Source organism: Talpa occidentalis, unplaced genomic scaffold (assembly GCF_014898055.3).
Source record: "Talpa occidentalis isolate TD23 unplaced genomic scaffold, MPIMG_talOcc4v2.1 talOcc4.10, whole genome shotgun sequence".
In the NCBI taxonomy this organism is placed as follows: domain Eukaryota; kingdom Metazoa; phylum Chordata; class Mammalia; order Eulipotyphla; family Talpidae; genus Talpa; species Talpa occidentalis.
Genome location: NW_023600993.1, coordinates 24,918,035 through 24,990,123, shown reverse-complemented (window position 1 = coordinate 24,990,123; position 72,089 = coordinate 24,918,035). Strand labels below are relative to the sequence as shown.

The following is a 72,089-nucleotide window of genomic DNA, read 5'->3' as shown; positions in this document are numbered from 1 at the left end:
TCAAGATGATATAAAACTGTGGGTTAGAAAAACATATGCAAACGCCACACTATTGAAGAACCTGCCTCGTCCTTAAAGTGACTGCACTATTAGAGCAAAGTTGCTGTCTTGAGATTTAGAAACACAACCCCAGATGCTTGAGAAAGATGCCCAGACTTTAGGTAGAAGCGAAAGAAGCTGGATTTACTTAAGGTTTCCCATGTATCTTCCCCGGGGTTACAAACTCTCTTGAGTGTGAGGGACGGAAAGAACAGGGGCAGGCGCAACACTGTATGTGAAAAATCGCAACTATTATAATTAATCTTTTCCTAACACACTACAGGGTGGGGGGAAGGGAGTAAGATCGAAACACGGGTGGTGGGAATTTTACGGGGACTATAACCAAGATGAAAATGTATAGATTGTACAAAACTGAAAAATTATGTAAAAAATAAATAAAATTAAAAAACCAAAAATAAAATTACAAATAAAAATACTACCAATTGCAAAAAAAATTAAACCCCTTTATAGTATATAAACTGGAAAATTTATAAAAAAAATAAAAAGCATTAGGCGGGCCTCCCTGGTGGCACAAGGGGTTAAGAAGCAACCTATGAAGCTATCTGTAGCCACTGCAATACGAGTTCGATCCCTGGCCTGGGAGGTGACCCACGTGGTGCAGCAGACCTCTCCTGTCTCACCCGCTGCTCCCCTCAGCAGTGTATTTCAGTCAATCTGCCTGTTCTGTTCCCACTCTGTCTCTGGCGAATCCTTAACACATACACACACACCTCTGGCCTGTATCCCAGTTTTCATATGCATAAATAAATAAATCTTTAAAATAAAAAAATCACAGCTATGCTTCACCTTTGCTCCTGACCTGCACTCCTGAAAAAGCAGCACACCCCATGCATTGTAAAACTGGACCAGCATTCCAGTTTCAATATTCTTCTCTTTCTGTCACTCTTAAACAAAAATAAGAATTTATTAAAGGACACAAATTCCATTTTCAATGAAATCAGGAAACAAACTACAGGCTATAAAATTCATGTAAGAGCTCTTAAAAGCAGGCAAAAAAAGACAGAGGCTGCACAAGAAAGTAACAAGAAGAAACATGAGGGGTGGTGAAAAAGTCTAGCAGTGGCAGATTTCAGAAAGTGACAGTAAAAAATAATCTTCCTGAAGATGAAGCATTCATACGGAAGTAAACTCTTTCTTTTGTTTGTCACAGTGAGTACAGGAACTGGGATAAACAAGGCTGAAAAATCCCTTAACAATTGAATTTGATTTGGAAAGACAGAAAATGAGGCTACACTAAAAAAAGAAAAGAAAAGCAGAGATAACTCTATTTTAAAAAAGCAGTCTGCCTCTCAAAGACAAAGGAGACCCTTGGATTGTAAAGCTGAGAAGACCAGTTGGGGCATACTGTAGTGCCGTTCACCATCACTAGGCGACAACATGCAGAACTAATCCTGAAAAATAAAATGGGAATAATAAAAAGATGCAGGTAAAATACAAATTTATACAAGAAACACGGGAAAGCATAGCTGATAATTTTCTAGGGAAGTAGAACTCATCAAAACCAATCCCAGAAAAAAGGTGGAAAATTTAAACACACTGATTTTTATATAAGAAATAGAAAGTTACGAAAGAGTTACCCTTTAACAAAACTCTAGCCCCTCCTCATTTCACAGGGGAGATATACTAAACCGTTGAACCTAGAAATCCAGTGTTAAATGTTTCAGAACATGGAAAGCATATAAATTACTAATTATTGAATAAACAGAATCATACAAAGAGCTTTAAAGATTACACAAAAAGGAAAAGAATATGACAGTATAGGACAAAGTTGCCATCACACAACAGTGGGGGAAGGATAGACTACTCAATAAATACTACCGGCACACCAGTCCAATGAAGTAGCCTTTTTTAGGGGGAGGTGGAGGGCAGGGGGAATAAAGTTGAAGTCATTACCCACAGCATACCAACTGCATTCCAAAAGGGGCAGACATCCAAATTTTAAAAAGAAATTCCTTTATAACCTGAATGAAAGACTTTCTATATTCAAAACTCAAAATCCATAAAGCAAAAGTAGTAAATACATTTGACATATTTTATACCCTTTGAGTGGCAAAATGTATCATATGAATCAAAAAATAAATAAAATCCCGAGGGAAACATATGTACCTTTTTTTATGATATGAATTCTTAACATGACAAGAAGTTCTTAAAAACAAATGTGTAGGGCCTCCCTGGTGGCGCAGCGGTTGAGCGCCAGGTTGCAAAGCTGCCCGCGGCCTCTGCGGCGCCGGTTCGATCCCCGGCTGCTCCCCGGCCACTGGAGGAGGGTTCCACATGGCGCGCGGACCTCTCCTGCCGCCCGCTGCTCCCCTCAGCAGTGTACTTCGGTCCTTCTGCCTGCTCTGCTCCCCGCTCTGGCTCTGGTGAATTCTCTCACCCTCCCGCGCTTCTGACTGTACCCAGTGCATGTATAAACAAAACAAACAAACAAACAAACAAATAAATAAATAAACATGCCTCTATTAAAAAAAAAAATTAAAAAAAAAAAACATTAAAAAAAAAAGTGTAGAAGATCATGACCTAGTAAAAAAATGAGCAAACCATATGAATGGGCAGTTGATGCAAATGGAAACACATGAACTCACTGTATTAGCAAGAATCTAGAAGTTTAAATAACACAATCTATGAATGAGTTTATATTAAAACAGTCAGTTGTGTCTTACTACTGATAGGAATATGACTTCTTCGTTAATGCTATACATTTCAAATGTATATTCATAGACACTTTGATGCTACTATTCCCCTTGTCAAACATTATTTAACAGACATGCCTGCATAATGTTAGAACTGACATATGTGTAAGGTAAATAAAAGTTTGGACACAACAAATGTCCTTTGATAGTAATTTGTTAAGTAGATGATAGCTCATCCTAACAATGGAATGTCCTGTAGTAGTGAAAATTTTAAAAATGAGAAAGCTCTCTATACACTAATATGGAAAAATCATTTAGACATTGCTAAAGAGAAAAAAATGAGAAAATAAAGTGTGAGTATGTAAGTCTACATGGCAAAATAAAAGCAAGGTATGTGTGTATTTGCTGTGCACATGAATAAAGAAATTCTGGAAGAGAACATTAGAAACTATTAATGGTTTGGGAGGAAAGATGAGAAGCTGGGAAAATGGGAAGAGAAAATGGGAAAGAATTTTTGCTATCTATCTTCTTTATTATATTTAATAAAAATATTTTAAATAAAAATAAGTTTGGGTCATAAATAAATAAAAGGAGTTAATATACATTTGAAGCCCAAAACTCTATAACAAATCACTCCAAAAAAAGTTTCCCCAATGTGGTATAAATTTAGGCTTTCTTTACAGCATCACTTCATAAACCAATATTTGTTCTAAAGCAAAGAGCAATTTTCCCACAAACTCACTGAAGTAAATTTTAGTTGGGACTGTTAAGAGACTTTCACACATTTGCATCATTTTCTCAAAAGTAATTATTTTTTTCAAAAAATTTAGAAAGCTGAGATTTGGTACTTTAACCTTGATGCAGCTTCACTGAAAATTTTTCATTTCTTAGTGATCGTCACTAACAAACTTGCTTCTATTTTTAAACACCACTTTCAGCTATTTTCTAACAAAATATTCCTTGCAAAAGAAATCTAATATGGAGATGGGCAGAGCAACATGGCGGCGAGGAGACGCTGCGAGTAAGATCTCCCATTAAAAAAAGTTAATAGGGAGGAAAAGCGGCAGGTCCCAGTGAGAACTGGGACACGGAAGATAAACGGGTGACGCCAGCAAACTACCCGAAGAAGAAAGTGGCCATAAAAGAGGACTAGAAGGGAGGGAAGCGCAGAACCCTGCTCCCCTCCCCCGCCCACAGAGGCGGCACTCTCCGACCGGCAGAGAGGAGGGAAACAACAAACCAAAAACGACCCACAAGAACAAACGACGCAGCAAGCGGGACTGTGAGTGGAAAGGAACTATTGCAGCCACCACACCCCGTGAACGGGAGCTGAGGCGAACCCTGCAGGATCCGCCGCGGCGGTGAGCGAACGGCTCCGGGCGCCAATAGAGAAGAACAAAGACTCCGGGAGACACGCACACAGCCCGGGCTGCCAGTAAGCTTGCTCGGGAAAGCGGCGCGCTCCGGGAGCTTGAAAAGCAAGTGCAGACCGGAATCGCGGCTGCCCAGGTACCCGCGCCTGCGACCTAGGCTTGCGGGGAGACGACCTAGGCTTGCGGGGAGACGCGCGGAGGTCCTCACTGAGGTGAAGGTCCCTCCCTGAGTGAGCAGGAACCAGGCACCCGGGCACGGGAGCAGTGCAAAAGGCGCCATTCCCGCGCCACTGAACTGGGCTACAGCCCGCGTCCTGGAACTGAGGGCTTTGAACTGAGACCCGGGGCACGAAAATTCGGGGCGTGGGTTCTCCACGACGGTGGGGCACAAGGCAGACAGAGCACCCCAAAGCTGTTGAGGTGTACCCTACCATTCCCGCTCTGCTCCCTGTCCCACGGGGTTGGGGGGACGAAAAACAGCCCCCCAAGGACACTAGGAGAGATCTCTGGCGCCACCTAGTGACCAGGAAAAAAAGTCACTAACACCCCATAGAACAGGAAATTTCTTAAGACTGCTTGAAAAGGGCAGAAAGCTTCTGCAGTGGCCAGCCGGGAAGTTATTCCACGCCAGGCCCCTTCCGACCAGCAGTCTGAGCCCACAGAGGGAGCAGGCACTCACGTCCGGGGCAGACCGGGGGCGCAGAAGAGTGTGCCTGAAAACGGAGGCGCAGGGACTGCATCCCGCTTCGCCATTTGAGAACAGGGACATTTCTTCAGTAAAAACTGCCTAAAACCAGCAGAATGCTCCCCCAGAAGGCAGAGATGGCTCCTGGAAGAGCCAGAGGGGAGCGGAGAAGTTCACCCAAGATGCCAGTCAGTCCGAGCATCACAGTGTCCCAACGCATACGACAAATTAGAAAACAGACAGTAGGGAGTAGAAGAACCACACGCAACCTAACAACTCCTCAGGAAAGAAGCACACCACAAAAAGAAAACCACTCCCCAGATTGCAACGACAGCAACTTGGAAGAACTTCTGAGCCTTCCAGAAAGAGAATTTAAAATTGCCATGATTAAAAAAGTGATAGATCAGAAGAAGGAAATTGAGTCCCTAAAGAGGGAAAACAATGGTCAGAAGAATGAAATTGAGTCCCTAAAGAGGGAAGTAAAAGAAATGCAGGAGATCAAAGAATTAATGGAGGAACTAAAGAACTCCGGGAAAAGCAAGGAAAGCAGAATAGATGAAATGGAAGAACGAATAAGTTCTCTTGAAGACACAGAAATAAAAAGAACCAAAACAGAAAAGGAAAGAGAAGTACGAAGGAAAAAGAATGAAGAAAGACTTCGAGAACTATCTGACTCCATGAGGAAAGGAAATATAAGAGTTATAGGAATTCCAGAAGGAGAGGAGAGAGATGTAGGAACAGAGAAAATATTCCAGGAGATAATTGAAGAGAACTTCCCAAATGCGAAGAAGGAGCTGAAAATTGATATACAAGAAGCAAGAAGAACACCAAACTTCCACGACGAAAGGAAAAACACAGCAAGACACATAATAGTAAAGCTCCCAAGAATCCAGGACAAGGAAAAAATAATGAAGCTGTCAAGAGGAAAGAAACAGATAACATTCAAAGGAAAACCAATCAGGCTGACATCAGACTTCTCTGAAGAAACACTACGGGCAAGGAGAGAGTGGAGGGACATAGTCAACAGACTCCAAGAAAACAGATGCCAACCAAGAATACTCTATCCCGCAAAGCTCTCTTTCCTCCATGAAGAAAGAATATGGACCCTTGGTCTCACTCATAGCAGGAATCTAGAAAACTTAAATAAGGGACCAGGAAAATGAATATAAGAAAGTGAAAATCAAAATCAACAAAAAACTATGAACCAGAGACACTTTTTGGGGGGTGGGGGCGGGAGGGGAAGGATTGGGGTCAGAATGGGGCGTTTGCAATTGTATGGGGGAATATAAAAATAAAATTTAATATTTAAAAAAAAAAAAAAAAGAATATGGACCTTCCCAGACAAAGAGAAACTCCGGAATTTCATTACGAATAAACCCCCACTCCAAAAAATACTACAAGGAATCCTAAAGCCAGAACCTCAGAGGGACGAATAACAACGAAAGAAGACCAAAAAAAAAAAAAAAGTTATTAAAAGAATAAATAAAATCAAAGGAAAGACAAACATAATGGCAAATACAGATGCTAACATATCAATATTAACTCTAAATGTAAATGGACTAAACTCTTCAATAAAAAGACACAGAGTTGCAGCCTGGATTAAGAAACAAAACCCAACCTTTTGCTGTCTCCAGGAAACACATTTAGCTACAAAAGATAAAAATAGGCTCAAAGTCAAAGGATGGAAAACAATCCTACAAGCAAATGGGCCAAAAAAGAAAGCAGGAACAGCTATACTTATATCAGATGAAACAGACTTCAAACTCAAAAAAATAAAAAGAGACCCCAATGGTCACTACATTATGATTAAGGGGACAATACTTCAAGAAGAAATAACACTCATTAACATATACTCACCAAACGAAAGAGCACCAAAATATATCAGACAACTGTTGTCCTCTCTGAAAACAGACATCAGAGAAAACACATACGTAGTGGGAGACTTCAACACACCACTATCAACAATGGATAGATCAACAAGACAAAAAATAAGTAAAGAAACTAAAGCTCTAAATAAGGACCTAGAGCATTTGGGCTTAACAGACATCTATAGAACACTAAACCCAAAAAAAACGGAGTACACATTTTTCTCAAGCGCACACGGATCATTCTCCAGGATCGATCACATACTGGGGCACAAGACAAACATCAACAGATACACCAAGATTGAAATCATACCAACCATCTTTTCTGACCACGAAGGCATCAAACTAGAAATAAATCATAAAAAGAAGGCAAGGAACTATCCTACCTCATGGAGATTAAAAGCCACACTACTGGAAGACCACTGGACTAAGGAGGAGATCAAAGAAGAAATTAAAAAATTCTTTGAATTGAATGACAAGGAGGACACCAATATCCTAAATGTATGGGATGCAGCAAAAGCAGTAATAAGAGGAAAATATATAGCAATAGAAGCTCACATCAAAAAACAAGAAAGAACTCAAAGAAACAACCTAATCTCGAAGCTCAAAGATCTAGAAAAAGAACAACAAAAAAACCCCAAAACCAGTAGAAGAAAAGAAATATAAAAACCAAAGCAGAAATAAATGAAATTGAAACTAAAAAAACAATCCAAAAGATCAATGAAACCAAGAGCTGGTTCTTTGAAAAAATAAATAAAATAGACAAACCCCTAGCCAGGCTCACAAAGGAAAAAAGGGAGAAAGCACCAATACACAGGATCATAAATGAAAGAGGAGAAATCACAACGGACACAGCAGAAATCAAAAGAATAATCAGTAACTACTATGAACAGTTATATGGAAACAAGTTCAACAATCTAGAGGAGATGGACAAATTCCTACAACTCTACAATCACCCAAAGCTAGATAAAGAAGAAATAGAACACCTAAACAGACCAATTACAAGCAGCGAAATTGAAATGGTAATCAAAAACCTCCCCAAAAACAAAAGCCCAGGACCTGATGGATTTACAAATGAATTCTACCAAACATTCAGAGACGAATTAGTGCCTATCCTTCACAAACTCTTCCAAAAAATTGAGAAGGAAGGGACAATACCAAACACGTTCTATGAAGCCAATATTACACTAATACCAAAACCGAATAAGGACAACACAAAAAAGGAAAACTATAGGCCAATCTCCCTAATGAACACTGATGCAAAAATCCTCAATAAAATTTTAGCTATCAGAATCCAACAATGTATCCATAAGATAATTCACCACGACCAAGTTGGATTCATTCCAGGGGCACAAGGATGGTTTAACATCCGAAAATCAATCAACGTTATCCAACACATCAACAAAAAGAAATATAAAAACCATATGATAATATCAATAGATGCTGAGAAAGCTTTCGACAAAGTGCAACACCCATTCATGATAAAAGCCCTTGAAATTCTTGGGATACAAGGAACATACCTCAACATCATAAAGGCCATCTATGACAAGCCAACAGCCAGTATCATTCTCAATGGTGAAAAGCTGAAAGCAATTCCATTAAGATCTGGAACAAGACAAGGATGTCCACTCTCACCACTGCTTTTCAATATAATACTGGAAGTCCTAGCCAGAGCAATAAGACAAGAGAAAGACATCCAAGGAATCCAAATAGGAAAAGAAGAAGGTAAACTATCACTATTTGCAGATGATATGATAATATACATAGAGAACCCCAAAATCTCCACAGAAAAACTAATTCAACTCATCGGTCAGTTCAGTAAAGTGGCAGGATACAAAATCAACACGCAAAAGTCAGTAGCCTTCCTATACACAAACAATAAATCTGAAGAAGAAGAAATCAAAAAAACCACCCCTTTTATTATTGAAACAAAAAAAATCAAATATTTGGGAATAAATCTAACAAAAGAGGTAAAGGACCTATACAAAGAAAACTATAAAACACTGTTAAAAGAAATAGAAGAAGACACAAAGAAATGGAAAGACATCCCCTGCTCATGGATTGGAAGAATAAACATTATTAAAATGGCCATCCTACCAAAAGCAATATACAGATTCAATGCTATTCCAATCAAAATCTCAATGGCATTCTTCAAAGAAATAGAACAATTATTGATGAAATTCATATGGAATCACCAAAAACCCCGAACAGCCAAAGCTCTACTGAAAAAAAAAGAAGGAAATGGAGGCATCAAACTCCCAGACTTCAAACTATATTACAAAGCCATAATCATCAAAACTGCATGGCATTGGAACAAGAACAGACATACAGACCAATGGAATCGAATAGAAAATCCAGAAATAAACCCACAGATTTATGGTCAACTAATCTTTGACAAAGGAGCAAAGACTATGCATTGGAGCAAAGAAAATTTGTTCAATAAATGGTGCTGGGAAAACTGGGTCGCTACATGCAAAAGAATGAAGCTTGACCACTACCTCACACCATACACAAAAATCAACTCAAAATGGATTAAAGAACTAGACATAAGACCTGAAACCATAAAATACATAGAAGGAAAGATAGGCGAAACACTACGGGATTTGCACATCAAAGACATCTTTACAGACACATCACCCAAAGCAGTGATAGTGAAGACAAAGATAAACAGCTGGGACTACATCAAATTAAAGAGCTTCTGCACAGCAAAAGAGACAATAACAAAAACAAAGAGAAACCCCACCACCTGGGAGAACATTTTTGCACCCAACACTAATGATAAAGGACTGATCACAAAAATCTGCAAAGAGCTGATGAGACTCAGCAACAACAAAGAAAATAATCCAGTCAAAAAATGGGCAGAAGAGCTAAAAAGAAACTTCTCTGAAGAGGAAATGCAAATGGCCAACAGACATATGAAAAAATGTTCAACATCACTTGCAATCAGGGAAATGCAAATCAAAACTACCATGAGATACCATCTCACACCAGTGAGAATGGCACATATTAAAAAAACTAGCAACAACAAATGTTGGCGAGGATGTGGAGAAAAAGGAACTCTTCTGCACTGTTGGTGGGAGTGCAAACTGGTCCAACCACTATGGAGAGCTGTGTGGAGATTTCTGGACCTACTAAACATAGAGCTTCCATATGATCCAGCAATTCCACTCCTAGGTATTTACCCAAATGACACAGAAACATCAATTCCAAAGAGCACCTGCACCCCTATGTTTATAGCAGCACTGTTTACAATAGCTAAGCTTTGGAAACAACCCAAATGCCCAAAAGTAGATGACTGGATCAAGAAGATGTGGTACATATATACCATGGAATATTACTCAGCATTCAAAAAAGATAAACACATGCAATTTGCAGCAACATGGATGGCGCTGGAAGGGATCATGCTCAGCGAAATAAGCCAAAAAGAAAAAGAAAAATACCGGATGGTCTCACTCATAGCAGGAATCTAGAAAACTTAAATAAGGGACCAGGAAAATGAATATAAGAAAGTGAAAATCAAAATCAACAAAAAACTATGAACCAGAGACACTTTTTGGGGGGTGGGGGGCGGGAGGGGAAGGATTGGGGTCAGAATGGGGCGTTTGCAATTGTATGGGGGAATATAAAAATAAAATTTAAGATTAAAAAATAAATAAATAAATAAAAAATAAAAAAAAAAGAAATCTAATATGAAATTGTCTGGAATGCTTGCTAAGTTAAGATGGTGGAACTAAGGAAATCATTGGATTTGGGATCAGAATGGGTGTGCATTTCAATGACTAAATGTAAGTTCTTTAACTTCCCTTTCGGTGCCCATCTCAGTGAGCTCAGATATTGCAGTTTCCCTGGAGTCTTTATTGCTTCTTCCTCTAGCCAAACCTCACCCTCTTACACACACCATACACACACAAATGTGAGCCCAAACATTTCATTTATGGCGGGAAACCCCCTTATTCTAAGTAACTGAATAAACATGATCCATTTGTACCAGTTCAATCAAAGATAAAGGACTTGCAATTTCATGTACTATTATGCAATGGGGTTAGTAAATCAAGAAGGGGAGAGAAATCATCCTGATACACTGTTCTAGAGAATGGACCATTGACTTAAATAGTAATTTGTGGGTAGTGACTTCCATATTGAACAGTGCAGATCTGGGCTAATTAATTCATATAATATGGTAATGGAAGTAATTTCATTTATACCAATTTTCTCCAGCCTAACAATTCTCATTAATAATGATTACCCTAATATTAACCAATTCATAAAAATAGCAGATCTCAGTTTTCAGTACTCTGCTTCTGCTCTTACTACAATAAAGAGAAATAATACTGAAGTGGCCAATGATGGAGCTGTTATCAATAAACAAGTTTAGATTATTGACTAGCTAACTTTACCAGTAGATTTAAATATCTGGCTATTCTTTTCACTACATTATAAAAGATTCACATGCAAATAAATAAACATATATAAGATTCACATGCATTTTTTCCACAGCATTAACAAGAGCAGGTGTTTCCTAAGACTGTTTCTTATAGTGTTCCTCAACCTAGGCTCATGATATACCCCAGAGTCAAATCTTTGGTGGTCATTTATTAAACACAGGCTCACAGTCCTCTTGGGTCTGGAAAGCATATAAAAGGCATTTCAAAAGAAGGAATTAACTGTATATCCTTTATGTAACATATCTTTAACATTGCTTTCTCTCAGCTATCATTTTAATAACTGTTAGGCAGCTATAAATTCCAGAATGCACTCTGTAGAAGTATTTGAATATATCTATATTGCCATATAAGCACAGAGCTGTGGCCCTGAAAAGGATGTCAAACTGGAAATGAGAACAAGGACCTCTTAAGAAACTTGAAAGCCGTGCCCAGGACTCTGTCCCAACAAGAGCAACACACTTCTTCTGTGAGGTCAAGAGCACAGGTTAACCTCTCTAACCTAAGTCAGTGCTACCTTATACAGCTCCTGACCTCCGTGATAGGACAATCCCTCCCAATGGTAGGATACAGCACGCATGTAACTCACAGCTGTAAATCATCCTTTCTTGTGTGAATATTTTATTGTGGAATTTAAAGGAAAAGCTCCTTAAAGGAAGAGACCATCTTATGGTTATTCATAAAGCCCGTTAGTCACCTTGTGCATGGTGACAGTTCCTTACAGATGACCGAGTTCCTTGCATATGACCGCTATATAAACAGGCTAGAGTTGTGATGAACAGAACTCCACCCATGCCATATTACCCTTAAATGATTTGAAAGAAACTTTCATAATGTTTTAAAATAGTAATGCTTAATTTATGAAAACATTTCAAAATATTGTTATTTTTTATAATTTCATTTAATTTTTTTATATATTTTACATCATTCTTCCTTTTTGTACAATGCATGCTTTCTCCTCTCAGGTGTAGTCCCCGCAAAATTCCCACCACCAATTCACCAGTGCACCATCACCATATTTTTTTTAATTGTGGACCTTTTATTTTTTTTTTATTTTTTTAAACAATATTTGCTTCCCCTCACCCCCTAAAATTGAGTTCCCATAGAATTTCCTTCCCCAAGGTACCCGTGAGCCATCACCACAGTCCCCTGTGCTCCTCCCTCTATCCTTCTGATCCCTCTCCCTCCTCCTTCCCTGCAGGATATCTCTATATTCCTGATATAGGTTCCCCTATATTCCTGATATAGGGGAAACCATCCGATATTTTTCTTTTTCCTTCTGGCTTATTTCACTGAGCATAATTCCTTCTAGCTCCATCTACATTGCTGTGAATGGCATGAGTTTATCTTTTTTTATTGCTGAATAATATTCCATTGCATATATATACCACATCTTCTTGATCCAGTCATCCATTTTTGGGCACTTGGGTTGTTTCCAGGTTTTACCTATTGTAGATAGTGCTTCAATAAACATCGGGGTACAGGTGTTCTTTTGAATCAATGTTCTTGTGTCCTTTGGGTAGATCCCTAGTACAATATCTTAATGAAAACAGTACCTAAGAACCATAGCATCTCTCCCAGGAAATATTTCTTCCCATGTTTTCTCCTGCCCAAGATAAAATACAATGTTCCTCTTTTCCTAAAAACTTAATTTCTTCTTAAATTAATACTTATTTACAAAAATCTTTCCACAAATTTACATTAATTTTCTTCCCTTGCACTCTAATCTCTAGCTAAGTATTTTCCCAATTCCATTTCATTGCTAAATGTCAGGTCAGAGTAAATCAGCTCCATTCAAAAGTTTTACTTGCCTATTGTTGTTATATAGAATGGCAAGAGAGTGTTAATCTCAAACATTAAAACAAATGTAACATCACTTACCAGAAAGCAGGAAACAATGTGTTAACAAAGTTGTATAGAAAGGGAAACTTGGTTGGTAGGAATGTAAATTAGTTTAGCCACTGTGAAAAAGAGTATGGAGGTGCCTCAAACAACTAAAAATAGAACTGTCATACGATTTATTGATTACACTTCTGGGTATTGACCCGAAGAATACAACAACACTTAATTCAAAAAGATATATGCAGCGCTATGTTGACAGCAGCATTATCTACAATAGCCAAGATATGGAAACAACCTAAATGTTCATCCGTGTATGAATAGATAAACACACATCTTCCTAATCCAGTCACATATTCATATATAATACATATATATATTTACATATATAAAAAGAATTATATCCAGCCAAGAAAAGGAATAGTATCTTGCATTTACAAGATGGACATAGTATTATGCTAAGTGAAGTAAATCAAAGTGAGACAAAAACCATATGATTATTATATGTGGAATCAAAACAAACTAAACTAAAATCAGTGAAACAGAAAATGGATCCGTGGTTACCAGAGGAGAGGAGAGCTGCAGATGGGTAGAAAGTATGAAGAGGTACAAACTTATTATAAAATAAATAAGTCAAGATGATATAATGTACAGAATGGGGACTGTATCAATAACATGGAGCTGCAATTTTGAAAGTTGTTATGAAAAGATAGTAAATAGATTTACTGTGATGATTTGCAAGGTATACAAATGTCAACTCATGATGTACATATCATACCAAAATATTTTATATCCATTGTACTTCAGTTCAAAAACTAAGAATATTGGGCCTCCCTGGTGGCACAAGGGGTTAAGCACTGCACTATGAAGCAATCTGCAGCCTCTGCAGCATGAGTTCAATCCCCAACAGGCCAGGGAGCAATCCACACGGCACAGCAGACCTCTACAGACTCTCCTGCTGCTCCTCAGCAGTGTACTTCAGTCAATCTACCTGTTCTGTTCCTCACTCTGTCTCTGGTGAATCCTCTCACCCCTTGCATCTCTGGCCTGTACCCCAGGTCTTCTTTGCATAAATAATAAATCTTTAAAAAAATAAAAAATAAATAAAAACTAAGAATATTGAAGCAATTAACTAGTACATGAGAATGTTTTGGTCACTAAACACAGCACAGTATCATTTGTGACCTGGAGAAAATACATCATCAGCCAATTGCATTCACACTGAATCTAGTCACTAAAAAAACTTCAGCTTACAAAATCTATATGCCCATTATCTTAGTACCAAGGAAATTTCCTTGGGTGGTGTGTACAATTATATGGCCAGAAGAAATTAAATCTTTCTTTGTAAATTAATAAATAACCTAGTCTAAAAATAAATCAGTTCCTCAAGCCTCATCAAATTGGGACACTGACAGGTTTAGTTTCTAGGATTGCCTAGTGCAGTTCTGACTTTTCAAACCCTATAGGAAGTCAGCCAGACTCCCTTTAATATCTTCAACTCATTATCTTTATTCTCAGCATCTATGTCTGAAAACACCTTGAGAAATGTTATTCTTTTTGCTATACTTGCAAACTTATTCATTTCTAAGAGTCTAGAGAAGCAATGGAAGATATACCTAGCCAACAAATGTGAAGTTAAAGCTCTTTATTTCGCATTGTGGATAACTGTTCTCATGCCTATTTGGTTTGGAACCAACATACTTTTTGAATCAAATGTATCAACCCTTTAGAGACCTAACCAATGGAAAGTAAATACATTAGGTGCTAAATAGACATGGTTTGGATTTGAACAACCATTCACATTCACTTGCCATATGAGATTAGTCAGATACTTAACCTCACTTACCCTCATTGGCCTTATCTGTAAAAATAATACATCACAAAATTATTAAAACTAGTCAAGAGGATAATACATATTTAAATATCTGACATTTAATGATATTCAAAGGTATTAATATCTTTTTCCTTAAGGAATCTCCTCATCTAACTAATACTTGAGCATTCCGTAACACTTGCAGGACTTGTGGTATCTTACTTAAAGGAGTCATGGCAATTATGATTCTAGCAACTTTTTCCAAATTTACAAGGCATAAGTTTATCATCTTATATCCAATTTCAGGTATTGTCTTATTATCAGCAGTAATTCTAAAAGCATAGTTTTTACTGATATTTATAATTAAAACTTTTCCAAAAAAATTTTAAGGGCTGTGGATTATTAACACAGATACTCTGTTTTTTATATTTTTTAAAGATTTATTTTTTATTTATGCATATTAAAACTGGGGTGTAGGCCAGAGGTGTGGGTGTGAGGGGATTCACCAGAGACAGAGTATGGAGCAGAACAGGCAGATCTACTGAAATATACTGCTGAGGTGAGCAATGGGCAAGACAGGAGAGGTCTGCCGTGCCACATGGGTAGCTCCCTGGCCGGGGATCAAACACATGGCCCAGTGGCTGGCAACAGCTAGATAGGGCTTAGACTTTAACCCCTGTGCCACCAGGGGGTCTCTAGATAATCTATGTTCATATAGCATAAAGCTAACCTCCTTTCCAATTATTACCATTATAAAGTTGTTTGTACCAAGAAAAGTTTTGATTTATTGAATATAATGCAGTTAAGTTCAAGAGAAAACAATGGATTTGACCATTCATCTATATTTATTACAATATTTCCTGTACTGGTTATCTCCACCTGAAATCTGTTCTCTCTAGTTCTGATCCTGGAAGGTCTATGCCCAAGTGCTAGAATCTCAATCTAGTTCTTGACTTAAAGCCTGTGTCTTGAATAGAAAAGACTGTAGAGTATAAAATGTATAATAGTGCAGACATACAGATAAGCACAAGCTTGAGATATGATGGGGGAAAATTGTTCAGAATGAAAAGAAATTAGATATGGGATAAACAAATACACTATTTACATTAATTTAAGTTTCTTCCAGCCCTAACCAGTCCCTGCTAGAGGCTCTGTTATTTCTGATTAGGCACCAGAATTTGCAGAGATAGCCATTAAATATTTTACAAGGTAATAAAAATGTTAGCAGGCCAAAAGAATTTTTACCCTCTCAGTGAGGTAGATGAGTCAGACTCAAGGTTTTATTTCCCAGTGATTTGACTAAATCAATCTTGCTCCAGTATCCAAAAGAGATGTAAATAGAAACAATCACAGAGATACACAATCTTAAAGAGAAAATATAACCCAGAGGTGAGTCAGCCACTGGGACACTTGTATTAACTCCTAGTTCCTTTGCCCAAAACAATCCTAAGACTTCACATCTATAAGTTCCAGAGTTCATTTCCTTCCACGTCCACTGCCTCTGAATCCCTGGCTCTCCTTAATTCCACTGCACTCTCAGTGACTTTACCAGTTTCCAAAGGAAAACCACTACCTAAATCAAGTATTTTATGACCTGGGGAGACTTCCTAAAGACTTGGGGTGACACATAGAGAAGGGTTGCCTCACAGTGCTCACATCTTCCCAGCATTTCCCGGTTTCACTCCCTATACCTCTGAAACAACCAACAAAACAAACTCTTGCATGTGAAACAGATTTAGAACATAACTCTGCCCCTTGGACCAGAGAAGGAAGGGATAACTAGTACTCACTAAGCTCTTTGAAAACCCTTTTCCCTTCAAAAATACTGATCAATTTCTCAAAAGAATGCTAAAAAATTTCATTTTCTCCAGCTCATTACACTATGACATTCAAAATGGCAGTCTTCAAGATGGAAACCGACATTTGTGAGTGTATATTATATGCCAATCACTTATGTTTGCCTCTTATATCTCCACAAAGCCAACCCTGTGCTGTCTGCATCATACGAAATTAGAAACATAGGTTCAAAGTGTTTCAATTACACCCAAAGTCTCAAAGCAAGTAAGTAAAGGAACCGAAGTCAAATTTAAGAAGTCAGACTGACAACAAAATCTACACTACCAAACCTCTGACTACCTCAAACTGATAGGTTCAAGGTTAATACTTCAACCTGTAGAATAAACTAGAGCTGAAAAGAACAGAGGAAAGCCAAATCATATCATGAAGAGCTCCTCTCAGCCTTCTTTTCTCTCATTATAGAGAAATCCCAATTTTCAAGTGCTTCCTCTAAGCAATACTGCTAGTGTCCTGTGAAAAATTGCAATTTACTCTGACAAAAAAAGGTAAGAAAAGCCCAAACTCTACTGACTTGCAGTGAACAAAAAATGGAATTCTTTTGGACTATTTGCTTAGCGATTTAAAAAATGAAGATTTTTATCCATGTACATACCACTTTAAATCTCCATTTTATTTCCTCTATTTTAGAAACCTAAACTAACTAGCTGACCAGCTTTTTTTTTAATTTCACGTTTTTGCTGACATTTCCCAGTTGTGAATATCACAGGGGACATATTTACAAGTACAACAGTAAGGAGGGTGAGGGAAACTTTTGTATTTAGTCTAACTTATTTCCCACAGCATCTTTATTTCTTTGAGGGGAAGATGTTTGCCTGAGAAAAGAAATGACTACCCCATTTGAAATGATCTAATCTCAAAATCTCATGCTGACTTCTATGGAAATTCCCTGAGAGTCTGTGCATGTTCTCCCCCACCCCCACCCTTAGCTCCATGTGTATGTGTGTGTGCACGCACGTGCATTACATGTGTTGGAGGTGAAAGGATAGACATAGGGCATAAAGGAAAATATTTTTTTCTTAGACATGTGACAGGGATGTGCAAAAGGCAAGAAACAGCATCACCAACAGCCTGAATCATTTATGTACTATCTTTAGAAGCTGATACACAGCATGTTTTGTTAAATAAAAGTATGGAGAATATAAACATCCATCAATAGGAAATGCAATAAATTACAGTGCAATCATGCAATGAATCATGAGCAATCTACAAATAAATTATAGCTTTATGTATAGGCAAGGAACAACGTCAACAATATTTTGGTTAAAAAAATTATAAAACAAAATGGATATGATCCATATGTTAAAATATATATAGTATGCTTATTAATCTTATTATAATAACTGTGTTGTGTTAAATACAAATGAATCGTGATTTATGCCCAACAATGGACATTTGAGAGTACTTATCTTTGGATGGGACTATAGATGTCTGTTTTCTGCTTTTGACTTGTTTGTATTTTCAGTTCATGCTATAATGAATATGTACTGCTCTTTTAAAACTATTTTAAATTATCTTTATATTAAAATATATGCACAAGTAAGGAATCCTTTGACAAGGGATATTTTTGACAAATCTGAGTATCTCCAGGTTGAGATTTACACAGTAGACAAAAACTCTCTTTGCATCTTTCATTAAGCCAATTAGGGGCAGTGTCACCTCTGCCCTCATGGTGTATGTTCTGTATAGACAATGGCAAACATGACCTTAACAGACAGGGAGAACATAGAACTCAGAAAACTTGGAATACCACCTCAGTTTTGTAACTAAGAATAAACCCCTACTTCCTAGAAATGAAGTACAAATTCTACTGAGGGGAAAGGATGATTCTTTCCACATCATTCCAGTTATCTACTACTGGAGGGGCGAGGGAGGAGAAAAAAAAAACACTGGACCAAAAGACACTGTATTATGCCTATGGATGCTGTTAGTCAAATTTCCAAACAGAACATAGCGGTGCTCTTCTCTCTCTGCTGCAACGTGTCAAAGTCTCAGTTGGGAAGCCTCAGCTGGTAGGAGGCTGACACATACAGAGACTTGAAACTCAGATAGCTGGCCCTGGCCTAGAATGAATCAGTATCTGGCTCCACATGTGCACCTCCATGTGGAAGCACAAACACGTGCCTCTCCATGAGTCCTGGGTTTCTCACAGCATGGTGACTGGGTTACACAGGCGGGGAGTTACAACAATGAGCATTCCAAGGGACCTAGTCAAAAATTTCATGTCCTTTTATGACTTAACCTTGGAGTTCACATAACACTTTAACCATATTCTATTGGTCAAAAACAATCTCAAGGCTACTTAAAATCAAGGGATGAGGACATAGACTCCACCTCTTGATGAAAAGAATGTCAACAAATTAGTAGTCATTTTCGAAAACCACCACAAGTTTTTGCTTTTAAAGTTTATCAAGTCTTTGCTCTATGACAGACACTGAAGCCAAAGCTACAAAGATAAAAAAAAAAACAAGGAGCACTGTATTTGGGATCAGAAAAGGCAGATGGTACTCTGCCCTATTTCTCCAATAGCTCACTGTTTCAGTTAAAAGTGGTATTTCTCTCTCAATAAAATGGAAATAGTCCAATGTCCAGTGAGGTTGAACCATATAAAATCACTGCTACTCAACCATTTCTGACCTAAAAAAAATTAACTGTTTCAACCCATAGTTGAACCTTGCACTCCATAGAAATGCAAGAATAAAAAATGATAGAAGATAAAAAGTCCTGGTTGGGAGGAGAAAGAACTCTTTTATATTCCTTACGTTTTTTAGTTTTCTTGTATAGGTTTTTATAATATTTCTACAAAATTTAAGGAGATAATGATGTTCCCTGCTGACTTATTTTTTAATAATCAATGACATATCTACTGCGAGAATGTACATCCTGCGATTATGATTCTACCCTAGTACATCCTGCTAAGCATCTTTTCCAAAACTTTCTTCAAGTTTCATTTGAAGTATTATAGCAATGCTGAATTTCTATTAACCAAATTCTGTATCACTGCCAATTTAATTATATTTGAATACTGTTCTGTCAAATGTTACACTTTACTGATACATAGTGTCATCAGTATTCAACAGATTACTTCTTATAGTTACTCTTTAAGTCTTTTTGGTGATCATTAAACACCATCTGCACTTAAAATCAACCATGTTGTCTACTGTGATAGGTAAGTGATCACTGAAATAAGTTGCTAAAAGGATATAATAAAATAAGAGGTAGGCAAGAAAATATCTTATGGCCAAAACTAGAAGAACAAGAGAAGTAAAACAGGAAGTGCATTACTAAAAGGTAATTTTGTCATAAAATATAACTGCAAAGCAATGAGAATCTCTCTCTTGAATGGCCCTAAAAATTGGGTCTAATGACAAATCACAAATTTTGGAATTTCTAAACACATTTTGAGCAATAGGCTGAGTTGGAAATCTCTCAGAGACAATTTTTCAAAAGGTACAGAGCGGTATTGTTAACATTTGGAGCACTCATTCTATTGTAGAGCTCTAAATCCACCATATTACTTCATTAGTAGGGTAGTTAGTATCCAGGTGCACAATTAAAAAAGGTGAAGTAAAGTCATCAAATCAGCAATTAAAACAGTGCACATGAGGGTCAGCTGTGAAGAACAAGAAAAAACACTACCCTTAGATATGAAGACCTAAAAATGAACTCAGAACAAACAACTTGTCCCATTTTATCCCAGACTATCTTCATTTTGAAGCTAAAAGTCTCATCCCAGGAACTCCCTTAGTTACAAGATAATGGAGATAGTTCATTGGTATAGGGTCATAGTTCAAGGGTCACCTTGGATGTATCATTTTTCTTTATAAAATTCAATTAATGTCTCTAATTATAAAAGGGTACAAATAAAACCAAATGTGTATGCTTGCTGTAAGAACAATGGAAATGTTTCAAGCACACTTCTGTTTTATTATATTAACTTCCATTGCTGTAATGTTGGCGTACAACAGAATGTGTGATTCAGGGATATAGGTTCACACCTCTTCGGAAGTATGTTTGTTACCGTACCACACCCACCACCAAAGTACCCATAATCTTCCACGATAGTCCATCTGCCCCCTCCCCTGCTTCCCCCACTCCCACCCAAACCCTTTGTTAGCTTCAATTCTAAAAATCAGATATCTAGGGTTAGTTTTCACTTAGTTTTGTCTGACCCTTTGTTTTGTGTCATTATATCCCAATATAAGTGAAATCATCCAGTATTTGTCTTCTAACATTTCACAATCCCCTCTAGCTCCATACATGTTGTCACAAATGGCAAAACATTTCATCTTTTTTATAGCTGAAATGTATTCCATTGTGCATATGTGCCACACCTTCTTAACCACTCATCTGTCATAGTGCATGTTGGTACTTTCCATAATTTGGCTATTGTAAAATAGTGCTGCAGTGAACATAGAACAGTACAAAAACCTTTGAATTCATGTTTTTTTTTTTTTCAGGTAGATACCTAGGAATAGAATTCCTAGATCATATGGCACACTTCTTTTCAATATCTTAAGAAACTTCCATACTAGTTTCCATAGGGGCTGGACAAATCTGCATTCTCAGTAACAGCAGACTGCAGGTGCCTGTTTCACCACATCCTTGCCAACACTTGTTTCTGTTCTTTTTGATATGGGCCATTCTCATGGGTATGAGGTGGTAACTCATTATGGCTTTGATTTGCATTTTCCTGATTATAAATGATGATGAGCATTTTTTTTTCACATGCCTATTGGCCACCAGCATATACTTCTTTGGACAAGTGTGGATTTAGCTCTCCTGCCCATTTTTCAATGGGCTATTTGTTTTCTTGTTGTTGAGTTGGCTAAGTTCTTCATAGATCTTAGCTATCAACCTTTTGTCAGATGTATGAGGTGCACATATTGTCTCCTATTCATTGGGTATTGAAAGCACTTTTTAATGTCTACCAGTCTCTTGTTGTCTGACCCGAGACCTCCTAGACAGCTTCCCAGTCCCCTAATGACTTTGTAGTCTCAGTCACTAGCCTATTATAAAAATTCCATACAAAAGAGAGCACCACTGCCCTTCCTTCTCCAGAATTAGAGGAACCCAGAAAATCCAGATGAGTTCAGAAAGGTGAGTTCAGAAAGATGACACAGAGGAGTCCCTCATTTAAAAACTAAGGCTATGCCTTGCATTTCTCTAGTCCATTGTATCTCAGCCATCTTTCATTTTAGAACTGATCCCGCATTTCTTCCCACCCTAAACAAAACACAATAGGAGGAGGGACTGAGGGAGAAAGTGTACAAAAGCTCTGTGTCAGCAAATTTCGAAAATATTTTCCTTCCAAGAGCTACCAGACACATTTCCTTTTCTGTGTGCAAATTAGCAATCAGAGAAAAAAACAAAATGCTTTCAGACTATTACACTAATAAAGAAGACATTAAGCCACTACAGTCAGGAAGCTGGGTAGTAATAATAATGCAATTTTTTTCAGCTTATCATTTAATTAAAAGTTGCCAAAATTAGCATGTGCACCTCTCCTTGGGCTCAGTGACAGTTGAGCCCCTCCCTCACTGTTCTTCCTGCCTTACCTCCTACCCTCGCCCTACCCCCTACCTGCTGACCCCCCACAGGGCTCCCCCTTTCCTTTTCACTCTCCCAGCGCCTCTCTCACACCTGGAGACAATAAGATATGCAGCTCCAAATGAACTGAGAAAATGAAAATTACCTTCCTAGAGGAGAGAAAGTGTATTTGACAACCCCCTTGTTCCAGCACTTCAGAGACTCTGATATAATTACCTCAGAGAGGCTGCAGGCAGATGGCAAACTCGGCAGCCCCATGTCCTCAGTCAGCAGGACACAGCCAAGATGCTCTTCATGACACTTTGTTCAAGATGTTTCCAGCACACAAAGCCGAGAGCTGGCAAGCAGCAAAGGAGCCTGCGGAGCGTTCGTTAGCCTGAAATTATGGCCTCCGCACACTTGGGCTCCACAGGTCCGTGCAGCCATTCCTCTGCCAGGCCCACGGGCAGAGATCAGGGACCTGATCGATGGTGATGGACCGAGGAGCAAGCACATGGGCTGTGTGGAGATACCGTGGAAAAGTTAGTGAAGGGTGTACTCTGCCCGAGTCTGGCCCTCCTGGAACATCTTTCTCCCCCACTTTTCATCTGTAGGAATCATATACAGAAGTCAGTGCAAGCTGCTAACTTCTAGACAGATGTTTGGCATTATTATGAAAGAGTAACAGGACTAAAGTGAGACAGTCGAAATATTAGGAACGTCTCCTTGAATTCTCACCTTATCATGTGGGATGTTGATCCCACATTTCAATAATTTCCTTGTCAGTGTTCGTACTTGTGAAGTAACACACGCGCTACTGTAAAAAGCCCAAAACTCTGTGGCCTAAGGTAACAGAGTTTTGAGTTCTCTCTTATGCCACAATCTCGCATGGTGATCAGTTGTTCTTGGTGCTTCTCCTCTAAGAGAAGCTGGGGTCCTTTCATCTCAAACACCTGGTCTCTGGGAGCACTGTTGAAAGGGGCACAAGAGCACAGAAAATTGCAGGGCAGGATTTAGAGCCAGGGCTGCAAGTGTCCTTTGTACGTGACAACAGTAGTAAGTTTCTAGTCTTGGTAACAGTAAATGAAGATGGGGCATTAGAAGCCAGATAGCTAAATCTTCATGATTAGGACTTTTAAAAGGTAACCAAGTGTTCATTAATTTGTTCTTTACTAATGAGGATTCCCAATAATTGACACAAAACTGAGTTTATTTTGTCAGGATGTCTTTTCCTGGAGGCAAATTAGAGTAAAATTGTACAAGACAGGGAGATGCTGCAACATCTAAGAGAATGAACTGGGCCATTTTTAAACAACTTCAGAGGTACCCAAACAGGACATCTTCCCAACTTAGGTCCAAGTCACAGAGGAGGATGTTAGTATGGGGAAGAGTTAAGTTAAAGAGAGCTCAGAGGCAGCCTTGAAGGGGACAGCATCTCCCTGGATGGATAGATGCATTCACAGGGGATAGGAGGTAGGAGGATGAGCTGGGGCATGATCCATTGGGCTGACAATGGTAATGGCATTGATGGGTCATCTTCACATGTGTCTACATTTTTTTAACAGCCACAATCCAATGAGTTGCATCCATAGGTCCCTGATGGAAGAGTTGATGGAAATGAAGGAAAAATGATAACAATTGACTATGGCAAGGGGCAGACTAGCTCTGTCTTTAGTATCTCAGAAGCTTATTCGTATACTAGAAATTAATAAACCTACTTAAAATCTTTTCTAGCTATAAATTCTATAAAGCAATGTTTTTCAAAATCTTTTACTCATTTAACCAACATTCGTTAAACACAAACCAACCATGTGCCAAGCTCTGTGCCAGATGCCAGAGTAAATATCCCCTTGGTTTCTTCCAAGAGGCTGCATTGTATTATTTCATTAAATTAATGTGGGGGGGGGTGAAACAGATGAGTTGGGGTGCTGCCTCTAATTGCAAGAGACAATAAAGCACTTTTAGTCACTGTGCTCTGAGAGGTAAAGCAAATTTCTCAAGGTCACACAGCTGGAGAAAAGCAACAAACAATTCGAACTGAACTTCCTGAAATCTATTTCATTTTAGACTTTGTATGACATATGCCACCTTACAATGTTTCTAGCCACTGTTTGTTTTGCTGCACTTTGATTTTGGTTTCTGGAGTTATTACATCCCCTTCAATCCATTCTTACTCCAACACACAGGACCATCATTTGAACCTGCACTCCCTTTGCCAGAATGTCATGAGAGCTAACAAGATCGTGCCTTTCAATGCTTTGATCAGATAGAAGACAAACTCAAACAGAAGTTCATATTGTTATAGTGATTATAGTGATTATAATTAATACTAGACAACATAATGATAAGAACATGATGTGCTTATAATGCCTAATTAGAGCCATTTTATCATTATTTTCTTCCTAGGCCTAATGATCATGATCATCATTATTAATAATGATCATAACCACAGGAAGACAATGACAACACTGATGACAAACAGCTCAGTGCCAGTTTGCTTGCTCAGGGAAGAGTACTCCAGTAGTCTCCAGTCGGTCAGAATGACTTTGTTAGTTTTGAAGTCACAGTTTCGTTATAAACAACAAGCAGAATTATACCACAAAGGGGAAAAGGCAGTTCAGGCAACTAACAAGTCACTGGGCCATGCTTTCCCTCCTGCTCCTCCAGTACAATTGAGACACAGATACATATATACAAATACAACCACCAGCCCAACCTCCAAGCAGCACGAGGATGCACCCATCTCAAAAGGTTTGCAGTAGGACAGCCTGTGTTTGAGATTCCTGCTCTTCTACAGGATCTATTTTCTGCCACGACCAAGGAACAATACTATATTCTTCCAAATGTATGGCAAGATACAGTTTGAAGGTTAATTTTTAATTCTGAAGGTCATGTCAGCTCGACTGTGCTAAGGGATGCCCTGTAGAACAATAAGCATCCTATGCTTATCAGTGACAGTCAAACCTCAGTATTCTGAGTCCTGTGTGTACTGTTTCCAAATAACAAGTTTCGTAACCCTAAACTGAAGCGACGTTCAAAGAGCAAAACCATAAACAATAACGGCCACAGAGAGCCCCAATCAGACCCTAAAGTCTTGGACTCTGATGAATTTGCAAGTTCACCAGTGCCCGTCAGCACTGTGACTCGCGCACAATTCATTCAAGGAAATAGGGAGCTGCCATATTTCACTTTCACCCTAGATTCTCCTTATGTTTATGAGGAGTCAGCAAGTGCGCCACATGCAACAGTCTCATGCAAGTTCGACATCCACCCCCCCAAATTAACCCCAGAGCTTTGTCAACAATGCAGGAGGGGTAGAACCAACTGGGGAGTAAGTTGTCTTAAACAATCCCAAGATTGACAAGACAGGGAAAGCATTGCTCAGCTTTACCTTCAATTTGCCCTCCATGCCACACATAGGTCACCTCATACGAGCACCCACAATGTCTTCCTCTCTCTAATCTCCCTCCTCCTTCCTGTATTCATTTATATCCCCCAGCCCTCACCTTCCCTCAGGGTCTCGCTCTCACCATTATAGGTCAGAAGGAAGTGCCTACTGTCCCTTCTAAGAGAAAGTTTAAAACTTACAGTGGAACACCTATGAACTCTTCCTCAGAAAAAACACTGTCCCCTTCTTTAGTATCACTTAAGATGGACTAGAGGAGGAAAAGAAAAAAAGTTATTCTGCCATAATTGGTTTTCAGATTATTTTAATTAATTTTCTTACATCTTTGTTAATTTTTCAGTAGTGTTTCATTTCTCTCCACTGGTGTAGCCCCTGTAGTCTCCCACTGCTGGCTTTCAGATTATTTTAACAGAAATTAATCACAAATGGATCCAATGACGCTGCACCTTGACCAAGGATTAGGGCACCTGGAGCCTACCTAGTCTTTGGTTTGCCCAAAGCTAGGACTGTGCCATTCTGAAAAGTCTCAAGCAGCCACAAACTTCCTTTGTTCTCAGGAGTGTCAGGTTGAAATCCCAGTTACAATCAAAGAAAAAATAAACTTAATCAGGACTTAGAGGTCATAGTCTATGTCATTCTAGAATATATAAACTATTGTGTTCTTCCGAGGGCAAGGACAATGTGGAAGCTTCAGGAAGTTACTAGTCACCCAGCTCATCTCTTACCCTCCACCCTCTGGGCCTTCGATCATTGACACTCCTACTTGAATCTTTCCATAAACTCCCCACCAAATACTTTTAGCAGTAGTCTTAGGCATCATTGAATGGTGTTTCCCATAGGAAGACTTTGCTTATTTATCTCCCTCATAAAGAATATTATAGCAGTAACATAAATTGAGAATTTACTATATGCCTGTTATTTGTATATATGTTTGCTCATTTGATTCTCAAAACCACATTGTCAAAGTCGTTATCATTATTATTGTTAATAATAATGTTTCAGATGAATTTCAGGTAGATATGAATCTCAGGTAGGTAATTTTTTAAGGTCACACAAGTAGAAAATAGCAGAACTATACCCCTTTGCTGCCTATTGTGACACTTGACAATCTATTCTCTGTAATAGCTACTAGAGCTAATGGCTATTTATCACACAAATTTGAAGTTTCTAGAGGATTTTATATCCTTGACTTTTATTCTGCCCTCAACTCTGTCATCATTAATAACATCCCCAGGCCAATAACAAGCCTCTCCTAGAGTAAATGCTCAATAAATGATGTTTTTAATTGAGCAGGATGAAATTGAGTTATGAAAGACAGTATGCATAAGAATAAAGAGATGGGTGCAATCCTAGCATAAGCTTAGTCATTGCCTTACAACTGTAGTCTTGCATGAATCACATTGTTTCGGTTGTTCCTTTGAAAAGATAAAGAAGCCTGGGGCCTCTAGGTGGCACAGAGGGTCTAGCACAGCACTGTGAAGCTGTCCGGAGCCTCTGCAGCATGGGTTCAATTCCCGGCCGGCCAGTGAGGGTCCCGCATGGAGCGGCAGACTTCGCCTGTCTCACCCACCGCTCCCCTCAGCAGTGTATTTCATCAGTCTGCCTGTTCTGTTCCCTACTCTGTCTCTGGTGAATCCTCTCACCCTCCCATGCTCTGGCCTGTACCCCCGCTATGGCCTGTACCCCAGCTCTTGTACAAAAAATTATAAAATAAATCTTTTTTTTTAAAAAAGAGTTCAACATTAAAAAAAGAAAGAAAGAAAAGAAAAGATTAAAGAAGGTTGACTGAAGAGGTAAAAATTTTGGGATTAAAGACTAGGTTACGTTATCCATCCAGCCCTAAAGAAAATCCTCAAACTAGGTAAGAGCTTAGCTTAGCAAATAACTGACTACACAAATGTGCAATACCAGTGTTATTGATCCCTATTCCCCTGCCCTCCCACCAGAAAGGCTAATGCACACAGCATTGTTGCAATTATTTAAAAATAAAGTTCTGTATTGATTTTCTACTAAAATGTAACAAATTATCACAAACTCAGTGGCTTTAAACAACACCCATTTTATGACCTCATAGTTTTTATAAGGCCAGGATTCTAACCACAGGTTAGCTAAGTTGTCTGATCAAGGACTCACAAGGCTGAAACCAAGATGTTGACCAGGGCTATGATTTCACCTAGATTCTCAACCAGGGAAGAATCCGCTTCCACGTCCATTTGGGTTATTGACATAAGTAATTTCCTTGTGGTTTTATGGCAACTTTCTTCTTCAAATCAGCAATGGAAAGAGAGTGTCTCAGTTGCTTGGAGTCTCTGTCTTCAAAAAAGAAGCCTCTTTTGAAGGGTTCACCATAACCTCCCCTATGATCAACTGATGAGGGGTCTTAATTACCTCTGCAAAATATTTCACCTTTGCATACAATGTAATATACTCATGGGAGTGATCCTATGAGACACAAGTCACAAATTCTGCCTTCCCTCCAAAGGAAGGATACAGCACTTAACACAAGGGGCAGGGGATCTCAGGGGCCATAATTTTCCTAACTCCCTTCCACCTTCCCGCAGAGTAGCTCCTATTGTCTCAAAATAAAAGAATTCAGGCCCAGACTAAGATAACATTTTCTCCCTCAGGGAACTCAATTTCTAAGATGTCTTCTAAATTATTGATTCCATCACCCAAATACTAATGCTTCCCCATCCTAACAGTGAAGACGCAAAAATGTTTATCTATACTCCTGATTTTCTTCTTCTTTTACTTTTCTTTTTAGATTTTCTCATTATTTCTCAGTAATGATTCAGGTCATACTCCAGGTTTCCGTTCCCTCCCTCCTGTTGTTTCTCACACAATAACAATAATGACAATGACAGCACTGGTGATGACAATGTCAGATAGTTCTGACAGAAGGGAATGGTTCTACCCACTCCCTTCAAAGACTTCCACAATTGCACATCTGTCAGGGGCTGATGGGAAAACAAACCAAATTAAGTTTAATGTCAAGTTGTATCACCTCCTATTTGTGAACTCTTTCTATTTCTTTGTCTCAGAATCAGTTGAACGTGATGGACAGCAGCAAGCCCCTGATTAGCATATTTCCCATTGCCATTTCAAGTAAATGAATCTTCCCTCACCAGGATTTGAGATTCCAGTCAGATTCTCAATTCCATCTGGTTAGTCATTCTCATTATTATGCAAATGTCAGCTTTACCTGAAGGCAAGAGCTTTCCTCTTAATATTTAAATTCCATCTCCTTTTCATTGATCTCTAAACAACAGCCCATCTTTGAACTTTCCTTGGAGAACTTTTTAGGGATGATATGTCCCCAGAGAATGTTCGTTTTCCTCTTTAAATTAGATTGGGGTCATTTGGAGAGAGGTGGGCGAAAGTGACAGGGAGGATTGTAGTTCTATTTTGCTTCCAGAACAGGACTTTTGAGTGACTCTGGATAAAATCTAGCACAGGGTGCTGTGCAGTCAAGGCAGGTCCAGAGAAGGAGAAATGAACTGGCACAGATGAAATGAAGTGGACATACCAGGTGATTCCCTGTTTTCAAGAGAGTACAGGAATCCACAAGAGGAACAAATCGCCAAGGCAAACAGAACAAAATGATTGGCAGCTAATAAAGCCTCACACTATGAATCCTGACCAGCAGGCTTAGGGACTCACATGCAAACTCCAGACCGGACTATGGATGCTGGTTGCCCCTTCACAGAGAGTCTGTGTTGCAGAATGCGCATTCACATCAGGATCCTACTGGGACCTGCCATGGGAGTTAGCGGCCAAGAGATGCCAATCACTCTCTCTACTAAAGCCAAACCAATCAGATTCTCCAACAGGAAAAGTGAAATTAGGATTCAGAGACTGGTTGTGTAACAGGGTGGTCCCCAGGAAAGGGGGAAGTTCCCTGCCCCACCCAAGGGAGGGTGGAGCTGAGCAGGAAGAGGAGAAGCAGGAGAAGAGACTGAGGAAGGAAGCAGGATGGAGCCAGGAGACCTGGAGGAGGCGCGTGGAGCCTAGAGACACGTGAAGAAACTGCGCTTGTTTTTTGGTCATGGACGGGGTGACACAGATGTGGGTGAGACCCGTGGAGAGGTGACAATGGCAGCTTTTATCTTGATGTTGATTTTGCTCTTTTCCTTCCAGGCTTGTCTGGTTGTTTCTGACCCTTTTCTGTGGGTCCCCACTGGAAGATGCTTTAGACTTGTGGCAGGCCTTGGGGCCTTGCTCTGGGCCAATCCCATTTGGATAGACTTTTACCCACGAGGGGACGGGTCACTTTGGGTGCTTCATTTAGAAACTAGACTCTTTGCCTTACCTGTATTGTTTCCTAGTTTTATTAAAGTTCCTTCCCATTAAAGTCTCATATGTTTTGTGTTGATGTGGCGGATGGCAGAACCCATTTAGAATAGGCAGGTTTGCGGGGTTTGGGCTGCCCCTCTCCCTGTCCTATAACAGTTGGTCCCCCTCTACATATCTATTTATACACCACCCTATCTCCCTTCTCTCTTCTCTCACTGTTCAAAATTTGTGTAAAAGTAAAATTTGTATAAAATAGACTAGTGAGTCCATTTTCCATGCTTCTCCTCTCAGAAAAATCTACAGAATGAAAGTGAAACAAACACATGGAGAAAAACACAAAGGATGGGAAGAAAGAGTCATAAGCACTGACCATTGGTTCCCTGCTTTATGACCCATGCTAATATTTGGAACCACAGGTAGAGACCATTATGAAGAAAGTAAACACCACTCACTATTCTAGAGCATAACCTGGCTGCTCAACACCACTCTTCACCTTGTTCTTTTCACTTGCAAACTGGCTCCAAGGGACCAAAGATACAGTTTCTCTGAGAGTTTCAGCTTCTGCTTCCCAACTTCATCAGCTTAGCTTTTGCTCCTGAAGACATTAAGGTATATTTTTAAATGAGTGCAAAGACTAAAAGAGACTAATTTTTCTACAATACAAAGGTCGCCTTTTAAAAAAAAAAGATTTATTTTTATTTATTTATACAAGCACCGGGTACAGTCAGAAGCGCGGAAGGGTGAGAGAATTCACCAGAGCCAGAGCGGGGAGCAGAGCAGGCAGAAGGACCGAAGTACACTGCTGAGGGGAGCAGCGGGCGGCAGGAGAGGTCTGCGCGCCATATGGGGCCCTCCTCCGGTGGCCGGGGAGCAGCCGGGGATCGAACCGGTGCTACGGAGGCTGCGAGCAGCTTCGCAAACCAGCACTCAACCACTGTGCCACCGGGGAGGCCCCAAAGGTTGCCTTTTGTCTTCGCTCTTTTCTTAAACATTTCTTCAGAAAAGTATTTTCAAACCCCTAAGACAATGGACATTTTTAATTTGTTATACATAATGATGTCATATCATCATTTTCCCCAAATTTATCAATGGAGAGCATGAATATAGAGATAGGGGAAGAGAAGGAGGAGAAATAGGAGGAGGAGAAACATCTAACTTACCATATGGACTTGATGTACATTATTTCATTTCACTGGGGTCTGGAACATATCAGGGTCTGGAACTAGATGGCATAGGTTTGAATCCAGCTTTCCCATTTATTTAAAAACCATTTGCTTCAGTTTCTTTACCTGTACAATGGAGATGATGGTAGGTGAGACTGAATTACTTAATATAGGCAACTATCTTACAGTGCCTCTCACAGAGCTGGCACACACAAAAAAAAACCTATTACTGCCATTTGCAAATGAAAACAACTAAGTCACAGAAGAGCCAAGTCACTTGCCCAAGGTCAAATGGCTAGGAAGGGACAGAATCAGAACCATTCTATAACAGTTCTGCTCTATGTATTCATGTCATTGTCTTTCTTGGTCTCTTTGTGCTCCACGCTGGATCTTAGGACACTGGGAAGCTCTCAAAATTCTCCAAAAGGAAAAATAATAGGGAACTGGAATAAACAAAGTCACCTGGACCTCCCATTGTAAGGTCCTCCCTCCTTTATCTCTAGGAAGCCACATCAACTTCAAGATACGGAAAAAAATCTACCTTCAACAAACTAGAATAGACTTGAAATTCTGAAACATGCTAAAAGAGAAAGGGCTATAAAATACACTGAGGGAGTTCACAAAGACATCAGCAGGTGCAGATCTCAGACACACTGTCAGAGCTCAGTTGTCCAAACAAGATGATGCACTCTAGGGAGAAAAACAATCTATCATTTGGAGCAACAGGAGGGGATCAGTGAGTTCTCAGTTGAAGTTTTCTAGGACTCTATTTAGCACCAAATATTGCAGAGGGAGAGGGTTCAATGAGGAAACAGATTTTGCAGGAAGAATACTGTTACTGATATAGATAGAAGACAGAAAAATTATCAGTTGCAAACAACCATGCACTCGTTCTTTGCACCAGGAAAACTAAAATCTAAAATAACTCATTCACTCTCGGGTGCATATAATCCTCCTCACCCAAACCTAATGGAGAGAGTAGACTCATGAAGAACTTGCTTCAATCAGAGATACCCTAATTTTAAAAATCAGGACAGATTTATAAAAGGAGATCACATGAAAATAAATGGAAGACTGAAAAAGGAAATGAGAACATTGACTATATATATATACACACACACATATATATACATGCATACATAAATATATATATATAAATCACTTAAAGAACATGGAAAAATTACTAATATCATCAAGCACTTAAAAGTTAAAAAAAAAAAACACAACTTAAAAGTAGGAGAAAATACAGAAGGAACTTTCATAATACTGTATTTGATCCTGGTTATGACATCAAAGGCAAGGGAACAAAGAAAACTAATTGGACTACATAAAAACTTAAAACCTCTGGGGTCTCCCTGGTAGTACAAGGGGTTAAAATGCAACCTATGAAGCTATCTGCAGCCACTGCAGTACGAGTTCGATCCCCAGCCAGCAAGCTACCCACATGGTACAGCAGACCCCTTCTGACTTGCCTGCTGCTCCCCTCATCAGTGTTTTTCAGTCAATCTGCCTGTTCTTCTCTCCACTCTGTCTCTGGTGAATCCTCTCACCCCCGCCTCTGGCCTATACCCCAACTCTTGTATGCATAAATAAATCTTTTTTAAAAAACTTAAAAGCTCTGTATATCAAAGAACACAATCTCCAAAGTGAAAAGACAACCCATGCAATGGGAGAAAATATTTACAGATCATCTATCTGATAATGGGTTAATACCAGAATATATAAAGAACTCCCACTCAACTCAAACCCACAATGAGATAGCATTTTTCAACATTAGGATAGCCACCATCCAAATAAACAAAAATTAAGTACTGACAAGGATGTGGAAAAATTCAAGCCCCAGGTTCTTTTAGTAGGACTATGAAATGGTGCAGCCACTGTGGAAAACAATACGGTGCTTTATCAAAATAAATAAATAAATGAAATTACCATGTGATGCAGCAATTCCATTTCTAGATATATAACTCAAAAGAATTGGAAACAGAATCTCAAGGAGACATTTGTATACCCATGTTCATAGCAATGCAAATCACAAGAGCCAAAGATGGAAAGACACAAGAGTTCACCAACAGATGAATAGCAAATGTGGTGTACACCTGCAGGGGAATATCATTCATCCTTAAAAAGAAGAGGCACTCTGATACATGTTCTAGCAAGGATGACCCTTGAGGACATTATGCCAAGTGAAATAAGCCACTTAAGTCACATTAAAAAAAAATAGTATATGATTCCACTTATATGAGGTACCTAGAGAGATCTGACAGAGACAGAAAGTATAATACTGATTGTCGGGTACTGAGGGGAGGAGGGATGGGCCATTGTTTAAATGGATATGGAGCTTCAGTTTTGCAATATACTTCTGAACATTGGTTGCACAACAATGTGAATATACTTAATACTAATGAACCGTATTCCTAAAAAATGGTTAAAATGGCAAATTTTGTGCCATATGGATGTCACCACAAGTAAAAAAATACTTTAGGATGTTTAACCTGAAGGGAAAATAAAAGAGCTACAAAGTTTCCACCAAGATATGTCACAGACAGTAACAGAAGGAGACAAAGAGGGAAATGGCAAAACCCAGGAAATACATGGAAAAACATACATCATCAAGATGAAATCTATATTGAAAGGGGCACAAAGGAGAACAGATATTAGTAAAACCTGGACGCAGGTATGATAAAATAGCAAAAAAGACCAGAATAAACGAAATGTTAAGGAATTTAAGGGAAAAAAATTATATGGAGGACAAACAGAGGTGAGCTTGCTTTAGCATGACTGCAGTGTTGACTCTGAAGGAGAGAACCCAATAACTGGATGCCAAAAAATTGAGGATCTATCTCAAAACATTTTCAATCAATAAAGGAAGAATGAAGAATAAAGGGTCCACTATATCCATGGAGTAAATATTACAGTCACCAAAACCAAGACATATCCTAGTGGACATATTACACTTCAAAAATAAAAGATTCTTTCAACAGCTAAGTCAAGAGGCACACTTATATATGTACAAGGACATACGTGTCATATATATATAAGATTATTAAAAACAAACAAAAGGTATAATGTTAGCTACGATGACATAAGTAACATCCATCTGACTTGCTTCCACAATAAACCCAAAGTATCTAAACACCTATTAAAAGAACATATTCTTATACTGAGCTCATGAAACAAAACCCAACTTCCTGGATACACAAGAGACATATTTAAGACAATGAAACTCAAAGTTGAAAATGAAAGACTGCACAAAGGTATATAGGCAAGCACATACCCAGAGATGCTCTGAGTCTCATCCCAGAGCTTAATTCAGTGCAAAAAGCACTAAACAGGTCAGAGAGGGGCACTTTCTAAAAATAGAATGAAGCATAAAAGCCAAGAAAAAAAATAGAGACTTTACCTCTCTCAATCCATTACCTAGAGTTAAAATAAAAAAAAGAGGTCCTCCCTGGTGGCACAAGGGGTTAAGCACAGCATTGTGAAGCTGTCTGCAGCCTCTGCAGCACGAGTTTGATCCCCGGCCGGGGAGCAACCCACATGGTGCAGCAGACCTCTCCTGGCTCATCTGCTGCTCCCCTCAGCAGTGTATTTCATCAGTCTGCCTGTTCTGTTCCCCACTCTGTCTCTGGTGAATCCTCCCACGGCCCTCCCCAAACCCCCGCACTCTGGCCTATACCTCAGTTCTTATATGGCATAAATTAAAAAAAAAAAAAAAAAAAAAACCTCGTTTAAAAAAAAGAAAAGAAAGAGAAGAAATTAAGAAAAACCCAAATACACAAATCAGGTATGACTAATTAATAAACTAAATTCTGTACAAGTTTTGAGAACAACTGCTCTTTGCAGTCTCAGAATGAACAAGGAGTTAGTTAGATGGCAGGGACCAGACCCTGAACCCCACTTCTGGGCATTGAGGCAGAGAGAAGTGAAGCTAAAGAATCACCAGAAGAGGCAGGTGCCCTCCACGTTTTTGCCTCCTGCTATTCCCTCTGGCAAGAGTTGCCCCTCCCCGCTATGCACATGACCAGGGTCACTTCCAGGCACTGCCTCACCCTAGCAGGTACACCACAACCCTGGCCAGAAAGCTCCTCCCACTCCCGACCACCACACTCTGGGGCTGATATGGATTCAGGTCACAGTCAGAAGGAAGCTGGAAGCAGAGTTCTACTGTCCACGTGCGGGATTTTAGGGGGGCTGAGGGGTGGCAGCAATTATGGGTACAGAGCACAGCTTTCAGATTCATACTAAAAGTATTTGAACTGCAACTCTGCCACTTAGGAGCTTTGAGAGCTTAAATAAGACCCCTCACCTCTCTGGACCTCTGTTTCATTAGAAGTCCAAGGCAGAGAAATGCCATAAAATGAGGGACTTCAAGGGGATAATGAATATAGTGTTCAGTACGGCACCTGATAAGTAGCACCTGGTCAGGTAATGGTGGCTGCTTTTTACTCAAAGCACCCCTAGGAGCTAGCTTACGAAACAGAAGATATAAATCTTGCTTTTTCTCAGACCTGAACAGTATTGGCTGGACAACACAGAAGGACGAGAAGTAACGAAATGGTGTGTCTGCTCTGCTCTTCTGTGGTCTGTTTCTCAGCTCAGACCATGTGTGCTACTAACAGAAGCTTTACACACTTGCATGCATATGTGCACATCCATGCCCATGTATGCACTTCCCAGGACAACTGGTCCTTCCTCATTTATTTAATGCCAGTGGCCAGGAGGTCTCTTGTGAGCTATCTGGATTCATCTTTGAAACAGCATAAAATACAGGTGACTCTATTGAGAATATCTCATCATTAAATCCCTCCCTCTCCATGTAGTCTGCTTTTTATCAGCTCAGTTCTACAAGGGGGTATTATCTCCATCTGCCCTTGAAAACTTTTATTTGAAGATGCCTCTCTGATGGCTACTCATGCAGCTAGGATGATGGCCTTGCAAATAAACATGAGCAAAGCATTTTACCCAACGAAGTAGAGGTTATTCAAATGCCTTCTATCTGTGGAAATCAATTTTCTTCTCTGACAGTTTCTTGGTCTGATTACAAAGGAACAAATATATGGACGAATAGTGATGATGTATTTGGGATGTGGATAAATAAGAACAATGTACACTTATTGGTCACTTGCTGTAAGTTAAATACTTCACACAATTTACCCAGGGATTCTTCCCAACAACCATACAGAGTATAGGAAGCCTCATGCCAGCAATTAAAGATAGAGAAACTGAGGCTCAGAGAGGCTAATATGCCCAACTAATACTCAGACAGCAGGTGACAGAGCATGCCTTCTATTGACCACAAAGCCTAATTCCTCAATTCCAGGCTCTGAACACAGTAGTCATTTATGTGAGCCTATGTGCCTATCAGCTAAGGCTTATGTATGATTTCAGATTGCATGCACGTGTCCCCCAGAAGTTTGTGTTGAACCCTAACCCTCAATGGGATGGTGTTAAGAAGTAGGAGCTTCAGGAGGTGATTAGGTCCAGAAGTCATGAGAGTGGAGTCCCCATGATGGGATTAATGTCATAGCAAGGAGACTGAAATTTGATCTCTCTTGGTCATGTAAGGACAGAGCAAGAAGACAATTGTCTCCAAGCCAGGAACTGAGCACTCACCAGAACCTGACCATGCTGGCACCCTCACCTCAACCTCCCCAGCCTCCAAAACTGTGAGAAATGTTTGTTGTTTAAACTGCCCAGTTTATGGTATTTGAGTATAGCCTGAGCTGACTCAGACAGAAACCCATGTAGAGGCGGCATGAAGATTCTCAACAATTCCAGGTCACAAGGTCTGAGACAGGTTGTGAATGAGCTCCAGGATAAAGGCAGGCTGATTCTTTTAACTTGGGAGGGTTATTTCAAAACAGACGAAGAATAAACAAGTCAAGTCCCAAGAAAAAACAAAGTCATCTGCCAAACGTCAGGGAGCAGAAACAAACGCCAAAGTGAATTGATGATGAAAGGTACCTGCTCCCAGTCCCCTCCTTCATAGGCAATTCTACTTCTCTCCCTTAAATTTATACAAAGTGTTTTTACACACAGCTCTTTCTATCCTCATTTCTACCTCTGCCATCTTCTTTTTTCAAAAATGTTTTTAAAGGAGGCCCCTACTAATGTCCATATTCCTATATGCAGTTCAGTGCAGCTATGTAAGGATGCATAAAGCTCGATCCCACCCATATTCACAGCTTGGGAGGAAGGCAGGCAGCCTGCTGGCACAGCCATCTGTTACATCTGGTACCTCTAAATTCCCATCTGGCCTGGCAGCTGAGGCCCTGGCTCAGCCCGGCCTGGGCCCCTCCCTCTGACCCTCTGGTCCTAAGATTGGGGCTCTTCCTGCTCCAATATGCTAACATGTAGTCTTTTCAAAGGCCAGGATTTTACAACAGTACTGACTTTTCCCCATGGACTTACTGGTGATTTCTCCCTCTGAAGGACAGCTCTTGAGCCCTCTCCCTCCAATCTTTATTACATGGGAAGCTGTAGGCCAGAGCACTGTGCCACTCTGTGTTCTGCAGCTCTGAGTTCTCCCTCCGAAATGGAGAGTCCTCCATGACACGCCACCCTATGGTTTCTTGGCCCTCTGGAACACTGCGATAACTTTCTAAACATGGTTCCCAGTGCCACGGTCCTACTGACAAAAGTCCAGTTTGACTGACTGAGCTCCAAAATATCAATTCCCTTTGTTACTTTGCTCTAATTTTCAAATAATCACAATAGGAAAATTGAGAGCTTATTAAGTGCAAGCCAGGTTGCTAAGATCATCATGTGAATTAACTCCATGAGTCACAAAGAAAATGAGGTTCAGAAAGCTAAGATTTTTTCCAAGATGACAAAACTAGTAAATGAGTGAGATGGTACCCTAAACCAATCTGATGACTCCAAATTTTTAAATACAAATTATATGGCTATATAATATTAAAAACAAAATACCTTTCCCTGCTCATCACTAAGCCCTCAAAAGGGAACACCACACACGTTTTGTTTGTCTAAATCTTGGGTGCTCTCTTTATCACTAGGCTAACTGGCCTCCCAGAAATTAATTCCCCAACCCAGAAAGTCAACAGCAAGACATGTGCCCTATTGTTAACATTTATACTATGCCATACCAGAATTAACTAGTTCTACGTGTGAATTCCAGACAAGAGTCTGTACTCTTCAAAATGTGTACCCATATCCACAGGACTGACTTATAAATAAAGGCTTTTCAGTAAAGGCTTGTTGTAGTCTTAACTGCAGTCCCAATGATTGCTAGAACTTGTAGGTCCATGGTTCTCTCGCTGAACCCAGCGAGAGGGAACAACCTGAATATCTCTGAATAGCTAAAATCAGCTTTCACCTCTAGCAGCAATATGGAGGCTTCCTGTGTCAGGAGATCTAGGATGTAAGGGAGGAAGGAAAATTCATGGTTGAAGATCTGTTTGATGTCAGCACTTTGCTAGCCCTCTATGTAGGATTAGACCTCATCCATCAAGCTCTATGCAGGGAACACTGATACTAAGTGGAAAATGGACCACAAGTGGAAATTTGATGAAGACTGCTGTCACTTGATAAGCTAGGGGCACAGATCATTGCTTTGCCAAGCTATTTGCTATATCCCATTGGCAACTCTGGGTGTCAGGCCTTAGAGTCACTGACCTGCAGAGGAGGGGAACAGTCGCTGATATAGAGACAAAATATCAAGGTATAAAAATGCAGAAAGTGGGAAAGGGAGAATTTCAGCAAGATCCATACAGAAGGGCTTCCATGGAAAGTGAAATCCATCCAGACTATTTTTGGGTCCAGAACACAAACCTATCAGGTTTCTCCTCTCAATTTAAGCAGCAAATGCTTCCTGTAGATGCAGATTGAGAGATCGCACACCAGAAGACCAGTGTGTTCTTAAACCTATATGCCTGCTATTTAGAAGGAATAGTAAGTCCCACTATCATTATTTAAAGAATTCTGAGACTTTACAAGAACTCATAGACAAGAATTAGCTCACAAGGTCAGACATATTCCTAGAGCAGAAGAGTCAAAAAGAACACCTGCTCCCTGAGTGTTGGCCCAGAATCAATGTCAAGAGGGGAAAAAGTGGGAACGGAAATGATTGGTATTTTGTTCCTTCATCAAATGGATGTTGCTTTCTTTAAAATCTCCGTCAGTTTATCATCTGACAATCTAGTGCTACCTTCCCATATTACAAATAAGAAAACTGATCCTGGAGGAATCAATTACCTCCTCACTACCTTTGGTTCAATCGAACTCAATTGAGGGTGGAACCAAGCCTCCTGTACCCTAATCCCAAGCTCCTCCTTCTACATCACGACACTGATTTCAATAAGGATATCGTAGTTAGAAGGAAGTGGATCACAAGCTGCAAACCGCTGAAGTAGAAATTAATCAATCATTTGGAGAGGGGCTGTGCAAGGTCCCCAAGCTAAGCTTTGCCTCTCCACCCCAGGCCCATATGCTACTTCCCTTTGCCAGGACAGCTCCTGGACTGCTGGGTGTCCTTCTGCTCAGGACATTGAGCAAACTAGGTCAAATGTAGTATTCAGCAACCTTCCTTAAGCTGTGAAGGTCATTTCAGTGCTCAGCATTTTTTCAGATAAATAATGAAAATGGAGATTTCTCAATATGGCATAGCTAGGCTGATTCCCTAGGAACTGCATTTACACTGCACCATGTATTACCAACATATGTTTCTCCTTGTATAGTGGATGCCAAGTTAAGATTCCATTAGGGAATAAATTTTCATAAAGAATAAAGAACATCAAGCAATAACTTGTTGGAAAAATGCCATAAGGCGGGATATGGGCAGAGAAGCCCTGTTCACAACAGCAACATACAAAATGTCAGTTTAAGGAGAGAGGGTCTTTAAAAGGACTGAAGTAATCCTCAAAATGTCAGCAGGTGAGCACCATGAAGACAGAACTCCAGGTTACTGATGGATGGGAAGGAAAGGGCAGGAAAACAAATTCTCCCCCAGAACTTCCACAAAGAACACAGACCTACTGTCATCTTGATTTTAACTAAGAGAAAAAGTAGCAGATTTCTAATCTACAGAATTATAAAGTAACAAAGTTATATTGTTTTAAGTCATTACCTTCATGGCATTATTTTATGGAGGCAAAATGAAACCACTATTTTTAAACCTCTCCAAATTACAAAATAGTAAAATATTATGAGCAGAAAAAATAGGTGCAAAATAGTGGAGAAATGCTTAAAATGTTCTCAATTTGATATACATTAAAGGAGACCATCCTATTACATATTCAAACATATCTAGCATCATTTTAAAAAAAGTAGATGCAAATAAATGCACCAGAAATAGATTCTACCATGTTAAATATATTTACTCTCTTAGAGGAAACAACAGGGGGAAAAAAAACTTAAATAGTTTGGGGGTATCTCATTAGCACATTTAAAATAAAATCAGACTGTATCCCCAGTTTATACAGTAAATCAAGATAAATTTTAGATAACTCTAAAACTAAATACTTTTAAATTTTATAAAATGTGGCAAAGAATAAAATGTACGTAAGTGTGCAGGAAATAAAACATCCTAAGCTTGAATGATGGGACAATTCATATCTAATGATTTAAAAGAGAAAAACAGGGATTAAAGTATTATTAAAAGAAAAAATAAAGGGTTAATATCTATATCATATAAGATATATAATTATAATATGCAAAAAAGATGCCCAGTGGATGAATGCAAAAAGAACATGATCTGATCATCTATGCAGGTAGAATTGAAATTAGTAAACATGCAAAAATGTTCCACCGTGCTGTGATTAAAGAAAAACAAATTAAAATTCATTAAGTGGCATTTTACACCTATTATATTATCAAAAATAATGATAATACTCAAGGTTAACCAGATTCTGAAGATAGTACATTTACACTGTTGACTGCAATTTAAATAGATTCTGTTTGTAAAGTAATTTTAGCTATACATATAAAAAGCCATAAAAATATCAATTTTCTTGGATCCAGTAATTCTATCACTAGGCTGTTATCCTAAGGAAATAACCCAAACAAGAAAGAAATATCTATGTGTGAAGATACTCATTTACAATAGTAAAAAGCTAAGGACAACAAAGAACAGTTAGGTCAACTTTACGTAATGGAATATGAGATATTCATTGAAATGACACGTAGGAAGCTTACCTGGTAACATGCAAAATGTTAATACGAAGTATTGAATTAAAGCTGAAAATAACAGGCTAAATAGTATCAAAATATAATTTTGGAGGGGAAAAAGTGGTCAAATATTGAAAATTCCACATGGTTCAATCTAATACTCTGTCATGGATACAGGGAGGGAAAATAGCTGGGGGCCACACTTATGAGGAAAAACAAAAAGAAAATAGTTCAAGGGATGGGAATATTTAGCCTTTTTCTATTTTTGCTATTTTTCATGCTGCTGTAATATTACAATGAAATGATTTAATTGTAAAACAATTAAAATTGTAAAACAATTTAAAAAATGAAATGAATTTAATTGTAAAACATTACAGACATGATTGCTGTACAGAAAAATAGGTCTGATGAAACATGTTAAAGGGTACAATTTCATTATATCTTCCATTTCAAATTATTTAATTCAGCATACAAGAATCAAGGAATTAAGTTTTTAACTAGAATAAGAATTTGTTTTGAGAAGATATAATCAAAAATGTCAAAGTTAGTAATAAGGCAACAGAGCAGGTCACTAGGTTTTAAAGTCAAATACCAAATATACTCTACAAAGTTAGAATCCAATTTATAAGATGGTGGAAAAAATTACTTCACCTCTTTTAAAGTCAGTTCACTTATCTGTAAAATGGGGTTACCATAAAGATTGATGGGATGATGCATATCAACTTATTTGAGTGTACAGCAAATAATAGGTGTTCAACAATTATAGCAAGTATATCATTAATGATGCAAAATAAATTTTTTAGATGAATAATGAATGGAGATGGAGAACAATATGCACACTCTCCCTATATATACCAAAAGGTTGAAAATTATTCCAACTTATATACTTTTTATCTTGTCTTTTCTAAAAATATTCTTAATCAAAACAGACCAGCACAAACCAAGGTATATACAGAGTTATCTTCAGAATTTAAATGTTATAAGATATAGATTTAGCAGAAATTGCAAATATAACTTAGCAACAAGTTTCCCTTCTCTTTCTTAGCCTCTAAAACAAGAACACCCAGTGGCACCAGGTTACATTTTCTGGAAGTATTTGTCATGAACTCTTCCACTGTAATTTGACATTTGTGGATATACTTTCTCAATCTGGTACAAAAAGATACTGAAGTTACAGTTGAAAGTTACTGCTTCCCTTTTTTGTCAGTGTATCATGTATTTCGAGGACAGTCACATATGGCAGAATTGTCCTCTACCTTCCCCATATCAGCGGCAGCAGGAAGCCAGTCTGGATAATGAAATTCTCTTTTCACAAACTTCACCTAAAAAGAAAGTCTCTCCTCTTCCAAAACACTGAGCAAGAAGATTTAGGCTTGAGCTGGCAGGGCCAACGTGGTTGACTAGACTACTCAACACACTCATTTCCCTAGCTGCTAGGAGTGTCTGCCACTGATGGCTCAGAGCTGTATCTCCCACAGGAATTTCTATCACAGGAGAAAACTTCATCCAAAATATGCTCCTTCCCAGAGATCAGCCCACAATCAACAACTAGCCGATAGAGAGATACAAAGGCACAGACACTTTGCTTCATCTTGGAGACAACCTTTAAAAGATCCAGAACTCACCGTAGCATTAGCTGAGACTTCTTCAGCTCAACCACTTCAGGAGTCAGCTTCTTCCTCTGCATAATCATGACTCTCTCTCTCCCTTACAGATATAACTTCCAAAAACTCTCTCCCATAAATTTTCATGCAGCTCTCCATATTCCAGAGTCTATTTCCAGGGAAGCCAACCTAAGAGACTTAGTACATGAGTAGAGCCTTATCATAATAATCAAGAGGAAACAAGAAATAAATGCAACATTGTCTTCTAAATACCTCGATTGACCTCCTTATGCGCTACCTATATCCTGTTCACTTCTTGGTCTTCCAAGTAACCAGAATCAGTGGATTCCATTGTTTACCTAAGCTATGGAATTGGGTCCTAATAACCTGGAATCAGAAGCCTTGTTTCTTTTAATGGTTCTTTTAATAGTGGGGAATGTTTAATGATTTTTGGATTGTTTCATTGAGTATCCCTTGGCCAGCACAGGGGCAATAAGAGGAAGAGCAGCAGCCTTCACTTTCTTCAACTAATTATTTATGACAACTAATAAGCCCCACCATTTCTCTATTATATTTCCTGGAGTCTACAGTTTATAAAGAAACAAACCTGGAGCTGGGATGTTTAATAATTTTCCCCAAAAAAGTCTCTTGAATATGATTCTCCTGCCTCTGGGTGTCCAAACAATATCAAAAATGCCATAACTTGAACTGGACTTAAATCCCTATTGTCCATATCCCAAGAGAACTTGGCAACATCAACATCAATCTGACCACATCTTGCCCTCAAATACAAAAACTATTATCGGGTGACCCAGAAATTCAAGATGCCCTGATTTTAAAAATATACTCATTTACTTCTTGAAAGCAATAAAAAAAGGTATCCCAGAACTTGTTTGCATCATTTACCCAAAATGGACCTAGAAAATGCAGCACTATAAATGTTTTCCCAAGGAAATTACTTTGCATAATCAGAGGAGGAAAAATAGAAGCATGCAAAGATTACAGATAAAAATAAAGCAAATTAAGACATGATGGTAGAGGTTCCTCAAAAAAATTAAAAATAGAGTTTCCATATGATTTGGCAATTCCACTTCTGGGTATTTATCTGAATACAAACACTAAATTGAAAAGACATCTGCATTTCCATGTCATTTAAACATTATTTGCAGTAGCCAAGACATGTAAGCAACCAAAGTATCCAACTATGAATGAATGAATAAAGAAAAGATATATATATCCTTCCATGGACATACCAAATATACATATATAGAGAAAGAAAGAAATCTACATAGATAGGTATGTATCTATAAATACAGATATTTCACTTATTCATTATATATATACATGCACCCATGCATACATACATACAAAGGAATATTAGTCCACCATATGAAAGGAAATCCTGCCATTTTCAATATGGATGAACCCTGAAGACATCACACTAAGTGAAATAAGTCAGAGAAGAAAAATACCTTATGATCTCACTTATACATGGAATCTAAAAAAAAAAATAAAAAGAAAGCCTATAAAGAACATATAAATACAGAGAACAGATTTGTACATAGGCAAAAATGGGTGAAGGTGGTCTATAGGTATGAACATCTAATTACAAATTAATTAAGTCCTGGGAATATAATGTAAGGCATGGTGACTATTGTTTAAAATTATTGTGTGTTTTGAAGTTGCTAAGAGAGTAAATCTTAATAGTTTCTATACAAAAAATAAAATTGTTGGCCTCCCCGGTGGCGCAGCGGTTGAGCGCTGGGTTGCGAAGCTGCCCGCAGCCTCTGCGGTGCCGGTTCGATCCCCGGCTGCTCCCCGGCCACCAGAGGAGGGTCCCACATGGCGCGCAGACCTCTCCTGCCGCCCGCTGCTCCCCTCAGCAGTGTACTTCGTTCCTTCTGCCTGCTCTGCTCCCCGCTCTGGTGAATTCTCTCACCCTCCTGCGCTTCTGACTGTACCCAGTGCATGTATAAACAAAACAAACAAGTAAATAAATAAATAAATAAATAAAACATGCCTCTATTAAAAAAAAAATAAAATAAAATTGTAACTATGTGGTGATGGATGTTAATTAAATTTATTGTAGTGATCATTTTACAATATATACAAATATTGAGTCAGGATATACAACTGAAACTAGTATATCAATTATATCTCAATCTTTAAAAAATAAAACAAAAACACTGTTGTCTTCTATTCTACATTGCCTGACATTTTCAAATCCATAAAAGCAATTCTGAGGAAGAGTTACAAAACATAAGGTCCAGCCAGAGTCTAAAGCCCAATCCTTCTTATACCTATAGTTCAAGCTATTCCCTCCTGAAATACCAGCTCAGAATAAAGCACATTTTTGCCCAGAAGTACTTTTGTATAAATAAATCTGGCTCAAACAAACACCCAAAAATTGAGCCATATCCTTGCTGAGTTAGCAGTTGGTTTCTATTTGATACCTTACAGGTGAGGCTGTTTGCAGTAGTGAGAGATGCTACCCCTGGAAATGTGATAAAAGAGCTGGAATTGAGCCTAGACCAGTGTGGACATCAAACTCTCTGGGGCACTGAAAGCTTAGAGACTGACTGTCCATGGTTTTAGTTATTCATATCACTCCCAGCTGCAGTGGTCCTGATAAGCAAATTACCAAACTTGATTGTGTTCTTTCTTCAATAACCTATAAATTTCCCTCTGGCCCCACATCCCGTCTCTGAGAATCCACTCCAACCAATAGCTTGAGGTCAAATGACTTTTCCCCCAGCAACAAAGGATATAACTAAGAGCAGTGGTGAAAACCATTCAAAGCAAGTCACCCAATTGGGTGGCCAAGAGCCAGTAAGTTTCCTAGATAATTTGAAGAGAGATATATGGACTGTTCAAAGTCAGATGCTGGCACTGAAGAATGGGACAACAGAAGAACATGACCCAGCTTAGGTGCAAGCAAAATTTATGAAGATTCAGAGATGAGAGCCTGCTGAGAAAGCTAGTATGCAAGAAGGGACTGAATACTAAAAGATCCACAGAATAGAAGGCAGCTCCAGGGAAAGAAAAGTAGACAGCAGGTTTCTGACAACTTTCTACTACTCTGTAAATCCTACCTGTACTGTCTATAATTAGACTTTATGAGATTTCCCAGGAGCCTTACTGTGAATCCTACTGACATAAAATAGCCTAAGCGGATAGGTCTCTCTTCCAAAAAAAAGTTTTGGACATATTCACTCATGTGGAGATGACCAATACCAGTATATATTTAGTACTCAACATATACTTGCTCAGTTATTATGCATCGAGCACTCTGCTAGCTCCTGGGATTCAATGTAAGAACAGTCACCGCTCCTTACTCTCATGGAGCATATAGTCAAATGTGAAAACCATTATTAATCAAATAATCACATAAATATAGAATTGCTAACTGTCAAAGACCTGCCTAGACATGAACAGGGTACCACATATCTTAACTCCCAGAAGCAGCTCTGTGAGAGCAACCTCTGTGCTGGGTGTGAAAAGATAAGGAATCATTAAATAAGTTGAGGAATGAGAATTCTATGGAAGTGGGACCGGAATGTACAGAAACTTTAAGGTGGGGGAAGCTAGAGTAGAAAGGATGATGAGAACAGAGGTAGGTGAGGCTGCAGAGGTAAGCCAGACGGTCATCAGGAGCATGACCATGTGAACAACTTTGTAAAAAGTACTTTCAAATATTGAAGGACTTATAGCAGAGAATGAGATGATAAAACATCACTTCAGTTTAGTGTAAAAATGAACTGAGGGAGATAAAAATAAGCCAAAGAAAAACAATTAGGAGAGTTGTCCATAATGAGGGAAGAGACATATGACCTGGTGGATAAAAAGTAGGTGGACCAAGAGCTACTTGAAAGATAAAGGTAATGGCTGGGATGGGAAATGGTTTAGGAGACAGAAGTAATCAAGGAAGACATGCAGAGTGTCTGACTTAAGTTATATCTGGGGTCACTAACAGGGATAGGGAACATTGGACATGTTGTGTTTGAGGACCTTTGAAGTCATCCAAGGAAAGAAGTTTGTTAATAAATGGACTGTGCAGACCTGGGATCAAAAAAGATGTGTAGGTTAGATTTGAAAATGTGAGCGTTGTGTCCATATAGCTGGTCACTGACGTCTGTATGTAGGTGAAATCAATGGGTGTGTAGAGTGAGAAGAAAGGTATGGAGTGAAACCATTGAGTCCTTTTTCACTGGAGGTTGAGCAAAGGAAAAACAGAAGTCAAGATTAGAGTGTTCCTTACCTTGAATAATGGAGTGGTTCACTGTGTCTATTTTTGCTGCGAAAACTCATAAGGTAAACACAGGAAACATCACTAGATTTAGTGATATGGAGGTGATTGGGGATCTTAGCAAGCACTATGATGGCAGAAAGATGGGGGGCAGAGAACAGATTGAAGTGGGCTGAAAGTGACAGTGGAAAGTAAAATAAATAGACAAAATGCTGTAAAAAAAAAAAAAAGTTCTATGTGGATAGAGAAATAATAAGGCTATCCTAGCAGAGGAAACTGGGCTCAAAGAAAATGCAAGGAGCTTTTGTTTTAATGTGAAAAATTTGAACCTTTAAAATAGTAATGAGAAGGATTCACTGGAAAGGGAAAATTTAAGATTCAGGAAATGGAAGGAATAATGGATAGTATAGGATTCCGGCAACAGATGAGTGAGATTGTAAGTCCAGAAAGCTGCTTAAATGAATCATGATCTGGAGCGATGAGTTTGGCTGAAGAGGTGAATTTAGAATTGATGAGAAAAGCCTTGGCGGAGAATAATGGACATCACCCATGGGAGCATGAAAAGTGGGGAGAGAACAGAGACTGGGAGATGTCCACACTTCAGGAGTGGTCAGAAGAGAGAGAGACATGGTGGAGATTGGGAAGCAATGTCCAGGAGGGTGGTGAGAGAGCCTAGGCTCACGCAAGCCGCCTCACTGCATATCTGTTTCACCAACACAGACTCATGGCTGATTTCCCAGTCATTTACTCCCAGGCCCAGTGTCTTCCCATATACCACCTGGACAGCATGGGGCGGGGCTGGGGGGGGTGGTTTGGGGGGGGAGCAGGAGAGTCAGGAGCAGCACACACAGAAGGGAAGTTTGATGGGTGAATGTAACAACCCGACAACCCAAGTCTGCATTTACCTCCACCACTGACTGGCTGTGTAACTTTGGGCCTGGGCTTTTCTTTCAATTCAATTCTCTCCTGTGTAAAATAAAGACAACATTTTCTTTAACAGCCTCGTAGGGCCGCCCTAAAAATTACATGAGTTACTAGCTGCGAGAGCGCTTTAAACACTTGTAAATCACAACACAGGCAAGAGGAATTATTATTAATCTTGAGCTTCTGTTTGCTTCATGGTTCATCCTTTCTCGAATACTTCCACTGGCTCCCTTTCTTGGCTCCCAGAAAGGAAATGGATGGTGCTGTCACCCCCCAAACACTATTGCCCTTTCCTTTCAGGTCGTTCCAAGTCTGAGTCACAGTTAAGCAAATGTAATGCATTTTGCAGGTAGAGTTGGCAAGATGTGCTCCATTTGCTTTTTGGCCCAGTCCTTTAATTGCACTTGGAAGGAAACAGCACACTATATAGAGTGAAGATGAGAATATGATTTGGAAAAAGAGAGAGAAAAGGAAACAAGTTGGTTTGGGGATGAAAAGGCACATCACACAAACTTAAAATTATTGGGAATATATGCAAATTCCTAAGGGCATTCAGAGCTCAAGCCATTCTGCTGAGGACACCACCATGCTGAATAACAGGGGCCTCCCGGATGTGACCCCAACACGAGTCACCATTTCTTTCTTGCAAATCATTTGTCCCCCCACTGCATTCGAATGTGCTTATTTCTACCTCCACACCTCCCTCAGAAGATGCCTTCCAGGAGCAGCTTCTCAGCATCTTCTGCCTGCCCCAGCAATAATCAGGTCAACCCACCCCTTAATCTGGGAGACCGGCCTCATTTTCTGTATTTCTCCACAACTTAGAGTCAAACCACAGTTTAGCAATTCACTCTAAAGTATCTGTGACTCTGCCATTGTATCAGATGCAGTGGTCTTTTCTCTCTAATTAATATTGTTGACATTAAACAGTTGATATGTTCCGGATGATTTTATATCCATTATCTCAGTCAAGATGTGAATTCTCCCCACTTTATATATGAGGAAGTAAAGTCTCACAGAGGGAAACTGTTTGCACAAAGTTGGCAGGTGTTGAGGCCTCCTGGGTAAGAAGGTAAAGTTCAGCTTGTATTTCTCCTGAAAGACAGGGTCTGCCTCATTGTCCTCTTTCCCATGGTACCAGTCACTGAGGAGATGTCTGGGCTTCTGGGAAAGAGGATGCCAATGTAAAAGGAGCTGCTGAGAGGGAGATAGGAGGACCCCAAAGATTGATATTCTATTTCAAACTTCTCTCAAGAGCACAGCATAACCACATTCCCACCCCTCACACTATAATGCTAAACCAGATTCTCAAATAGCGTTGGGAAAAATGATTTTCTTGTCCTATTCACCATTAAATATTTAATCTGCTAATATTTCTAATGTTATTTAATCAAAGAAGACTGATTTCAAACATTTTACACAGAACAACGCTTTTTGTATCTTAGCACTTCAGCCTACCAGAGTGTTATTTGTGTGACTGTAAACTAATATATGCAGATTCACCACAATTAGACATTGCAATAGTAATTGTTTGCCTTTAGTGTTTGGTTTGTTTTTTTAATATGCTCATCAGGAAGTTCAAATTTTACTGGTGAAACAAAATTCATTACCTGCCTTTGGATTAAAGTGAAGTTTGGATTTAAGTTTTCAAGTCCTAATAAGATTCTGTCTCCAGCTTACTTTTCAGGGACTAACAAAATGAGCTTCTAGACCCAAATAAGCAGTTTTACTTGTGCTTTCTTGAACTGTTACTGAGACTCTCTGAGAATAAAGCCATGGCTTTCAGTGAGAACATAGGTCCCTGAGAGCCCACAGAACCTTCAAATCACTTGGGGAGCCCCTTCCATTTGTTCAAATGATCTCAACTGAATCTTTCTTTTTACATCCAGCACAAGGATATATGTGCTGTTATGGTAAACTGCCTGCAGTGATGGCCATTGGCAATCTGCCCATCTCAGAATACAGGCTGAAGTCTTACCCTGTAACTTATTCTGATTCATAAAATATGGCAAAATTAATGTACATATTCTGGAATCTAGGCCTTAAGAGACCTGATAGTTTACATTTTCACTCTTCTAGGATCTACCAGCTGTGTCGAAAAATGGTAAGAGACCATCTCGAGAGTGAGGCTTAGCCAGCTGCCAGTCACTCTGAGCTCAGGCACCAGACATGTAAGTGAAATCTCTGTGGGCATTTGAGGCCCAACTGAGTTCCTAACTGAATGAGGACATGTGAGGGACCCCAGTCAATATCATATAGAGCAGAAGAACCTCCCAGGTGAGCTCAGCTGACCCATGAAATTGTAGGAATAGAAATGGTTAAATAGAATAACGGCTACCATTTAATTTTCTCCACAAGTAAAAAGGAACTCTTTTACACTGCTAGTGGGAATGAAAATTGATCCAGCCACATGGAAAGCTGTGTGGAGGATGCTCAAATTACTAAAATTGGATCTACCATGTGACCCAGCAATTCCACTCCTAGGAATCTACCCAAAGGACAAAAAAACATTAATTTGAAAGGAAACCTGCACTCCTATGTTCACTGCAGCACTGTTTACAATATCTAAGCTCTGGAAACAACCTAAATGTCCAAAAACAGATGACTGGATCAAGAAGATGTGGTATAGATACACAATGGAATACTACTCACCAATCAAAAAAGATAAACTTATGCCATTTGCAGCAACATAGATGGAGCTGGACGGGATTATGCTCAGTGAAATAAGTCAGAAGGAAAAAGAAAAATATTGTGTGATTTCACTTACAGGAGAGACAAACAAGAGGAAGGAAAGAAGACAAAACTAGCAGGCAAACTATAAAAATCGGAGACATATAACAGGGGAGGGGAAGGGAGAAATATCAGAACAGGGACAGGAAGAGCACAAGAGACCATGGTGACAGTTCATGGGTGACCTGGTGGAAATTTTATGGGGATTATACCTGAGAGGGGAAATTAAACAGTGTACAAAAATAAACAATAATGTAATATATATACGTATATATTTACTAGAATAATAATTTTCTCCACAACATTCTCCCTGCCCTGTCTGACCATAATAACCTCTTTTACTATAGATCTTATTTTATGTCTAAAACTCATTGTTTAATTATACATTAAAATGAAGTTTAACTCAGGGCCTCCCCGGTGGAGCAGCAGGTTGAGCACTGCACTGTGAAGCTGTCCATGCCTCTGCAGTGAGGGAGGGAAAGGCATGGCAGACCTCTCCTGTCTCGCCTCCTGCTCCCCTTAGCAGTGTATTTCGGTCGTCTGCCTGTTCTGCTCCCTGCTCTGTCTCTGGTGAATCCTCTCACCCTCCAGCACCTCTGGGCTGTACCCCAGCTATTGTATAAATAAAACAAATCTTTTTTTTTTAATGAAGTTTAATTCACATGGTCCCATCATATAAACTCTCCCATTTAGCCTTCTCAGCCACAGAGCTACAAGGCTCAGTTCCTCTTCCTGCACTTGAACCTCTGTTCAACCCACTGTTGGGGAGCTGCAAACATAGGGGAGTTGCTAATCAAACTGATCAAAATCCACATTAGTTTGACTCATTAGTGTCACTAAGGTGGGATTCATGGCTCCACCCATTCCTCCTGCCCCCTACTTAAGCCTGACCCCTAAGACAGACCTTCCATATTCTTTTTCTTCTATCTTATGTGCCTGAGATGGGTAAGTGGATTAATTAGAGACTGTATCTCCCTCTATAGTTACACTTCAGCAAAAGGGTCCCAAGATTTAGATCTTCTTTGAGGCTGGAGTGAAGATGGATAGGAGTCCCCACTACAGACCCAAAACAGTCCCATGCTCTATGAAGTTTTTATCAGAGAACCCTATTATAAATATCTTCTAAGGTGGCTCCTAATGATTGCCAACTCTTATTGTTTACATTCTTATATAAACCCCGCCTGTTGAAAGTAAACTGCCCTAATAATTTGCTTCTAAGGATCAGTATGTGATAAATATGATGAGATGTTACTGCCATGATTGGATTACCTAATATTGTTATTTTCACCACGCTAACAGGCTCTCTCCTTTGCTGGTTTAGATGAAACAAGCCACCATATTGGAGAAATTATGTGACAGAGAAATAACGGCAACCTGCAGTCACCAGCTGCAAGATACTGAGGCTCTCAGTGTAACAGAAGATAATCAGCTGAATCTTTCCATAAGCTATGTAATAAGCCCAAAAAGATCCTTTTCCAATAGAACCTTCAAAGAGAACTCAGCCTAGATCTGCACCTCAATGGTAGTCTCATGAAGATCATGAAACCAAGGACCCAAGAAACCAAGATAATAAATGTGTGCTGCAGTATGCCACTAAGCAATAGATAACACAAATGCAACTACATCGGCAGTTTGGGGTACCTGCGTTGATATCAACAAAGGACAACTTTGAATGCTGTTATTGTGGGTATAAGTTCCTTGAGAACCCAAAGGACATGAGAGGTGATCGGAAAGGTAGGATTTGGCCATCTGTAGGTTCTGATATTTTCAAAACTATATCCTAACCTTGACAATATTATTATCCCTAATTTAGAGCTAAGGAAACTGACGATCAGATAGTTTGTTATTTGCCTAAGTTTCTTACTCTTACCAGTGTTCTTTCTCTCCCAATAGGCTGCCGTATCATACTGTTGCTTTAGAAATTTAGAAAAGCCTCTAAAAGGTTTCATTAATTAAATTGTAAGCAGTTTGAGAGCAGGGACACCATGAGACATGTTCCTGTTCTCTGTGGCACCACACAGCAGTGCTGGGTAATTCTAAAGCAGGTATGTGAGGTGGGCTCCTCATACTACCATGATCTCTGTCTTCTATGTGACCTCACCACTGCCACCTGCAACATCATTTACGGGAACACTTCAGTCGCTATCCAAATAAAGCACTCACATGGGGGATGTCTTCTGAATATGAAGTGATCCAGCCATTTAATGTAGATGGTTTTATGGCATTAATAAAATTAAGTGTTCTGGGAAATGTGTCTTAAGTGAACCAGTCTAATTCCAAGGTTCTAGAAGGCTTTTAGTTTTGATGCAAACCCACTGGAAATGTAAGCCAAGGCAGCATTAAGGAGCTGTCCGGTGAAATGCAAAGGATCTGGAGCTTAGTCCCCTAGTCAATGTGTCCCTGTGGTCCACTTTATCCAGCCAAGTTAGATAAAGTTCAGAGGCTTTGGGGGTGGAGAGCACAGAAGGCAGGGTGGGAAGCAAAAATGAAGATGGAAGTAGCTGCTGCTTAACTTCAATTCAGGGTAGAAGGAATTTTTAAAATTAGCTTGAAGCTTCAGCAATCTGTGACTAGCTCTGTGACTGTGGGCCAGTCACTCTCCATCTCTGAATGCAATGGAGATAAAAGTACATACCCCACACAGCTTCTGAAACACAAGCCAAAAAAAGAGGTCACCGGCAGTGTTTTATGAACTGTGAGGTGCTCTACGTATGCGAGGTATTTTCATCACCCCCAGCAACAGCTGTTGCTATAGCTGTGGTGATCAAAACAGCAGCCATAAAACAAGGTAATCCTCCTCAGTGGAACACTTTGGATTTTCCCCACAAGTAATGGATGCGATCTGATTTAACGTTACTTCCAAAGAATTAGATAGGAGGATTGCACTGAGTACCAGTGAAGAGACAGAAATCTCACCCATGTTTTGAAAGAAACATTTTACTATTAAAAATTACCATCTTGGGCCTCCCTGGTGGCGCAAGGGGTTAAGCACCACACTGTGAAGCAATCCCCAGCCGGCCAGGGAGCAACCCACATGGCGAGGCAGACCTCTCCTGTCTCTCCTGCTGCTCCCCTCAGCAGTGTGTTTCAGTCATTCTGCCTGTTCTGTCCCTCATTCTCTCTCTGGTGGATCCTCTCACTCTCCTACCCCTGCATCTCTGGCCTGTACCCCAGCTCTTATATGCATAAATAAATAAAATCTTTAAAAAAAATTTACCATCTTGTTATCAACTCATCAAAGAGGCAACCAAGACAGCAAGTACAAGCAGCACCTGGCTCCTTCAAGGGCTGACCTCCCGGACTTGCCAGGGACTGAGCAGGAGGAAGTGCAGCACCCAGGCCAGCTGGGCCAAGGTGGTCACCCAGGTTGGAGAACGCTAGGAAGACAGCAGAGTAATTAAGACTTAGAAGTCTGGAGCAGGAGCCCTCAGCGATGGGATCCAGACTTTGAGCAGGGGCCACCATCCTGCTGGAGCCAGACTCTCCAGGGAGGTGCAGTGAGCCTGGCATGTGAGTGCTGGGAAACCACCCACTGCACTGAGCTGCTGCTACTCCCTCCCGGAGCACGCTGGCACTGCTAGGGCAAGGAAGCAGTGCTGGAACACAGCTCCCAAGAACACAAGGGCAACAGGAAAGAATAAACCCCTTCTCCCTCTTCTGCCCCCTACTGGCAACACTTAACAGGAAGCCAGGTGGGAGTAAGACATGGGTTTGCAGGACCGTCAGCATTGCTAGGCAGAGCACAGAGTGTTAGGTTAGAGACGGTAGCTTAACACCTGGCACAGAAGCTTACTAAACATACGTAGGGAAGAAAATCTGTGGTCAAAGATTGAGTAAAAGAGTTCTTCTTCCTTAAAATTCTTCCCCAGTTCCTGAGTCCAGTCTACGGAGCTCCTCAGGATGAAGGAAATTCCTGTTAAGTGTTGCTCTCTCAGCTCCTGTCGTCTGACCCACATGTTGGGCAGAACCACTTCTCCCCACTGCCCAGCATGGTGACACCCCCCGAGGAACAGTCGTGGGCATGAGCAGTCGCAGTCCCAGCCCTGACAGTCGGTCACGTCTCTTGGACTTCTCCCAGGGCATCATCCTGCCTGCTTTGCAAACTTTCAGACAGCTGGGATGAGGGCAGCATTAGGCAGCTTTAAAAATTGATGTGGATCATTATTCTTTCATGAGCCACTGCAAATCCAACAGCACAAGGCCAAAGGCAAGCACGTGGGAGCCGTTATATCATTCTGCTCCAATCCTGGTCAGTTTGAACCCCTGAAAGAGCTTTAAGAAGCCAACAAACCTCCAAACACCGCTTGCTACCAAAGGAGGTGCCACTGGACCCTAGAAGTAAGTGGTGTTTCATTCATGGGGTTCAGGACAGCCAGCAGCTGTCCCTAGTCCTCCCGATCCTGCAATTCCTACACACACCCCTGCCTTTAAGGCAGCAATAGAAAAGGGGACAGAAGCACTCATAGCTGCAGCTCCTATCTCCATGTCTGTGCACCTGACAGAGGGAAAACCTTATCCCAGTGGTGCTTAATCATTACTTTCCCCATTAGCGTATTGTTTAATCTTTGTTTTTTTCTGTTGGCATGGATCTATTTGTCCACATCTCATTTCCATGTGTGTGCATGTGTGTGTGTGCGAAAGTACACATGTGTTTTCCTGATGCTTTCTATCTCCTATGGATTCTATGCTTCCCCTGGGTTACCACTTTCAGCTTGAATCTCTATGAGTTGAAGAGTAAGTGTCCTCTGTCCCCTGAGAAAGGAAATGTTTTGGTTTTATCCCCTTGTTACTTCTGCCAATTGAAAGGGGGAATGGGGAAAAAGATTAGTTCAAATAGGGTTAGACATGACTCCCAAGCATTGCTAGACCTGAATCACAGATGTGCCATTTAGCCCAACACTTGTTTAGTAAGTGCCTACTTTGCTCCGGGTCACATATTTGTTATCACTGGGGACTCAAAGAGCAATCAGTTAGGCTACACATGCCATAGATCCCATGGTTGGTAAGGAAAACTGATCTTTGGAAGGAATTAATCAAGGAAGGCTTCCTGGAGGAGGTGATGTTGAATCTTTAAGACTATGTATATATTAACCTAGTTAAGAAATAAGAGCAGTTCCTCCAAGATATGCCTATCTTGAGCAACATAACTGAGGCAAAAAAAAATGCTTTGGAGATACAGGGACCCACAAGCTATGCAGGATTACCTGAGCACAAGGACTAATACAAATATAACAGCAGCAGGGTTGACAAATTGAGTCAACAGGCTGTTCCCTACCACTGCACCTCAGCATCCACAGTTCCTCAGACAGCTTCTTCCCACCAGCACCTGCTCCTTGGCCACATGTTGCAGTCCAGCACGGAACTTGCTGGGCCCTGATACAGGGGATACCAGAGACAGGTAACTAACACCCCTGGGAGAACAGCCAGTGGCCAAAGCAAGTTTCTGGAGAATACCTGGATTTATAACCCCCTAGATGAAATATCTGAGGCATGTTCTACACGTCTCTTAGAGTGTAGAATCTACAGGACTGAGCTCCAATCATTCACCGTGGCAATCTGTTCACCACACATTTTATATTGGCTGCCTTCCCTTTCCTGACTCAGGTCCCTACCCAATCCCTTCTTGTTTCCTTCATATCTCAAACAAACTACATGCACTTGGTTCTTTGCCTTCTGGCTTGCTTCTGGCACAACCCAACCTGACTTAGGCTAATGCAGCCTCCTATGGGCCTGGGAGAGCCTCTGGAAGACTTGCAAGAGGAGTGCAGTCAGATTGACATTCCAGAAGGACCCTCTGGGGGTGGTTTGGCAAGTAGGTAAGAGGCTACAACAAGAATCTGGATTGCCAAGTTGCAACACCTCCCTTTGAAGAATCAATAGAAGCTTATGCATTGTGAGGAAAACCAAGAAAAGGTGAGGTCTGGTACCCATGAGCCTCAGATAGGCTGCCTTACCTAGAAAGAGGGTTCAGGAAGGAGGTAGCAAAGGCATCCCAGAAATGGCCATGCCCAGATGAGCTGTGAAGAATGAATCAGAGCCTGGCAAAAGGGTGAGGGGGGGGTCTTCAGGCAGGGTTAGAGTGACTCTTCAGGAACCATGAGCAATTAGAAGGTTGGAGTATAGAAAAGGACAAGGAGCTTCTGGAGAGACCAGGTAGCACCTGCCACAGAACCCCTGCACTAGGCTCTGCATGAGTCAAAAATCTGCCCTGGACTCCAGCTCAAGGGTTAAGTGCCAGAAACCCATTGGTCTGACCCACAGAAAGATGTCACCAGCCTTGAGTGGCCAGATGACAATGACTGGGGTGCTCAACCCTCCTCATGTCTGAGTCGGCAATCACGTGGTGGAGACAGCCGCATCTCCCAGTATATTGGGCACAGGAGTCAAATGTCAGAGAAGTTCACCCAGACCTCGACAGAGGTCAGAGGTGAGAGTTAAGAAGGCATGTCCATGTATTCCAGAATAGTCAAGCAAACAAACTCGTGTCCACCCAAGCTCACTTCAGGGTGGTAAAGTAGAGCAAATTACTGACAATTTACTAAAATAGTGGCAATTTACTGATCTTCCTCCCATGACTTCTCTGTTCAGTGTCTCTAAAGGTGGTATGGTAGCCCCAAAAGACAGGCAGGAGAATGGAAAACAAAGAGAAAGCTGGTAATCCCAGCAAAGTCATCCCTTAAGGGAAATTTCAAGGAGCTCAGTGGATTCATCTCTGCCCGCTCTGGTGTTCCACCAAGTGGCTTTTCACATTTTCATCAGAATCAGAATACTTGCTCTTGGGCCTCCCTGGTGGCTCAAAGGGTTAAAGTCTCAGTGCTATCAAGCTATCGGAGCCACTGCAGCCTGAGTTCAGACCAAGGCCAGGGAGCTGACCCACATGGCACAGCAGACCTCTCCTGTCTCACCCCTCAGCAGTGTGTTTCAGTCAATCTGCCTGTTCTGCTTCCCGCTGTCTCTGGTGAATCCTCTCACCCAACCCCCTCCAGGCACCTCTGGCCTACACCCCAGCTCTTGTGTGCATAAATAAATAAAATAAATCTTTAAGAAAAAAAAAAAGACTTGCTCTTGAGAAGTAAAGAATTCTGAGAAAGGAATTAGTATCTCTTGACAGGTTACCACACTCCACAATTTCCAGCTCTGCAAAGGGGCAGGGAGGGGGCACAGAAGTAAGGAGTGGGTTATTAGTCATGTTTCACAGGTGAGGTGAGGCGGATAGCCTGAGAGAGACTCAAGAACTTGTCTTAGCCACTCAGCTTGTATCAACAGTCAGAATTCAAATCACATCTGGAAGATTCAATTATTCTATTTTATTTTTTTACATGTAAGAGTAAATTTGACTTAGGAGTTTAAAACATTCCTAACTCTTTCTCCCACCCTCTGTTTAAAACTGCTGGTTAAATCAGCACTTTTCATTTTGGGTACCCACCAATTTTTTCAAAAGTGTTTTTGGTTTTAACAATAATTATTAAGAAGCCCTTCAAGGGGTATATCAAATGCTATCAAAACTATATAGAGATCTATGTAGATATGTAGAGCTATCACCTAAAGCCCTCCAATTGCTTGAATTTCTAGGAATTTGTTTAAGCCCCTAATTCTCCTTCCTGTAGTATTCTAGGAAAAGTGTAGGCTCTGCCCCTTAGTAACCTTGTGAGACATAGGGTGAGTTACATGCCAACTCATGTGTAAGTCTAGTTATTCGTAAGTTCTGTTATAAGGATTAAATAAAGTGACATAAGTTCACTGCCTGGCATCTAAAGTTCCCATCTTTCCCCCGTCTTCCCACACAAACTTATTTCCTCAGACAATGTCACTACTTCCATAAGGCAGCAACCTCAAAGCAAAGATGACACACCTCTCAATGGGCTTGTCCATGAATTGAACCTCTTGGCTCCAGTCCCTGTTCCATTCTATGCTAAAATGTGCCTAGAAGGTGTTTCCCTAAATTTTATTCAAATGACCAAATCTTGAGTGGGTGGCAGGAAAGAAAAGCATGTGTTGGCCATGTGTGTACATGTGTTTGTGTGTGTGTGCGTGTGTGTGAGAGAGAGAGAGAGAGAAAGAGAAAGAGAGATAATACAAAGGGTTGTGGGGGCTCCACTCTGAAGAGAATTGCTGTGCATCCTGGGAACACACTAGAGCACTAGGATCCGGTGAAAAGCATGTTTTAGTTTAAAGTATAAAATGAATCACATAATTTTTACAGAAAAGTAAAATCTACAAGGGACATTTTAATTTGGGTAATTGGTCAAACCCTGCTTCATTAAGTAATATAAAGAAAAAGGGTCAAGGTAAATGTAGTTCTCTAGAGAGGTGACTCAACCTGAGGAAGAAGACTGTGGGAATGCTAGCTTGTCCTGGAGAATTAGGGGGTGGGGGCACATGTTCACGGGGCCGAGTCCCTTTCTGGGGTGGAGCTACTACTGGGCACAGCAAACTTGAGCAACAAGAAGGCTTTGAGACCCAGGTAAACCCAGATAACTTATACCCACAACTGGCCAGAAATTTGGCTTCTAGTAACTTGTTCGCCAGAGCCCAAAGAGGTGACTGTCAACAACCATCACTTAGCTATTCCACTTTTTGCAACCTTAGGAAATCACAAATTGAGTCAAGATTGGGAGATTCGTAAGAGTGGTGATTGGAAGTAATTCTCTCGCTCCCTTTTCATCAGAAGTATCTAAATAAATAGGCCTTTTGTTCTTCTCAGCCTAAGGCAGCTGGACCATGCAGGCAGGTGGGGAGTAAGGGTACATGGAAAGCTGTCAGAAGATGAAGCAAACCTTCTGGTTGTTTCCCACAATCTCCTGCACCAGGTAAGCCCCTCAGTGGTCTCTCTGGGGTATATGCCCTCAGATGCCAAAGCCTATCCCACAAGGAATCTTCTACAAAATTTTCAACTAATACCAGGAAAGGTCAACATTTGAGAGCTAGAAAAACACCACTTAGAGAATCAGAGAGATGAGTTCAAATCCTAGCCCTGGAAATTTCTGGCTTGAAACCTTAGCAAGTCCCTTAACCTTTGGGTAACCAACTGTCTCTGATTGCTCAGAATAAAAGGGGTTCCCAAGATGCAGAATTTTCAGTGATGAAACCAGAAAAGTCCTATGGATGAACTCACCTGCCTTCTTAATCTCACCGAGCTTCCATTTGCTCACCTGACATGAAACAAGACCTAAAATGCACAGGGATGTGAAGACTGAATGATTAGATCTTGTTTGTGTCTGTAACTCCTTGCTACTGCATTCTACAAACATTTCTTTGCTTTATATAAAAAAAAAGTCAAGAATAATGAGAGGAGGGGAAAATAAGCAAGAAAGCAACACTTATGGTTGAAGAAAAGAGGAGCAATGAGGAAAAGGGAAAACACAGCAAGCAGCCCCGTATCATCTAGCCCTTTTGAATCCTGCAGAAATCCAGCCTGGGCATTGAGATGATTTGTGAGGCATGTGGCAGAGTGACAGGATGAAAATGGCTCCTTCTCTAGGCACTCAGCTCAGAAATCATCAGAAGTGATGCTCAGGGCACCGTCTGCTCTCGAGCCTTCCCTTCATCCTTCTCCCCTGTACTGACATGCTATCCCCCACCAGCGCTGGCTCCTGGGAGCTGGCAGGAGCATGAGAACGGCATTCTGTCAATTTTGCCAGCCCTCCTGGAGTGCGGAACATTGCGATGACAACATCTAAGTTCAGGTGTCCTTACAGGAGACATCCACGCTGCACAGGTTCTTGCTCCCTGCCCGTGCCTGACAGGCATAAGCTTTTGCTGTAACTGCTTAGTCACCAGGCACTGCCATGTGGGGGTTTCAGCTGCTTCTTCTGTGTGAGACTTCATTGTTGTTGCTGTCTGAGTGTCAAGGGCATCTCCCCATGCTGGAAGATTCCTTGCTCAAACACAGCACGGGTTCCAATTAGATGAGGTATTTCAGAGGGTCTTAGCAATCAGGAAAGCAATTTTCATCATCACTGCAAGGCGGGGGAAGGTCTGCGACTTGAGAAAGGTCACTGGACCAACAGTCAGGACAGGGGAGTTCTAGTCCTAGCTCTGTGCCTACACGGCTGTGTGACCTTGGAAAAGTCTCTGAAATTCCCTATATAGTGTCCTCACCCATAAAATGAAGATAAGGCTTATTTATGCATAAAAATCTCACCACTTATGATAACATGGATGGACCTTGAGGACATTATGCTAAGTGAATTAATCAAAGACAAATAACATATGTTCTCACTTAAATGTGGAATATTTAAAACAGAAAACAGCAACTCACCAATACAGAGAAAAGATTGGGGTTATCTGAATTGAGGGTTAGGTGTGAAAGTGATCAATAGTACAATTTCCAATTATAAAATAAATAAGTCATGGGGATGTAATATACACATGATGACTATAGCTAATGCTCTAGGACATATTCAAAAGTTGCTAAGAGAGTAGTAAAAAATTTGTCATCAAAGAAAAAAACTGTGTAAACATGTATGGTGACAAATGTTAACTAGAATTATGGTGGTGATCATTTTGCAATACATACAAATATCAAATCATTACGTTGTATATCAAAGACTAATATAATGTTATATGGCAATTATATCTCAATTTTTAAAAAGTTTAAAGAAGAAAAGTTTGAAATAAAGAATTTCAGGTTACAAATCCCTATCCTGGCTTTTGTGTGGGCTCTTTGTGGGAAGAAGAGGATTAAATCAATTTAGAGATGCTAAGATAATCTTGGTAATCTTGGTAGCCAAAAACTGGAAGTGATCCAATAAGAGCAGAACAGATAATACATTGTGGTAACACTCATACAACGGAATATTGCACAGACATTTTGAGAAGAACAGATTACTGCAACATACAACTCAATGGGTGAACTTTACCAACAAAAACACAAAGCAATAAAGCCAGATACAAAAGACTACAGATTGAAAGATCCCATTTATATGAAGTCCAAGAATAGGAAAACTACTCAATCGTGGTAGAAAACAGAACAAAGGTTACTTCAGTAGAGACAAGGATTGACAGGGAAGGGGCACAAGAGAACTTTCTTAATCAGAATAATGGCTACACAGACATTCACCTATGTAAAAGATAGGCGTGTGTATACTTAATGTCTGAGCACTTCAGTGTGTGTATGTACTACTTCCATTTAAAAGAAAATTATAAAAGATTAGACAGATACCTGAATCACTATGCTCAGTAAAATTCAGTTAGGAATTTTGCTCTATTCTAATTCGTCTTTCTTCATGACCTCAATAATTCTCATAAATTAAAGTGCAAAATACACAGCATTTCAAAACTGGAAGCATTGCCATCCACTATTTAAAAGCAAAATGCACACGTGTTTCCACACACAAAACGAAAGACGCTGCCAGCCGTTGGCTACTAATAGAGATGAAAATCTCTAAATGATCGACTGCCAAGCTTGATCACGCTGATTTGTTTCTGATCCGAGCAGAAGGAAAGCAGAGCCTCTGCAGTAAGATGGAAAGTACTGCTCGGTTTGACAGAGGGAAATATGATTAGAATGCACTGAAGCAGAAATAATGACTCTCCTCCCCCCAGGACCAGCCCGCCCTCCCACCTGTACCCACAACAAGCTTTGCATTGCTAACGACAGGGTATTGGGAGGCCAGAAGCATCTCAAATCCATCCTGACTCATCATGCAATCAGGTAATATACTACCTGAAAATCCTAGACACTTCCAGAAGAACGGTACAACTGGCATGTAGCAGAAACATCCTCATGCTCCAGGAACTGAAAGGAATTCTCTCCTGAGATCAGGTTCCCTAGAAGAGTCTAGGAGAAAGATTAGAGGCCAGAGGTTGCATTCTTTATTGAGTGGGTGCTCTCAGACAAAACCCATAAGGAGTGAGGATAGCAGAGAGGCCAAGCGAAAAAAGGAAGGGTATCTGTGGTCTCAGCTAAGACAAGCTCCAGTCTGATCCCACCAAAAGCTCTGGAGCATGAAGGACATCACAGCTGGCTGATGATTCACTGCACACTATTCCCTGGTGGATAAGGGGTGACTAGGTTCCCTTACCTACCAGAAGAGGGGTGACATCACAGAGGGCAGTTCATCAGAAGAGGAGGTAGCTGTGATTATTAGCAATAGCACTCATAGCAGCTGGAACAGATATTTTGCCCAGACAAGGGAATTTAGGTGGGGTACCCACAGACCGAATAATACTCCCTACATGCTGACAGTCCCATTCATATCTCTAGGCAGATCTATTTCCAGAACTCCACTCGTATATACAATTTCCTGCCCAGCATCTCCAGCTAATGTCTAAGCACATTTGACCCACAGTGACCCCCTGATATTCACTCGCAAGCCAACTCTCTCTACAATCTTCCCTAGTCCATCACTGGTTAATTCTATTCTTCCAGCTGTTATGTCTTAATTTCTCTCTTTCACACACTTGTAGATTTCATGCCATCCATCAGCAAATCCTCTGAATCTACCATCAATTTATAATTCAGAATCGGACCACTTCTCATTATTCCCACCACCACCACCCTGGCCCAAGCCACCATGTAGCTTACCTAGAGTATTGTTCTAACTTCCTAAGTGAGCTCCTTGACTTAACCTTTGTCCTTAAGGTCTACCTGCAGCACCAACTCCCAGAAAGATCCTGTTAAGGAAATCAAATGGTCTATTTCCTCTGCTCAAAACCTTCCAAGTCCTGCATCTTCTGAGGAATAAAACCAAAGTCCTCACTATGACCAATAAAGCCTGGAGTGATCTGGGGTCTGACACCCCCCCCCAATCCTGCTAACCTCTCAAGCCACACTGCACTCCCCGCTGCTTCCCCCAACACTCCAGGCATAGTCCCGACCCCCACCCCCAGGACATTTGCATCTGCCTATTTCCCCACCTGGCTGTGCTTTCCCCACATAGCCTCAGAGATACTCCTACAGGTCTCAGCTTAAAATCACCTTCTCAGGACAAGTCCCCTCATCATCCCAAACCCTTCCCCCCACCCACACCACATTGTGCATCCCCTTTCCTTATTTAACTTTACCCCTAGTATTTAGCTCTATCTAAAATAGGTCATGGGATGAGATGTTAAATCCCTGAGAATCCAACTTGCTAGGAAGGCACATCCATCCCTGCATGGCAACCTGGGGTCCAGCAAAGCACCTGGAAGACAGACCTGGGTGATTTTCCTTAAACAAATCAGGCTGTGAACCTGAGACCTGACAACCAACTGGGATCACACTCACTGGCCAGCAGCTTGGCCAGGGCAGTCTTAGAACCATTCGAGTTAAAATGTGGTTTCCCTCTCCCCACTTCACAGGTTCCTCAATTCATTCTGCTACATTTTGTCTAACTTAGCACCCAGTAAGCTAGGAAGCAGCCTCCTCTCATCTCCCAGCCTTGAGTCACCTCTTTGTTGGTAATTTGGATTTCCCTCCCAGTTGCTGCCTGGGCCCTAAATACCTACACTTTCTGCTGTTTCATGAAACTTTCAATGATGACAAAGAGAACAACAAAGCCCCTCTGCAGTGTAGCATTATATACCCAACAGCAATAGCAACAGTAGGTCATGGGATGAGATGCTCAGTCACTGATCATAAATAGCCAGTGCAGGAAAAAGCACACTTCTGAAAATTTTATGGCTGATATTTAAAACCACTGAAGTTGAGGTAGCCAAAGGTAAGTGTCCCAGGACAGCTCTCAGCCTGGCTCTCTGAGGTCTCAGCTCACTCAGGGGAGGCAGCTTTCATCACTCCTTGGGTAATGTCCAGAAAAGAAACTTATCTCAGGAGATAATAGAGCAATCTGTGTGGCTTCAAGATGAGGTTAAATAATGCAGAGAAAATGTCAGTGAGTATATTTGCTTCCTCCTAAGCTTCGGATATTAATTCTGTCTACCAAGAAGAGGCAGGACCTAGCTATCAGTAAAAGAAATTGAGGTTCACATTCTTTTATGCATTTATACTGTGTTTGGAAGGCAGTGTCCTTAAGATGGTCTTACTGTTGAGGATGGCTCCCGTTGGAACTGAGGGAGCTGCTCTGTACTTCTTTAAGGTGGTAAGTTGGCCCTCTGATTAAGCAACTGACAGCGCCCTCCTAGTCACCTCAGATTCCTGACTGCAAGTCAGAAGCCTCCGTCCTATAGTAGCCCCATGGATTCCCATGGATGGATGGGTCTAACATTAGTAGGGAAATGATCTTGAGTAAGCAGAGTAAACTAGCATAGTGTCCTTACCCAAGTCTTATTCAGAATGTACAATGGGGGACCCTGGGTAGGCACATCATGTGCCCTGGATCCCCCCCTCCCCAACTCCAGCCCCCATGATTGGTCAAAGGAAAGCAGCAAAACTGCTAAGGATACTGGTTGTCTGGGTTCGTACTTTTTTCTATGAGTTCAACATCTCAAAAGGCCACAGTATTAAAGAGGGTTGCTGGTACCTCTCAGTGTGTGAGTCTTTGGAGAAATATCTTTCAGCTCATGACCTACTTTAAAATCAGAAACCTTCTGCCATTCTAGAGGATTCCAAACCAGACACAGGACACGTACTTTCTCGCAGCTGCTTCCTCTTCCAGCTAGAGCAAAATGGAAGCTTGGGGTAACTGCCTGAGAAATGAAAACCTTTCTCAACCTACTCAAACCCCAAAAGACAACTCAGGCAGAGGAGAGGCTGTTTCTTTGCTCCCTAATTTTACAATGTAATTGTTTCAAATTTCCATTTCACTTTCATTCAGGGGTATGTGCTCCATTTATTCCAGGTTTTGGAGAGAGAGGGTCAGTCTTCTCACAAAGGGCTGTACCCTTTGGATGTCAGAGCTTCCAGGTAAGAAAAACTACCACTCATGCCCAGCACCCCTCCACCTCGTGCCCATGCTCAGGGTACAGGACATATAGTTTACTCCTTAGTTCAACCAAGAAAATATTCTGGGCCCCCCTGCAGAAGGTGGCTGGGCATAGGGGGAGGTAGGAGGTGAAAATAATTCAGCAAGGACTAATGATGTGCCAAACACTGGGCAGGTAACCTCCCTTCTTTCACTAAATACCACAACACTAAGACCTATTAACCCATCTTACAGATGATGAAACTGCACCAGAGAGGCCCAGCTCACAGGCCTGGAGCCACATGGTGCACGAGGCTGCCAGTGGTAGGGCGTGGCGAGACCCCTTTCTAGAAGGGTCGAGACTTGTTCCATGATTTTCTAAAACTCACTTAAACTCCCTGTTGGAGCTATTAATACTATCAGTTCTCCTAAATTGGAACAATCTTGTCTGTTCATCCTCTCCCGGTTTCCTGTTTCCTTGTCCTGTGGTGCTACTGAATTAGATAATGTCTACAAAGCTCTCCAAGTTCCTTGAAGGGAACTTTCTATAAACACAAGTTATTAACCTTCAAAGCACCCAGAGTTTTGAATGAAGAAGTTATAAAAATTATCATAAAGTCCTGCTGGGGTTTGATAATGAACAGAAGCTTTATTGAATCTTCAAACACTTCCTTCTCTTCCTAAGAGCAAAGGTGAAAGCCTCCAGCTACAGTGGGCACTAATTCCAAATCCAGTCCCTGGTTCTTCTCTCTTCTGATGTGAGGGAAGGTCAAGTGCCTGTTCCCGGAGCTTTCCGCAGTGGTTTCATGGAGATTCTGAGCAGCAGGTGCCTAAGGCTTCTGAACAACGCAGTCTCATCATTTTCTGGTTCTGACTCCCCAGGTGCATCCAAAATGATGCTGTGACAGTGCCTGACAGGAGAGAGGAGGCCACTGCTGAGAAGTCAGGACCCAGAAATTCAGTTTTCAAAAGTATCTCATTCCTCACTACTCTGGCTGTCCTCACACTGACAGCATGATTATCATGGGTCAGAGAAGGACCGAGCTTTGTCCACCCAAGTCACACGGGCAAGTGGGCCCACGCTGTGCCTCTCCTATGAGATCATGCTGTGAGTGGCCGAGGGGAGGCAGAGGGGAGAGTCATGGAGACACCCCACCTCCTCTGCAGGTCTAGACAACACAGCTGTTCTGGATTATGCAAATACTGAGCTAGGAGCTGGCCCACAGGGCAGGATGTGAGGCTCAGTTCAAAGTCATCATCTCACTGTCAGGGGCCTCCTATCACATCCCCCACCTTAATCTTCAGCTTCCCTCTGGGCTCACAAGGCAGGAACCTAAACCGTGTTTATTGGACAGCTCCCTGCCCAGCACTGCAGTGGCTACAAAAGAGCCTGGCTCTCTCCCGCCTTCAAGGTTCTGTCAAGGTAATACACTTGAGCAAAAGTCTTGGAGGTCGGCACTGAACCATCACACCAGATAGCACAGGTCTGCCCTACCTGCACCAGCTGCCCAAAACTTTATTTGCATAAAAACTATCTGTTCTTTTTTCAAAAAAATATTTATTTCTATGCAAGAGCTGGGGTACAGGCCAGATCCGCAGGGAAGGGGGTGTGGAGGAGTCACCAGAGACAGAGCAGGGAACAGAACAGGCAGACTGACGAAATACACTGCTGAGGGGAGCAGTGGGCGAGACAGGAGAGGTCTGCCATGCCATGTGGGACCCTCGCCAGCCGGCCAGGATCAAACTGGTGCTGCAGAGGCTGTGTGCAGACAGCTTCACAGCATGGCGCTCAACCACCTGCGCCACCAGGGGAGGCCCAAAAAATTATGTCCTTTTAGGAAGAAAGACAAAAGGGCAATTTTGGGAGACTGGTCATAAACTCCAAAACTTCAGAATGGAGACTATTGAAAAAAAAAAAGAACAAAGATATCTCCAGTTTGGGGCGGTATTTTTTTCTTTTGAGAGTAAGAGAAATAGGAAAGGGGACTTATTCAGAGAGAGACATGAAGTGAGGGGCCTGTTTCCTGAAACACTAGTTTAAGGCAGAGATGACCACTTTTGAGGGTCCCCTGATTCCATCTCCAGCAACATGACCCAAGCTCCTTAACAGTCTAAGGAGACAAGTTTTTCTCTTTAGAAGCTATGACACTTGGGCCTTCCTGGTGGCACAAGAGGTTAAGCACAGCACTATGAAGCTATCCACAGCCTCTGCAGCACGAGTTCAATACCTGCCAGCCAGGGAGGTGACCCACATGGCGCAGCAGACCTCTCCTGACTCGCCTGCTGCTCCCCTCAGCAGTGTATTTCAGCCAGTCTGCCTGTTCTGTTCCCCATTCTGTCTCTGGTGAATCCTCTCACGTCCCCCCTTCCCACACCTCTAGCCTGTACCCCAGCTCTTGCATGCATGCATAAATCTTTTTTTAAAAAAGTGCTGGTGCTTTAGAGACTGCAGGCACCAGGGGCCCATGCCATTCTACCTGAAAGTCCTCAGTGTCAAAGGTCACTGTTGCTAAGTCTTAACATCCTGCGAATGTGATTGTGCCATGTGGCTTCAGGAACAGAAAACTTCTTTTCACTACCATTATGATTACTTTTCATCCCCTTGACTGTGGGTGCTAAAACCTAAGAATTTCTGAACCACAGAAATGAGGATCCAAACGTTACATGTTGTGAGCAACCTGTTGCCTCATCACAAAGGGGATAGTAATAGCACCAACTTCACAGTAACGGGCAAGACTTGACCTTGTTAACCATATGCAAACCACCCAGCACTGGATCTGGCACTCATAAATGACAGTGGCTCTAACTAATGACTCAGTGATAAACAAGACAATACTAATAGTATGAAAGGAGTCTGAAGCAAAGAGAAAGGTGACAGCTGAGAAAGGATTCCCTTTTTAAGTTAAGAAGCAAAAGACAATCAAAAGTAGGAAAATGTGGTAGCCTGGATGTGTAGCATCCCCAGAGCCCTGAAGAGTTTTAGACCTAACTTCATCCTACCACCTCATGAGAGCTCAGAGGATGACATAAGTGCCAAAGCAACACACTTTCAAATGCCAGCAGGAATGAACTACAAATTTGGGAGATGTTGTTCTTTTTAAATGAATCAAAAGAATGATTTATTCTTTCCAGTTGAAAGCAATTAGTGATTATATTCTGTTTTTTTAGAATAGCATATAAACCAGGCCAGTATGGAGAGGGTTAAGAGGCAACAGAAATGATGATGCCTTGCAAAAAGGACTGTGGACTCCAGCAGCAGGGTTGGACCAGTTACCATGCATCCTGGGAGGCCCCTGCAGTTGCCCAGGCTCCGGGTCACCTCTACTCACCAGAGGACAGTGACGCACATGCTGGAATGGAGCGGCTCGCCTCCATAACACCACCCCTCCAGCCTCTCTTCCGCCCTCCTGTCAGTGGGTAAAGCCCTCAGAGTACTCTGCCTCCCAAGTTCTGACTCATCTAGGGACAGGCAAACCCCCCATCCCAAAGGCCATGCAGGTCTCCAGCTATAGCTCCTAGCAGGAGTCTCAGGGATCTGAAATTTCTGGAACCAAAAATAATGGCCAAACTGTCTTTTTAAAACAGCAGCCCAGAAAGTGGGTGATGCATCTTCTCTATTAACTACACAGCTCACCTTGAAATCCCAGTCCTAGAGAAGCAGCCCATTTTTCTCCACCTCCAATAAAGAAAGACTCCGCATATTAAGAGAAATGTCCCACAGATGAGGGTGCTCAGGAGGGGGTCGCCTTGATTAAAGCAGGTTGTTGTGCCAAGAAGTCTTGAATATGCTGTCTTGGTTTGGGGCTGTTAGAGCAGCAAGGAGGCAGCAGGCGACATGAATTGCCTTTTATCTAATTGGAAAACTCCCACCGAGTTCAGAAGTACTCATTTAGACAGGCAGATCAATAAAAGAAATGGGGAGCGGATGGCCGTGGAGATGTTATGGAGAAGAGCCGGTCCTCTATCCATCTGCTTAATAAAGATTAACAAATCTGGATGTAGTAGAAACTTGGAATACCTTCCCAGCTCCAGAGATCAGCAAATTGCATTTGTTTGCCACGAGCAGACATTTCCCAGGAGCAATGGACAAGAGACCCCTTGCCTGGTTTCCTCTTTATTTGGATTCAAGAGCTCTGGTAGAAGGAGAGGAAGGGGCCTTAGGGATTTGACGAGGAATTTTCTAGCATCTTTCTCTTGACCCAGACAAAAGCAAAATAGAACAAAAAGTGGAAAAGGATAGGAAAAAATGTGGGGACAGACAGTGAATAGAGAAATCAAACTCTTTTGCCAGTTCACACTATTTTTTGTGTACGTTCCATTTAATCAACAGCAAACACTAGATTAGCTTCTGTCCTAAGAACTCCCCACTTGAAACCCTCTTACTCTAAAGAGGCTCTAAAATTTCCTCATGAGGGTGTCCTCATAACCTTTTAGCCTTCTCTGTCCTTGCTGTTGACCCCATTCTCTCCCTAGCTCCCATCTTACACCCAGGAGGCCTCAACAGCTCAGCCCGCCTCTCGTTTCAAACACAAGTTTTTGTTCAAGGCCACAGCATCAAAGTCAGTTTCCTTCAAAGAAAAAATACTCTGTGAGTAAAGGTCCAGAAATAGAAATAGGGTGTGTGTGTGTGCGCGCGCGTGTGCATACAACATATACCTTGTGTGCGGGCGTGCATGCGGGCATGCATATGTACACATGCACTGGCCTGAAGGTATTTCACTAGGGAAATTATGAGGAACCTGGGAACCCTGTTTTGATTCATGTGTCCCTCCCTTGACTCCTGCAGAAATTCCTCTCTGGGCAAGGGTTGCAGGAGGGAAGCTGCTGATAGATACTCAGCTTTAATACAGGCCTTTTCTCTTGCACAGTCCTACAGGGAAGGCACAGGCTCCTACCTGGGCCATGGGTTGGTTGCCATGGAAATGACTGTGGAGTCACAAATAAGGTGGTATTATGTTCTCTCAGCAGGACAGACAAGAGCTAGGAGCTAGAAAGAGAGAAAGGAAGAGGGAGACTGAGGGCATGCAAGCCAGAGAGAGAACAGAAATACCTTCCATCAATAGCAAGGCAGAAAGGAAACACAAATAAAGCGATGGGGTGCTATTTGGTAGAGAAAACAGGTTTCAGACAGGGTGAGCCAAGTGTAGGGAAAATGGCATTGTTTTCTTTGAGGAAAGTCTTTCATTTTCAGAGGGCAGGAGAGAAACCCTTTCCAAAGGAGGCCCCCGCCTTGCACCTCATTCTTTTCATTGGCTAATGGTGCAAAAACCTACTCCAAGAGAGTCGGAGGCTACAGAACAGGACAGGAGGAGGAAGGGAACAGGAGGCTCGTCAAGCCATTTCTCTTTTCCTCTCTGCCCCAAGAGACAGAGGTCTGGTTCTGACTCTCAACAGAAAATGTGTAGCTTCTTGGTTCCTTGCTCTCTAACAAGTTTCTTACCAAACTTCCACCCTCCCAAAAACCCATAAGCCTTCAGCTACGTTATTAAGATTTTTCTCTCCCAAGTCAAGTCCCTCTGGAGGGAGAGTGACCACATTATCTCCTAAGGTCACTTTTTCAATCAAGGCTTCATTGGTTTCCTCACTGTAGACAAAAGTCTGAGAATCGAGACCTAGATTCAGACTCAATGAGCAAATAAAAAGCACTGAGCTTATTCCAGCTAAACCACAAGAATTTATGTAGGGTAAAAACACTAAAATTCTGTCTTTTTCCATGCTTCTTGTTGTTTTAATGAATGTGTATATGTCGAATTCTAATGAGCACAGTGTTTTTAGACAGCACATAGAAAGTTTTCAATGCCCTCTCAATCCATTATCAAGATACCAATTTTCAGAATATTACAATCCTACATGCTTTTGCTGAGCTTCATTCCTTTTATGGAGGTCACTACCAACTGAAACTAGTTCTGCTTCAGCATAGAGTCCGACAAACTGAGCAGCTTCCTCTCAATATGGTTCAAGTGGCATAAAAATCTTGCCAACCTAAAATTCTCTGCCCCACCAACTATCAGTGCTAAAATCCCACAGGTATGTTATTGCTTTCTATCTTCAAAATATCTGCCTGTTCAAAAATGAAGGTGAACAATCTCCTCCAACTTTCAGTAAAAATGTGTTTTCAGATTAGTGGAGGAAGTGCGACTTGGGATGAATAAACTCTGTAGCATACAGTAAGGGACAGGACACTCACCTCTATTTCTGTCTGATTCTTTGGCCAATTACTTGGGGTCACCACAAATGCCTGAGGGTAAAAAAAGAGAAAACACTCTAGGTGAACGCACACCATCACTGCCATAGGTTTTCAGTCTGAACCCCTGTATAAAAACTTGGCCTTGGTGAGTTAGGCTAGACCAGATAGCCCCACATCTTCAAAGACTTCCTTAGTACCCTGGGTGCAGGTTCTTGGTTGGTCTATCTCAATCTCCCATCACCATATTACCTTGACCCTGGCAGACGAAGTCAAGGAAATGATACTACCTCTCCCTAAGCATAAAGGTGTTCACTTCTGGGCCTTCCCAGGTTGAATGGAGCCCCTAATCAGAAACAGCCTCAGACACCTCTCAAGTACATAAATATATAAGCACCAACAGTTGCCAACCAGGTGAAGGAGTTGAAATGGTCTTTGCTGATCTCTACGATGCCCTGACATGACACAATGGCTGCAGCCTACCCAGAATTCTGGCCCAATTATATCCTTCTCTCCCTCCCATGTGGGACTAGAGATG

The 72,089-nt window shown here is 40.9% G+C and overlaps 1 long non-coding RNA gene across 3 annotated transcripts; it reads right to left on the bottom strand.

Moving 5' to 3' along the window:
- Positions 1-22,332: 22,332 nt before the first annotated feature.
- LOC119257834 (uncharacterized) lies at positions 22,333-71,589 on the bottom strand. Of its 3 annotated transcripts, none has more exons than XR_008551001.1 (5): positions 71,555-71,589; positions 30,953-31,081; positions 30,245-30,387; positions 22,832-23,062; positions 22,333-22,612 (listed from the first exon to the last, which is right to left on the bottom strand). It is a non-coding gene; the product is annotated as an uncharacterized LOC119257834 (long non-coding RNA). The 3 variants fall into 3 exon arrangements; XR_008550999.1 differs by lacking the exon at positions 71,555-71,589 and adding an exon at positions 47,836-47,884; XR_008551002.1 differs by lacking the exon at positions 71,555-71,589 and adding an exon at positions 42,706-42,813.
- Positions 71,590-72,089: the final 500 nt, after the last annotated feature.